Here is a 72,089-nt window from a genome sequence, read left to right on the forward strand (position 1 = left end):
GAGTCAAACAGTACACATTTGAAGAAAAATAAACATTTTAAAAATAATATTACATCATTGAGATGGAAAAAAAAATCACGTTTATCCACTTTTTTTAAAAGTTAGAAATGTAAATGTATTCTTTTAATTCAGGATAAATGTCTTTTAAAAACGTCTATTAAAAAGTTGTATGGTACATATCAGTGTTAATCAAACAAACCTTTTCACTAACAGCACTTCCGTTGATCAAATTCTTTGTATCTGAAAAAGAAAATCGTCATACTGAAACATATAATATAAAGACAAATGTTTAAAGGGAATTAAACAAGAAGGTCTACTATCTTTAACATAAACTGTAAAAAATATACATTTAAAAACTTTTCATACATTTTGAAGGCCTCTTTTTCAGATTGCATGTAAAAAAAATGTCCTACAATTAGCACGCTCTCACTGATATGTGTAAAGTTCTTATAATAGTAGGCACACTCTCAAGAAATTCTGTCATATGATCAAATTATTTAGACAATATTTTGTCAATTTTGGTTACGGATATGATGTTCTAAGTAGCATACATATCAGTCCATTGTGCATCAGCAATGTATGAGAGAACTGTTCAATGCAGCTCTGCTTATATTTCACTTTTATTTACTTATTCAAGTTGTGTTAAGATTGAAGATGAGTAGAAATAACAAGGACAAGAGAAGTCAAGTGCAATATTTCTTATTTATATGTCACTATGTATACACACCTTGCTCGCATGTTTTTCCTGTTGTTCCTAGACGACATTTACATTCAACATCCTCATCCACTGTCAAGACACAATCCCCTGTATGACATATTGCAGTGTGACATGGATTTGTGTCGTTTAAGGACGGATCAATTTTGAAACATCTCAATTCTCCATCACTGCAATTTTAAGTCACATTTTGTTTACTTATAATAAACTGCTATTTGTTTAACAGAGAAATACCCCACAACTTACCAAAAAATCAGCATTATATAAGTTGGAAAAACAAACCCACTGATAAACTTAGAAAGCTCAAAAGGCTAAACCTCTATTCAAGCAAAGGCAATGAAATAATTCTGTAGATGTCTTTTTCAGAATAAAAGTAAATGTTATGTTTATACAAAGAAAAAGCAACTAATTTGTATGACAAACGCAATGATTTTAATGTTCCTATAGTCAACTTTCCATTTCTGTGTCGCAACATCCAAGCGGCACCAGCATATGGAGTATATATGTCTCAATTAATACGTTACCCTAGATCTAGCTCAAAGTACGTTGATTTTGTTGAACGAGGAATACTGCTCTCTCAAAAGTTGCTAAGAAAGTGCTATGAATCAATCAAATTAAGGTCATTACTGAAGAAATTTTACGGTCGCCATCATCAGCTGGTTGGCCATTATGACAAAAGTGTGTCAGAAATCATATCTGATATTCTTCCTCAGTTATAATAACCTACCATCATTACCGAACTGAACAAAGAAATAACACGACGGGTGCCGTATAAGGTGCAGGAAATTCTTACCCTTCCAGAGCACCTGATTTCACTCCCGGTTTTTAGTAGAGTTCGTGTTGTTTTGTATTTATTATTCATAACTGTTGATGTAAATGTCTTTTGGTTTTATGAGTCTTTGTTTACTCCTTGGTTTTCAGTGTTATTGTCTTGTATCTCTAAAGTCTCCATTGTCTCGAAAAATTGTGAATAAATTAAACAAAGTATGCCATCTCTATAACATTCCATAAAGGACAAAAACATAACTACATAACAGAAGACAATAATTGAAATTACTAATGTTGTATCTTAGATTAAATTACAATGCATAACACAGAAAATATTATCTCCTCTGGATTTTCAAAACGCTGCCTTGAATTAAATCTCCCATTGTAGGTACATAGACAAATCATATTTCTTATATAGGCCATAATATAAGCAACATATAAGTTATTGTTCATAAACTTAACCGTTTGTCTCTCACACACACCCATGGATAGATTGGTTAACATAAAAGGAATATACAAAAAATACCTATTATTATCTCCCTTGGCTCTGACACACACTTTTTGACTCTTAGCTCCAGCCAAGGGTTTGTAAACAATGTCTGTCTCACAGAATCCAGAATCATCTTTAGAAGATGGCGACACAATATATGTACCTCCTGGTAGAGTTTCCCCCACAGCTGGCACACTAAACAGATTACAGAATTTCATATACTAGTATGCAACTATGCAAATATTCAAGATACAAATTATAACTTATATGTTTAATTAATGAATCATGTATCTGTGATTAGTTTATTGGCCTGAACATCAGATTGTTTTTGTTTGCAAATCAAAATTGAACCTTGTGTATTGCACTGTAAGAAAATTTATCATTTTTGTTTAAAGTTGACCTTTTCATGGATAAAAAGCAAAACAGAATTCCACAAAAGATATTTTTTCAAGACATCTGAGTTCATAGAATCACAAAATATTTTGATTACTACAGATCAGGATACAGTTTTTACTCTCTTTGTTGTATCCTTCACTTATTACCAAGGTATTGAAGCCCTGATTTACTTAGATACAAAATTTTTGGAATCTGTTTTATAAACTTACAGTATATGGCACATATATAATAGGTTAGCCATGATTTTGTATTCAATAGCTTTCATTACCAGGACGCATTAGATAAACCTAAAACGTATATGAAATTGAATATTTTAACCCTCAAATTCCAAATATTAGTATATACTTCCTACCATCTTCCATTTTTAGGTCGTTGGTATAAAATAATATGACATGTAGTTGTTGGTTTACACACAACTGTAGAATCAGGTGGTAACGATGCGCCTTCAAAATAACTTGTCTGTAAAGCATAATGATAAAAGTGATTTACAAAGTTTTCTCATTCTGCTAAATATGATAGAAAAATAGTTCCGCGAATCCCTGTTTCTGCAAAATAAAACAAATCTTTTCACCAGTAAGATAGGAAACAGCCGTTAGGTTTTCTGTACTTGAAGTTAACATGTGTTGAACTGAAGACGGTAGCTAGTACAAATGCAATTGCTATATTCTAATGTATTTTATTTACAGTATAAATATAAGAATACGTTGTATAATTGCCTAAAAGACAGGTCTTCATCTCAGATTAAAATTAAAAAGAAGTAAGCTACTATAGCAAGCTACAAAAGACCAAGAAAAGGCAAATGGAAAACAATTCCAACTAGGAAACTAAAAAGCGAATGTATACTTAAAACAATTATTTAAACTAACAAGATCCTCTCAAGGGCTTCAATCGCTCACCTGGAAAAAGTATTCGTTTCCCTTTATTGGACAGTTATGCTTTCTTATTTGTAGATTTTATCAAATTGCATTGTTGTAGGTATTGTAAAGATTACTATTTTACTGTTTTCAGTTTATAACTATCTATTAAAAGTTTTTGCGTCACTAAATGGATATAAATCATGTAACTTAAGTGACATATCATCTATGTCTACATTCTAGTATATCGGATTGTATTGAACAATTTATCTTTGAAAAATTTCTAACTTTCTTTTATAGTTTGATCATATACTTTCAAAATCTGTATTTGTTATACTTTTTGCAAAAAACAATCACAAAACCAAGGAATGACAAGGGGTTACTCAGTAATTGACGATTCGTCGATGTTGACTTATTTGTTGGTCGTATTTTGCTGAACACATTTGTTTCCTTCAATTCCCCCCCCTCTATTATGGATTTTCTTATCCAAGGAATACATGTAGATGACCTTATCCGTATTTGGCACAATTATTGGGAATTGTGGGTCCTCAATGCTCTTCAACTTTGTACTTTTTTGCTTTATAACTAATTTGATCTGAGCGTCACTAATGAGTCTTATGTAAACGAAACGCAATTCTAGCGTAATAAATTATAATCCTGGTACCTTTGATAACTATTTGCAAGAAATCAGTAAAATACGAATTTCAAGAGTTCAACAAAACGTCTATGATGACTTATTTATAGTTTCAAAATAACATAAACAAAAAAATGAAAAAAAAATAAGTTTCATTAGCAGAAACTACACAATATTTCAACAAACTACTCAATATTTCAACAAACTACTCAATATTTCAACAAAATTTGACTAGTTATCTTAACCCTTTCCTCCATTGAATTTTTTGTTTTGCATACTTCATTCGCATAGGCTTTTTCAACAAAATATCGAAAATATGCTTTGAAGTATTAATGCATTGCGAAAAACAAATATTCCATCAAATAATTTTAGTCGGATATTCTTATGAATATCCTTTTCATTTTCGATACACATTTTATTAAGTCTGATGCAGACACTTTGTAGTCAAAGCGTTTCAACTGAGGTACTACACAGTCGTCAAAAGGCGTCATTATGGAGTAAAGGGGATGGCGTCAAAAGGCGTCATTATGGAGGAAAGGGTAAAGAAGAATTTGTTTAAAAAGAATTACAAAGAGTGAAAAACAGACAAACAGAAGACAACGATAGACCCATATGAAAAAAGAAATGAGCCATATATCAATATTTTGAATAAATTAGAAATTAGAATGTTTATATCATGTAATCATACTAATTTTATTTACATATATCTATAACATACAATATTGGTACTTACATTTGAGGCAGATTGAGTACTGTTTTTGTGTTTGAAGGCTTCTATTTTAAAACAAGTTTGTCTACAAATATATATCAAAAAAAAGAAATGAGTTGCCAAATAAGCAACATACCCGCTTTTCTGTATATATGTCAAACTTAATAAGAGGATAGAGAGTGTGAAATGAAATTTAATTTGGTCATCAGCAAATTATTACAATTTGAAAAAGTATCACACTAATACTAGAGTAGTTAATCATTTATTTCAAAGTATCAATCAACTACTTAAATCATTGGCTGGACAGTTCATAGGATGTTACATGGACAAGACATAAAAGCAAGGCATTATTCGAATATGGCAAATTGATATGAAATGTATGATGAAAACTAACTCAATATAGGAGGCTAAGTCTGAGTATGGGTGAGTCGGTTTATATAGAAATATTACATGGCTAACCTGATTTAGTGATTTTATTTTTTATCATACATTTCATAAATAAATTTTAAATTATCCAAGATTTAAATAGTTCCATGTTCAAAGTGCTGTTTTCAATCAATCAGGGCTCATAACTCCATCCAAAGTGAAATCTGTGAAAATTGTAACTGGTTGGTAACAACATATTTAAATTTGTAAAGCATTGGTGGAATTGTTCATAAATTATTTCTTGTCAGTTAATGTTCCTAGAAACAGAGCACAACTGCTAAACAAAGTATAAATGACGTAGTTTGAAGTTTATTAAACACAAGTTGAGTAAAATGTCACTTATCTAGAAATTAATTTTAAATGCAACATGAAAAATTTATAAAAAAAAGAAAAAAAAAACCGTGGCTATTGAACGTCATAGTAGTTGTTATAAAGTGATATATCCAAGCGTTATAATTGTTGTTTCAATGTTGTAATTTATTCTAATGAAGTGATGACCGAAACGTATGAAAAATTGTGTTATAGTTTTTATTATATATATGAAAATGGGAAATTGGTATTCAACACAGCGAGAAAATCCCTAAAAATGCATATGTACTAGTTCACTAAAAAGGATGTCATACTAAATCTTAAATACACAAATGAACTAAAATAAAAAAGACATATAAGACTAACAAATATGTATATATAATAAAAACTATAACACTATTTTCCAAACGTTTTGTCCATTACGACTCCAACAGTTACCACATACACATATGAATTCAGGTAAACAGCAGTTAAGTTAGATTGTTTTATGTACAATACCTACCCACCATGCTCTATAATCATACACTGTTCATATATTCCTTCTTTTGTAACGTTTACTGAACCATCAACTTTGTATGTTCCTTTAGGGTATTTACTATCTTGGTGGATAGATGGAGGAGCTGATATTATATTAGGATTGCTAGTAGATATTGTTACTTTCGGTCTGTGAAATGGAAAAAAACAAATAAAATGGAAGAAATTAAACGTATCATTGTTAACAAAATGATTAAAAACTACAATTATGATAATAATTAATATTTAATTCGTTTTATTTGTTAGACGTTTACACAGATAACAAAACAGTTAATCAACCCAATAGCCCTATACATCTACATGATGTATTTATACATGCACAAAGATAAACAAACCAAAATGCTATTATACTTCATTTGTAGATAGACCAATACCACTGACATGAAAAGTATGACTACAATAAAGTTATAGCATTTCAAACTCATATCATAAGTATATATATAAACTTGCATCCTTTTCATTTGAGGATAGTGCACTGAATGGCAATCATAAAACATCTCTTAATTTTCAAATAAATTTCTATGTTTCAATTATTTTTTTTATCTGCAAAGTTGTTAACACGTGTGTATATTTGTGATTAATCTCTATGACGAGATAATTTACAATCTCTTACTTTTACTGTATTGATAATGTATGACCCTCCCAGGCGTCTCAAATTAAGAGAATTTTTAAAATGAAATTTTAAATCATCTATCAATTTCTTGTAACATACACTTGCTTTAATAATGGAATATAATGAATGTTAAGTTGCAATTATAGGAAAAGCATGAGCATAATCGATTTTTCTCTACAAAAAGTTATATTTTGACTTCAAGTACAATCTAAATGAACCGTTAAACAATACGTGAACTGTTTGTTATTCACAGACACTTGATACATTGAGCCTTTCCCTTTTTAGAATATTTTATTCCAGTGTATATGTTTTTTTCTAGTAAATTCGAATTCCTGAAATATTTCAACATTATTTTTAGTAGTTTAGTGTGTTTCACCACTATTAAAACGATCGTACAATAACACTAGATGATACTAATATCCATCTGTGGCAGCACGTATTTCTTACTGTAACTGTAAGATCGTATAGATGAGAATAAAACGCAATGTTTATTTTAAAAAATACTTGAAAATGCCCGCGAAATGGCGGTACAATTTGGCAAGATTGAAACAAAGAGTTAATTCTATTTCTCTAAGAGATGGAAATGAGAAACATAGTGCAAAAGACCCCATTCATCTCTGTTGGAAAATAAAAATATTAAATACCCTAAGAAGAGGGACGAAAGATACCAAAGGGACAGTCAAACTCATAAATCGAAAATAAACTGACAACGCCATGGTTTAAAATAAAAAAGTTTGACAAAGTATGATTTTCAGTAGTTTTTTGCCGTGTTTACTTACTAACAGTATGAGCTACGTAAAATCCGTTACCCTGAAGGATTCAAAATTAGAAACATAATGGAAACATCAAATTTAAATCGGCGGGAAAATAAGACAAAAAAAACGCGTCATCAGGAACCAAGCCCTCTTGTTTTAGCCTGCATTTCAATGACAAATATTTTGAATTTCGCCGTCAATACGTCGCCGGAGCATGCGCGATAGCTTATAAGACACAAAACGATATCAGTCTTCGAATTTGGATAAATTCTCAAAAATTTGCATTTTCTGTGGAAAATAGAATGTTTTAAAGACAAATTTAGGAAGTACAAAACACTACATTTATACGTAAAATCTCAAATTTACCCGCCTTTGAATGATTATATAGTTGCGGCTCAATTAAATCGGTCTCTTTCTTTAGTATTATAGAAGTTGAAATCCAAAGAAATTTAAAAAAAACAAAAAAAAAAAAAAAAAACCGCCGGAAGTTTCACTAATGGACCATAAGGTAGACATAACACTGGCATTTCAAATTTGCTCTATCGGCAGCAAGATACTTCAGATACACCAAAATACAGACAAAATATTAAAAATGTCAGAAAAATGGCCATTGTTATATTATAGTTCGTTTCTGTGTGTGTGACATTTTAGTGTTGTGTTTCTGTTGTGTCGTAGTTCTCTTATATTTGATGTGTTTCCTTCAGTTTTAGTGTGTAACCCGGATTTGTTTTTTTCTCTATCTGCTGGAGCCTCCTCCTTCGATAATTGTTTAATCATAGCGTTAGTCTGTGAAAGGCTAAAACAAATAGTTACTAAATAAGTCCTCCCTTATCCAAATAAGGAAAACTAAATTTATATAGAAATATGTATACATCTTGAATATAACCACAAAAAAAAATGCAACTTACGGATTGTTTATGTCTCCATTTACTAACGTAGGTATTATACAAAATGTACCAACTTCACATCGGATTACTTTAGGTAGAGGTAAATCAGTAATTAATGGTGGTGATGATGTATGAGGGGTACCAGAAGAACCAGCTGTAACAGAAAAATATGACACGTATTTTATATGGTATTATAGGGTTATTGCATGAATATTGGGGGATATTGTCCCGAGTAGAATTTTATATTGCACGAGCCTGCTAGTGCAATATATGTTCTACGAGGAAGACAAATGTTTACATCCGAAACAAAAGCACAAATGTTCCTACTGATCTCTGACCTTCTTCTTGAGACTATTTTAAAACAAACTGTTATATCAAGTTTTATATCCATGAATAAGATAGCACATCCAAACTATGATCAGTCGACTGAACAAACCTTATTTCTTTGTTGTTTATTGCATTGAAAATTCAGGAGCATAAATCTTGCATACCACATCAAAAACAACTTTTCATTTATTGCACACCAATTCAAAATTAAGTATAACACTTACCTTGACAACAGTGCCACCTTATATTTAGAGACTTTTACATACTTAATTTCAATTCGTACTAGGGTTTACAAAAAAACAAAGACACTACAAGAATTTCAGTCTTTCATTTGTTTCTACGGCTTTTTCCACAATTCAATAGAGGTTTTCATAATAAGCAATAATCAAACAAAATGAAAAAACTGGTTCAAAAAATAATATTAAGAAACAATTTTTTTCTAAATTTCAGGATATCGATATCTTGACCTTGACCTTCAACTCAACATTCCCAAAATCAATACAGATATTCTCAAACCACAAAGGATATATCATACCAAGTTTTGTAGATATTGTAAATGGCTCAAAAGTTTTGTCTGAAAAAAAAAATATAAACCTATGATAAGTGTGCTTTGAATTTGACACAACTTAGCTATAAATCTGTATAAGAAGCACTTGTTTATAAAATGAAAGGACACGTTAAACATTTTCCTATTTATTTGTATAAATACCTTGCTGACAATGTTGTCCAGACTGTAACAAAGCACAAATACATGTTGGATGTCCATTAGTAATATCACATACACTACCATCCTGACAACTGGTCCCTTTGCAAGATGGACTTGGAGCTGAATTAAAAAATCATTCCCACTGACAAAAATATTCAATACAGCAAGAGTGACAAAGACATTGAACATGCCTGTAGTTAGAACTCATTGAATTTAACACTGGTACAAGTACATATAGGATTGGTAACTTCAGATACATTAAGTACATGACGATCTTCATAACCATTAATTTTAGCAATTTTAGTATCAGTGCATTACAGAAATGACGAAACAGGAAGGTGGTTGCTAGACATATCTTAAAACGGTTGTAATAAAGCACATCAGCTTCATATTTTCTTGTCTATAACCTTTCTTTGGCCCTCGAATATTTTACCTATTGCTCATTTCAATAAATGAACCATACTGCAACTTTAAGACGTGTCTCTCTAATTATCGTCTGAAAAAACAAAGCCTGTTACACAATGCAGCAATAATAACTGTATACAGGATGTTTTTAAAATGTTTAAGAAGACATGATGCATGGTTAAGAAGGAAGCTATAAAAGAATTACATATTATAAAAACGTATGCATTCAATAAGAGAATAATAGCTCTTTCAAAAATAGCATAATCAAAATGGTGATAATGAAAACTTTGTGACAAACAATAATATGACTGAAGTTAAAACTATCATACTCACCAGAATAATCCATGTATTTCACATAAAAACATCGAATTTCTCCTGGTATACTGAAAAGTGATGAATATAAAATGTCCATTTCAGAAGGAAAAGTGATGAAAGATATCCCGCAATATTTCATGATAATATAGGTTCAACAGGTGATCATCACTGATTTGGGAATCATTAAATATATTTTTAGAACAATAACATGTAACGGTACTAATCCCAGAAACATTGCCTTTTCTATATGTTATTTAAACAGAAAACGTTTTCAAAATTCACCTTTTCAATACAAGTATTTGCTAAATTGTCCTATGTTTTATTTAACACTTATGAGAATAAACCCACAATCATTGTCTTAAATAATAGTATGTTACTATGATAACACTTGTGACATTTGATAATTTCATTTACAATTTATAGTACAAGACGTTTGTTTTAGTTATAACATTCAATAAATGCTTGAATCTCAAGTTAGAGTGTTGAAACTAAAATGAGACAGACGAACATATGGATGGTAGAACAGTCAAGGGTATCAGATGGTAAAAACTGTCTGCCTTGACCTGGCATAAAAGTATGTTCGTAGTAAGATGTTAAAGTGAAATCATAGTGAATTTCTCAATAATTGATAAGACAGGTAGGAGGAAGAGATGGTGAGTTTTACTCATGGCGATATTTTTTTTAATCAGCCAATACATGTGTTCAGATATTATTAAGTTTCTAGTAATTGGCTAGTACCAATTTTTATTCCATATAAGGAGTATCATTTATGTAATCATGAATAAACAGTAAATATTAACAGATAACTATTTTATTTTATCTTCAGTAATACCTACTTTGGTATAAATGTTTTGAAACAAAATCTGTATTTTCCGGTTGATCCTGAAGGTGGGGTCAATGTTACGTCTGCAGTGCAGTTGCCAATCAATTTAGAATTATCAGCAGATGTAAAAAGATGGAGGTCATCTGTTGGTCCTTGAGTCTGTTCTACAGAGGGACTGAAATAAATCATACATATTTGATTCCATACATTTTACATACAATTCAATTCTTTTATTACTATGAGAAAATAATGCTCATCAGTACAAATATAATATATATTCAAATACAAATATATAATAAATAAATACATAAAACATGCATAACTGATAAATGAATACATCCGTGAAGAATAATGATCTATATTTAGTATTGTTAACTTATAACATGTCTGTTCTGCGTTTAAATGCATGGAAAAGAAATTTACAAATGTAACATACGTCTTTTACATTTTCCGTGCTCAACAACTGTATAAGCTTAAATGACGATGGACGCTTATAATAATATGGCTTAATATACTGTCTCCTTATAACAATCACACTGTAAAATGAAATGAAACTCGTCTTCTATTGTATTTAAAGTACAGAGAGTGCATTTTCTTTCTGATTTATTAACAACGTGATATCGTCCTGTTTCAACAAATAAGCTATGTGAAGACAATCTTATTCTCGTTAAATACACTCTAAAATTCACATGTTTAGTAAGGGATAATTGTAAACAAACATTTTTTACTCAGTATTTTGACAAAAAAAACTTTGGCGAGCCATCCAATAATTGATTCAAGTATTGATTAGCTTGATCAAATATTTTAGTTTTGACAAAATACTTAAGAGTGTCATTTACAACTAAATTATCTTGGTTATACCAGAAGTCATTCAGACCCAAATTAAACAATAAATATTTCAGCTTATAAATCCAACTGTTTCTGTTATTATATTGCATTGATTCCGTATCTGTTCTTTGTAACAATTTTCAAGAATACAATTATTCGTTGATAAAAGTTTAAACCAGTATCTTATAATATTATACAATCTAAGATATATCAATGGATATCTACCAAGCTCATAATACACCATTACATTCGTTGTACATTGTTTGACACATACATACTATTTTACTATTAACAATAACCACAAAAAACCTATTTCTCGTATCAAACATAAACTAAAAGAACTAGCCAAGAAATTTTGTTTTTTTTCCCGGCAGATAAAGCTGCTAAAAATATTATTATTGTTTGACGTAAATTTTACATTGAGGTTCTGAAAAAAGAATTCACCAACATTCCAACTGACTCCATTTTCAGAAAACGACATCTGTAACAAACATAAACTTTGAGCTACTGCTTTACAAGCAGAGCCACATACAATGAAAGTCCCAACTATGTACTGGCTTCCGAAGCTACACAAAATACCTTACAAATATAGATTTATTTCGTCTTCAAGCCATTGTTCCACTAATAAATTGTCTATTCTTCTTACAAGCACACTTGGTACAATAAAAAACCTGATAATAAATTGTTCAAATAAGGCCTTCGAAAATAGTGGAATTAATTACTTTTGGAGTGTCAAGAACTCGTTGGAAGTACTTGATAAATTGCATGCTTATATTGGTGATTTTAAATCTGTTCAAAGTTTTGATTTTTCTACCCTGTATACCACATTGCCTCACATTCTCATTAAGAAAAAATTCACACACCTAATTAAATGGGCTTTTAAAAAGTCAGAATGTGAATATATATGTTCAAACTCTTTTAGGTCATTTTTTAGAAGCAATAAACAAAAAAACTATGTCAATTGGACATGCTTTGATACTATATATGCCCTTGAATTTTTACTAGATAACATTTTTGTTCGCTTTAGGGATTCCGTATATCGTCAGATTATCGGAATTCCAATGGGGACTAACTGTGCACCACTTATTGCGGACCTGTTTTTGTATTGCTATGAGTTACAATTTATGACAAAAATAAGCAAATACCCATCGAAACAACATCTGATAAACAAATTTAATAATACTTTTAGTTATTGTATATGATATCAAACTACCAAACCGACATATAGCAAAATGGTGAATTCCTATGACATACAAACAGTTTCTGTGTCTCTAGATTCGATTATTTGACTCATGAATAAAAACAACACTATTTTTAGAATTGGCGAATTTTGTCATGGCTTTAATTTTTCAACAAAATCATAACAACAATTAGATTTTCAAAAGGCCAAAGAATAAATCATTCAATGACAATATAATTAATGTTTTTCATTGATTCAGTAAAGAGCAACCAGTACTGAAGAGGTGACAACTGGGCTTCCAGCACCACAATACGATAAATTCCGCCATACACATTGCTTGTAATGTTCAGCTTTGTTAGATCACATCATCATCCATCAAATGTCAACATGTTTAAAAGCCATGACGATTGGTAAAGACTGCATACAAAATCTGTAATTATAAATCATAACGGCAGCAAACAAATATTTGATTGGGGTAGGGTGTGGTGGGTTTTTGTCCTTGCACCCGTCTACAGTTTGTTAAAGAATGAAATAACATTACCGAAACAACTGGTTTTATATTGAAATTCCCGCCTATAAATGCACGAGATAATTGCGTATCGCTTATGAACAGAAAAATTTGTATTATACAACCGGTTTTAGTGTCGCTTGCAACAATAAAAACATAAAAAGGGAGACAAATCCAAGTCTTATCAATTCAATAAATATATTTAATTCATATTGATTAAATTTCATTATTGTATATGATATCAAACTACCAAACCGACATATAGCAAAATGGTGAATTCCTATGACATACAAACAGTTTCTGTGTCTCTAGATTCGATTATTTGACTCATGAATAAAAACAACACTATTTTTAGAATTGGCGAATTTTGTCATGGCTTTAATTTTTCAACAAAATCATAACAACAATTAGATTTTCAAAAGGCCAAAGAATAAATCATTCAATGACAATATAATTAATGTTTTCATTGATTCAGTAAAGAGCAACCACTACTGAAGAGGTGACAACTGGGCTTCCAGCACCACAATACGATAAATTCCGCCAAAGTTAACAAAAATTTGTTAACATCGCCAGATAAATTTATACAAATTAAAGCCAATGACAAATAATTTTCAACATTAAATTAAAATAGCAATTCAAATAAATGGTTACGTTAAATCAACGTAACAAATCAACTAAATATTAACGTTAAATCAACGTAACAAATCAACTAAATATTAACGTTAAATCAACGTAACAAATCAACTAAATATTAACGTTAAATCAACGTAACAAATCAATTAAATATCCAGTACATAAGTAACTACATAAATGTTCAAATTAAATACTTCAAATTGGACACTAAATCAAATGCATTTTTTTTTTTTTAATGTTTGGTTGCACAAAGCAACAAGTAATTCAACAATATTTGTAAATTAAACCGATGAATGCAGTGTCAAATTAAATTCAGTATTATAACTCATCAGGATACAAAGTTCTTGATGAATTATTAATAAATAGATCAATTGCAGTTTGAATTGTATTGATGAAAATATCATTTCCCAAAAAAGAAAGATGAACACCATCAGCATCAAATAAGGCTTGATGTTTGTCTTCAAAATCCCAATGTTTAATAGTTTTACAACCTATTTTACTGATGTAGGATCTTACTCCTCTATTAATTCGACGTCTAGATTTTTCAATCTTATCATTATTTAAAGCACCCCTCCAACTAAGACGAGGTAAAATAAAAGACCATATAATTAATGTATTCGGCATCGTGCATTTTAAAAAATGAAAAGTACTTCTCATGTGAAACAACAATTCACCATTACAACAATTAACTAAATCATTTCCACCACAATGAATAATTAAAATTGATGGGACTCCTCTCCAACTGAAAGTGGCATCAATCGTTCTGTCCACATTAAACCATTTCATTCCCGACAAACCAAGCCAAATAATGTTGTATCCCTTTTTGTCAAAGCCTAAATTAGTTCCAGTTGGTCTGTTTTCAGTATGGTCAGAAGCCCTTTTTATAATGGAGGAGCCAATAATCCATATGTCTCTCATTGCTGAAAGATTATAATTAATTTATACGAATGTATCGTTTGAATGAAGAGGATCTCCATCGACCCATGTTTTTTATTTCTTCTTCAGATTTTTCATTTAAAAATGCATGCGTTGCTGCACCTATTCTAAATGAATGGGTATTGAATCTCTTAACATCATAATCAAGAAATTGTAATGTTTTTGTAAGAATTGAATGAAATTGATATCTGGTCATTGCCTTCCCATCCAAATGACAAAAGTAAGGACCGTTTTGTTTTGGTCTTGCTGAATTGTAATTTGATAGAGCACTCATTAGGCTACTGTTTGATTTTAAAGCCAATGTAGTTGTCAAACCTCTTTGGTCTGTTTTTGAAAAGCGAATAGTAACATAGATAACATTTTTGTTAAAATCCATTGTAACATCATCTTTTTGCAAAACATACCCAATGTCATTGACAGATCTTATAGTAATCTCCCCAACTCTGAGAAATGCTCCAAATGCTAATGAAAATGCTGCCCAAAATAAATAGCTTTCATAATTAGAAAAACAAACTCGTAATAATGCATTAGGCATTTTTGTCATCATTTCAGCTGTTATAGGTTGTCTGATGTCAGGACGTGAATACAATCTGTCAAACCCAGTTAATATTTTTTTAATCAAAAAGGATTGTGTAATATCTTCAAAATTTTCTGCTTTTAGTTTAAAAGACAAACCAGAAATGTAAGACCTGCAAGTTGATGACGCATAATTATTTTTGGACAAATAAGCTATGTATTTCATCATGTAGTCCAGACTAGGTGGCCACATAATTTGTAATTTGCATTCTAAAAGAAATTTGTGGAAAGACTTTTCAGCCTGTTCATAAACATTTTTCGTGCTATTTGAAAAAGCCGCATTAAAGAGTTTTGACGCTTCTAAATCAAGAGATCCCAGAATTCCTGTGGTACTGGTGTAGGTTCTACTTCTGCTGCTGGGGCCGCCTTTTTGAATTTTTCTAACTGTCCACGAGATAAAGAATCAGCTATTATATTGGTTACTGAAGACAAATGTATAGCTTTAAATTGAAAATTATATTTTAATGTCCACAAAACAATTGTTCTCACAATTGACATTACTCGTTCAGATTTTGATGTTTTTGAATTTAGAATTGACACTACGGCAGAATTATCACAATGGAAAAAAATCTTTTTATTCGTAAATTTCTCCCCCCTTAAAAAGATTGCTAAAGCTATAGGAATTATTTCCAAATAAGTGATATCAGAGAGAATGTCTTTTGCCCAGTTGCTTGGCCATTTTAAACATGCCCATGAACCATTCAAAAAGGCTCCACAGCCTAATTGTTTTCCACCCGCGCTATCGGTGAACAATTCCAAATCAGGACTATTAACCCAATCAAAATCCTGAATATATGTATGCCCATTAAATAATGTCAAAAAAGATTTCCAAACTAATAAATCTTTTTTCATGCCATTTGAAACTCGAATAAAATGGTGTGGCTTTTTTGCTTGACTTAATGAACTATATAAACGTCTGCTAAATGCCCTTCCTGACGGCAAGGCTTTTGTACAAAATGCTAAGCAACCAGTTAAAGATTGCATGTGCTTAAGCGTAACCTTCTTTTGACTTGAAAAGAAATCTATTAATTCCAACAACTTCGTAATTTTGTCTAAAGGAATTTATATCATCATATTCTGCGAATCAATTATTAAACCAAGGTATTCAATAATGGTTGTTGGACCTTCGGTTTTTTCATTTGCAATAGGTACGCCTAGTTCCTTACAAATTTCATCAAAAGTCAACATTAAATGCTTGCAATTGTCAGTACCAGCCTCACCAGCAAAAAGAAAATCATCTAAATAATGATCTAAATTATCTGAATTTGCTCTTTTTGATACTGCCCAATGTAAAAATGTTGAAAATTTTTCAAAATCAGCACTCGATTTCGAACAACCCATTGGCATTGTTTTATCTATATAATATTTACCCAGTAATTTAATGCCCAGTAAGTCAAAATCACCTGGATACACTTTCAATAATCTAAATGCCGATTTAATATCTTTTTTACCTAAAAGGGCATTTTTACCTAATTTTTGAACCATATGTGTTGCATTATCAAATGAAGAGTATTTAACTTTTGTGTAAATTTCATCTATGTAATCATTAACACTGGAATTAGGTGGATATGACAAATGTGTTATTAATCTAAGACCACCAGTCTTTTTTGGTATTAAACCAATGGGAGAGCAACGTAAATTAGAGATTGGCTTTTCATTAAAAGGTCCAGCCATTCTACCAAGGTCTATTTCACTTTGAAGTTTTTTAAATGCCTCCTCGGGGTTTTCTTTTACAGATAATAAATTATCAAATTCCTTTGAATATCTTGGGCCCGTGTAATTTAATTTAAACCCTTGTTTAAAACCATCTAATAATAACGTAGCATCAGAAAGATTTGGATAATCCGTTAACATATTTTCCAATATGTCAACTTTAATGGGCGAGAAGCCTAATTGCCATATGTCAAACTGAAATTTCTTTTTATCTGAAATTTAAATGAAGAAAAGTTTCGATAATAATTATATTTGGGTTTAGTTATTTCAAGAACTTTGCTGAAAACGTCGGTTGCCATTTGGAACTTTTGATTCAAAAGTTCTATTACCATTACCCATCGCCCTAGGCTTGTTATTATCTAAACCTATTCTTTTTCTACATCTTATGGATGGGTGATTCAAAGAGCATTTCAAACATGTATGACTGAACCAACAACCATTACGAGAACAAACTCCTTTAAAATTAAAGTCATAGCATTTGTTAATGCGTGGCTGTTGCGTAGTATGCGTACTAGTTGAAGCAATAGCCATTATTTGAAGCCATAATTGGGAATCAATTATATTCCAATTTTTTGTAGGGTTTCTTGCAACTCTTAATCTAAATTGCTGATCATACATGTACCACTTTTCAATAGTACTATCAGCTGCTGCACCCCTTATTATAACTATGTAACCAAACAGTTGACTAGCTTTCATTGGATGTCTCTGAATCAAAACTTGTGAATAAGCTAAAAAAGCGTCTGTCCAGGTCTCAATATTAATGATTGTTTTCTTTTTTGAAAGATTTGTTTGAGTAATCAATCTACCATCTTCATTTAAACCTATATAACTTTGCTTATCAAATTGACTACTGAAATTGCTTTTATGCATAATAGATAAGTCAATATATTGAAATTGCCAAATTTTTTCTTTAACTGTTTGGCTAATGAAAATGTCAGTTTCATTTATATTTGGCAACATATTAGGTTCATCAAATACTATAGTATCATCAACCCCACCTATTGGCTGGGGTACAGGTGCTGCAACTTGAATGTCATTGTCAAGGTTAGGCTGAACAGGATTAGGCATGTTCAAATCTTGTACAACTTCAACATGTGGGTCATTGCGTCGACGTCTTTGTGGAGGTTGTTCATTTTCATTCAATTGAGGCCCTCTCCTTCTTAAATTGCGCGCTGGCGCAGCTTGGTTATTTGCTGGTCTACGACGTCTTGGCATCCTATATTTAAATGAAAATTGACTATTACAATGGCATCCTATATTCAAATTAACATTGAAAATTTTAATGGCATATCCAATAAATGAACATCGACAATTACAATTATTAATATTCATACAAAGAAAATTTTAATCTTATATTTGAAGGATTCAGTTAATAATTTGTTTAAACACGTGTGCATAGTTAAAGTAATGTTAACTATAAAATAAAACTATTTTGTTTTGTGTAAATTCTTGTCCATTTAAAACATAACTGTTTAGCTGTAGATTACATACATGTATAACGCGCCGTTTATATGTAACATTACACTGAGAAACGCAAAATGTAATGGCCGATACAACCTACAGAATAGCAAACTTACGTGAAACTTGAAATAAACTAATTCAATGAATTTGCAAAATAACTATAAAATGTTAAGAGTATCATACTCACAAAGCAGTAATAAACACAAGACGAGATTGATAAACTAAAATAATATTATAGTTAGCGAAAGACATTCATGTATATACAACTATGATTCAATGAAAAGAAATCAAAATAATAAAATAAGTGTATACCTATTCGTTTAAAACGTAAGTATTTTCAAAGTATTTAAAAAAAAACCAAAACGTATGTTTAATTCGTTCACTAGAATTCATTGTAATTAAATAAAACAAAATTAAATATTTAAATCAAAATGACAATTTGACTTCACATAGCATAACATAAATTCAAAAGTACTTATCTTCAATGTGTGTTTTATCCTTTTTTGTCCTTGCACCCGTCTACAGTTTGTTAAAGAATGAAATAACATTACCGAAACAACTGGTTTTATATTGAAATTCCCGCCTATAAATGCACGAGATAATTGCGTATCGCTTATGAACAGAAAAATTTGTATTATACAACCGGTTTTAGTGTCGCTTGCAACAATAAAAACATAAAAAGGGAGACAAATCCAAGTCTTATCAATTCAATAAATAAATTTAATTCATATTGATTAAATTTCAATATTTGGATGATATTTTGGCTCTCAATAATGACGACTTCAGTATGTATATTAAAGAAATTTATCCTGTTGAACTTACTTTAAATAAAGCTAATACTAACAATGACCACTGCCCTTTCCTCGATCTTGATATCTATATCACTAACGGAAAGCTGAATACTAAAATTTATGATAAAAGAGATGATTTTTCATTTCCTATCGTTAATTATCCATTTTTAGATGGTGACGTTCCCTTGTCACCATCTTACGGTGTTTATATATCCCAACTTGTACGATTCGAATTCGCTCGTGTATGTAACAATGTTTTAGATTTTAACGAGAGAAATTTATGTATTACTGAAAAATTATTACACCAGGGTTTTCGATATCACAAACTAGTCAAAACATTTACTAAATTTTATCATCGGTATAAGGACATCATTCGTACATATAGCTCAACATGCAGACTTCTTATACGTTCAGGTATTTCACATCCAATTTTTTATGGAAATATTCTTTATAAAGCACAAAGGTGTCAGTATTCACCTCAAAAACTAACAAAACCTTTGAATTGACTTATTAAGAAGGGATATATTTACGATACTGTTGTCAGGTCATTAAAGATTGCATATTTTGGCGTTAATATTGATTCACTTATAGGGTCTTTGCATCGGAACTAAACACATTTATTGAAAAACCAGTTGTTGGCATGACACGGGTTATGTTCTTCTCATATATCTTACGATGGTATGATACTAAACCCCTAACGGGAAGGATTGTGCCTGATGTTCATATGATGAAATGATAATCTTTCAGTCAGTTTAATTGAAGTCTGGAGCTGGCATGTAAGTTAACTGCTAGTAGTCTGTTGTTATTTATGTATTATTGTCATTTTGTTTATTTTCATTGGTTACATCTTCTGACATCAGACTCGGACTTCTCTTGAACTGAATTTTAATGTGCGTATTGTTATACGTTTACTTTTCTACATTGGCTAGAGGTATAGGGGGAGGGTTGAGATCTCACAAACATGTTTAACCCCGCCGCATTTTTGCGCCTGTCCCAAGTCAGGAGCCTCTGGCCTTTGTTAGTCTTGTATTATTTTAATTTTAGTTTCTTGTGTACAATTTGGAAATTAGTATGGCGTTCATTATCACTGAACTAGTATATATTTGTTTAGGGGCCAGTTGAAGGACGCCTCCGGGTGCGGGAATTTCTCGCTAGATTGAAGACCTGTTGGTGACCTTCTGCTGATTTTTTTGGTTTTTTTCTATGGTCGGGTTGTTGTCTCTTTGGCACATTCCCCATTTCCATTCTCAATTTTATCAATTGCATTTATCTAGTTTAGGATCAATTACAGTATTAAACTTTAGCATAGCCTTATAAGATAAACATTGAAAACTGGGAAAATCTCGTAAATGTAAAAGAGGATTGATTAAATGAAAGATATAATGAAAACCTTCAACCTCTTGGAATTATCGTTAAAACAGACAAAATCACGATAGACACTATCATAAAGGCATAGTAAAATTTGTCTGACACACATCACTTACAAAGTGTGCTTATCACTACATGAACACTACTGAACAAAATTTAAAAGAAGGTTTCCCGATTACACAAAACAAACAGACCATACATACAATTATCAGGCATTAACAGGACGCCATGGTTAGATATTTCTTTTGTACATAACACAGCAAGACCATGAAAAAATTAACCAGTCATTAACAGAAGGTAACGGCTAGATTCTTCTACAGAACACAAAACAAACATATCATTAAAAAATCATCTGGACAAAAATTCCCTGGTTATAAACAATTACCATTCAAGGTAAACACCACCAAACATTACCAAGAGGACATGACAATATGTCTCTGGTAAAAAGCACTTACCTGAACACCACCAAACATACACAGGAGGAAATGAAAAAATGTTCCTGGTATAAAACACTAACCATTCAGGGTAAACACTATCAGAAATAAACAGAAGGACATGACAAAATTTCTTTAATTTGATATAAAGGATTACCATTCAGGGTAAACACCACTAGACGTTTAAAGGAGGACATAAGAAGATTTTTGCGGTATAAAACACTAAACATTCGGGCCAAACACTTCCAGACATACACAGGAGCACATGACAAGATTATCTTGATAGAAAAGACTTACCATGTAAGGTAAACAGCACCAGACATAAACAAGAGCACACGACAAGATTTCTTTGATATAAAGAACTTACCATACAAGGTAAACAGCACCAGACATAAACAAGAGCACATGACAAGATTTCTTTGATATAAACGACTTACTATTCAGGGTAAACACCATCAGATATAAACAAAAGGACATAACAAGATTTTACTGGTATAAAACACTTACCATTCAGGGTAAACACCACCAGACATAAACAGGAGGACATGACAAGATTTCCCTGGTACACATTGTGTTACAGAATCATGTGGTATTGTTGGTGTTACAAAGTAAGGCTGCAAAAAATAGGTATTTTAAAGTTCATCTAAAGTCACACTTATTTATATTAAATGTCATCTTACAATAAACATTAAAACTGCTTTAAAAAACAAATTACATGCTTAAGGGTCTGGTTTTACAATGCCATTTTTACATTTTCATATAGTTGCTTGTTAGTCTTTAGTGTCAAGGCCCTAATGCTTCATGAATCAACATACACATTTTATAAATCAAATGCAGTATAGATACCCAAAGCATTTTTTAAACCAGTGGCATAAATACATAACTGTGTCAAAGACATGCAGGTGTGGCAGCTGGGAATGACTAAAAAGAGGCCCTTAAATTTGTCAAAACAGACATTTTTTGCTTATTCCAGTAAGCTGACAATAGGTAAGATTTTAGTCAATATTGATAATTTCATCCACACGCATACATACCTGACTCGTCTTCACCTCATGATTGTAAGAATCTACAAAAGACAAGAACTTTTCTATCAACAAAACAGATTCTTATTAATAAGAATAGTCAATATTGAAATGTTTTGATGTAGAATTTATGTAGTCTGTTCAAACTACAAAAGACAATAACAGTATTACTCATCTAATCTATAGAGGCATTCAACAATAACAGATGGTCGAGTTGTTGCCTCTTTGACAGAGTTCCTGTTTCTCTTCTCAATTGTATTTTTGAAAGTAAAAAGATAAGGTCTCAGCCACATGGGAATGAAGAAAAAAATAACTTAACCGGCTCTTTTTAATGTTATTCTTGCAAGGCAAAAACAATTGGTTACAGAGAATCCATATTTACCTGGAGATTTTACTTCGACCTCAAAACAAAATTCATCGCTAGTTGTCCTGAAATACATATAAAAAAGAGCTGTATAAATAAGGATAACTCATGTGACATATAATGCTGCCAACTATTATAAAATTCTACATAAGGCTTGCAATCTCTCATCAGCCATCACTCTTACATGACCACATCAACCTAACAGTCTCATGTGAATATAGTGACATAAAATTATCATCACGTCTTTTCTGAACCATCTTACATGTACATGTAAATGGTAAAATTAATGATCCACAAGTCATTCGTAAACTGCCTTACATTTTTTTATTAACAAACCTTATGTGTCCAAGATTTTCATTTTAAACTGATATAATATTGACCTGCTTATAAGCTTTTTGGAAATTTAAACAGATGTTTTAGGATACCAATGCTTTTCCCATGATGTTGTACACTTCAAATTTATTTTTATTTCCCCATATTTTTGAAGCATAATATTGATCAACATTCAGCAGTAAAACAACTTCCACTTGAACTCAAGGATAGACTTTTCAAAAATTTTATAAGAATAGTAACACCTAGAATCCCCCACATTCTGCTTGTATCTGTATCAGAATACCTACTCTCTATTATCGCCTGTTTGGACACATGTTTTGTGTACGCCAGGTGTATTACCGACCACATTCAATTGAGAAAGGAAGGTACCAGTATTTTTAGGATCTGGTATTATTGTTGTTCCCTTGGATGACAATCCTGCTTCAGTATGTCCAGGTCGCACTGAAGGTGGACTGTAAAATTAATGTTTATAGTTTTAATTCATATAATGCCACATTTTATCACTTTTAAAACTGTTTTTCTTTCAATTAATGCCTTGATCAGAATTGTTATTCAAAACAGGTCACTTTGTGTAATATTCAAATGTGCAACATTATGACAAAAAAAATCTTCGTGACGGGAAACTAGGGCATAAGATGTTGTAAAAATATGTTATTTTACGCTCTTAGTATCATAAAAAAAACTTCTTGGACATTTAAAAATCCAAATGCTGAAATCCAAAGAAATAGGGAAATTAAAACATATATTCAAAGAATTCATCAACATAATACCAAATCATTACAATAAATGAAACATGTGTTAACTTCCTTTGAATACTTTGGATACTCTAGATACCATAAATGCATGTGTGTATTACTATCACTTACTTAGCACTTGACGTGACTGTAAATGGAATAGAACATTCCTCATGCAAAACACATACGACTTTCTGTGGTAATACATGGTCTCCTGTCTCGGAACCTGGCTGAAATTACAAATGTTTATATGAGTAACACATTTTATTATCTTTAACATACACATGATCAGATTTCTATATTTTATTTTTGATTTATATAATAATTGGATGTGGTATTATTGCATATGTAAACTATCATTTAACACATAAGAAGATACTCTTTCAGTTGCCTCAATTAATTTACACTTAGTTTTTACCAGTATCTGATTACTGTATAATTGTATGTACAATTTACCCTTAGTAAATTTAACTTAAAATGTAGGACCGTTTTATGTTGGAAACTAGTGAATGAGTAAGTCAAGTACTGTGAAATACAATGTTGATAACTTCAATTCCAGTATAAAGATAAATTGCATTACTTTCTCAGCTATATTGGAATGCTCATTAACTTGATACATTCATAAGACTCAGCCAAAGAAAATAACATAAAACAATGTACCTACCTGTGAGTGTGGAGCTGTGAGGGAATTGCCATGAACTAAAAATATTAGATATTTAGATATATTTTATAATTTTCACTTAAAACAATATGAGCTAACCTCCAAATAACTATAAAAACAAATTCATATATAAAGATGTCATCATTTTGGCATTAATGAGAGTAATTTTGTAGTAAACTTGATTTTCTATTAGATGTGTTTGTAATGAAGACACGAAAAGATTTTGTAAGAAAAAAAAACCGTTTTGTTTACTGAAGAGGATTGCAGCACTGGATGTAATTGACAATACCTTTTTAAGACTTAAACAAATTGAAACTGAAATCCAATCAGGTTTGTGATACATATTTATGTACAAGGGTAAATCTACAAGCCTGATAGTTATATTTAAGTAAAGACACCAACATTATATTAAGTTAGTTGTGAAAAGAACACCATAGCAGCTTTTTGTTGCTGAAATCTGTCATTAAGAGATTTAGGACATTAGTTCATAGAGGAAATATCAGACTACTGTAAATTTATAAAGTGGTTTTAGTTAATGTGAATAATGCGACCTCTTGAGAGTTGTAATGGTAAGAATTCGTACTATGATGTGTGATACTCTATCTTTACTTCTTCAGTATCACAATAATAAGAAGTCGTATTCTGATGTGTGATACTCTATCTGTACTTCTTCAGTATCACAATAATAAGAATTCACAATGGAATACTTTATCCGGAAATCACAATAATGAATCTTGATTTTAAAAATTAGCAATAATAAATGCATGTTATAATTTCTTAATTGACAGTATCATTCCCCATTATAACAGATCTATGGATTAACTTATTTCATTTTTCTCAAATTCTAATGTATGACCTGTTTATACTCACCAACTTGACAAGTAGTTCCAGAGTATCCAGATGGACACTGACAGAATCCTATGTTTCCTTTGCCATTACAGAAACCTTGGTTCATGCAAATCAGTCTGCTGCAGGGTCCTCTAGCTAGAAAGAAAACGAAAATATATAAATTGTTATTTCGCTCATAAAAAGTAAAATCACAAAATACTGAACTCCGAGGAATATTCAAAACGGAAAGTCCCTAATCAAATGGCAAAATCAAAAGCTCAAGCACATCAAACGAACCGATAACACACTTTTTTTAAATAAAAAATACTTGTACATGGATAAAATAATTCATGTTAAACATACTGAAAAAAAAACAAATATCAAAACTTCAACATATCAAGGAGCAAACGTGCATATATCATAACGTTTAAGGGAGAGACACAACCGAAAAAAAACCACCATTATTTTATTTATCACTCGTACACAACACTGATTTGTAGATTAAATTTAAATTCAAAATTTCTATCGTTTCTGGTCCTATTAAATTTGAACATTAACAGGAATCAACTCAACCTTAACTTGACCAAAATAAATCCTTAATATGTTTACCCTTTTATATAGGGGAATATGTATTCATATGACACAGATAATAGCCCTGCATTCATCGTATAAAGGTACAAAACTCAAGAATCGTAAATTAAAGCCGCCCAAATTAGAGCTTCTGTTGTATTATGCATTGTGACAATTGCAACAAAAACCAAATTCACGACACACAGACGGGTGATAGCAGGGTCAAACATAAAAATGATGATCATTTTTGAAATTTGTTCACTTGTGCTATTATTTTGATACAGAGAAGACCGATGTTAAAATGACAAGATGGTTGTCAAGATCAACTCAATGGATATCACATTCCTTATGAAGTTGGTGAAAGAGACTTCAAAGTTAACCATGGTGGCCTGAAAAATGTTTCAAAGTATTATTGTTCTTCGTCATACAGAATCATGCAGTTAAAAAAAGAAGGCATACGCGCTCATTATCTACATTCAATTAGAACAAAAACAAGATATATAACACCTTTAAAGTATAGTCACTAAAAAACCTGTTTGAATTTTCACAAGTTGGCAAGTATGACAAAAAATCTACTGTCTTTATTCAAAAGTATTTCTATAATTCAAAGTATTTATTGTTAATTTCAAAGAGGATGGAACACATTTTATGTTCAAGAGGTTAAATGTAAATAATGTAATATTGTATCTCCATGTTCATATTACAAGAAAAATGGATGAAAACGATAACGTCTAAAATATTTACCATGTAATGTTTCTTTCGTTATCATAATGCTGTAACACCTTTTCTCCCCTTCTCCTCTACAAAACAAAGAATATTTAATATAAAATGAATCATTACTTTTCTCATTTATATAGATTCAAATTTGACAATCTTAAAAAATAGATCAAAACAAATAATCAGTTGAACTAAACCTCTGTTATAGTTAAACAGTACAGACTTTCAGACATTACAGTCTACAGTCAGGTGTACTAGTGTGTATTATAATTTACTTTTTCTGAAAAAAAAAACCCCACCACAATTTCAATGAACGAATAGACTATTGGACAGTCAGGGGTAAAACAGTACAGTTACCCTCCCCATGCAGAGACTTGGTTTTAGACTTAGGATAAGCACATGAACTTGTAAACCGGGTTAACACTAGGGTTCTTTAGTATTTGGCAGTTGTAAATTATGTGCACAACTGCCTTCTGTAATGCAATTTAACAATGTTAAGTGTTGTAACCCATTTATATGGAAATACAATTTTGTCATGTGACTCATACTTATTTACATTTTTATTTAAAGTATATCTTACCCATGACTGTTTCCATTTTTTTCAGGAGGAGTTTTCAATGTAAAACAAACAGTAATTGTTCTTTCTATATCTGTATGTATGGATACATCAGTAGAACATGGACTTGGGTCTGTATCTGACTGGAAAACAAAGATCCCATCCGGGGCTTTCATATCAGACTCTACTAATGGGCTGAAAAAAAATTTTGTTTTGATTTCAATATTTTTTAAATATAACAGTTAACCTATATTATCAAGTTCTAAAATTTAAATCATATTAAGCAAATATTAGTTTTATCTGTGATGCTCTTACATAGGTTATAGAATTCTCTGCGCGTCTATAATGTTATAAGTATGGAAACTAGTATTTTAATTAAGATTAAAAAAAAAAGTTTCTAAAACCATTTTTGATTTGGTGAGAAGACGCTAATTCAGATGCAAAAACATCCTTTACATAACAACAGACTGTAACATATCCAATTCTTAAAGATAATTACCAGTTCGGGTTATACACTTGACTTTTTATCCATAAGTTCATATGACAAGCTGCGCCTACAGAACATTCAATACTACTGCCATCTGGTAGAGTAGGGGAAATAAACTGTGGCTTACTCTGTAAAGACAAAACTAGAACAAATAAGCTAGACATTGTATCATTCAAAAATAAAATTGTTGACCTGTCTAAAATTCGAAGTCAACTTTTAATGTGCACTGACTGTTTTAAGGCAATATCACAATTAACAAACACGAAAGCAAATGAAACAGTTACATTGCGGACTTTTATGCAACAGTACAATATATAAATTGTAAGGATGTTTTAAAAGCACATCAATGTAAGAAAATTGCGAAATACATGTGTTTTTATTTTTTTTGTATTTCAGTTGTTTAGTTTTCTTTTGATGGTTATGTTTCCACACTCTGAATAACTTTAGAAAAACAAAATAAATTTAAAATGACCAAATAGTTCAAAAACTAGAAGATGAAATTTACCAAGTAGTTTCAGTAAAAATAATGATTTTTCAATATGGTTTCAATGAGAAGCATATACCATCAGTCAGTATTTTTTAATCGCCATACAAATTAAATGATGATTGTAAGTTGATGGTAACTTTTCATTGAAAAATCCCATAAAGTTTTTTTTAGCTTTTCCTTATACCGCAGTCCCACTAGGCCACGATCGCACTACGATCTGTGAAAAAAATGCAAATTTTGATGATCGTAGTACGAGCGTGTAGATAGCAGTTAGATCGTATCACGGTCGTGGTGAGGTCTTCAAGATCGTGAAGAGCGTGGCCAACTTTGAACATATTCAAAACAATCGTGGTGCGTCTTGGCGAAATCAGGTCGTAGTAGAAAAGTAGTGATAGCGCACTAAGATCGCAAAGGTCGCTGTACAATCGTAGCGAGAGCGTAGCTAAAGCGTGATTCTATTCGAAGAGACTGCGATACGATCTCACAGCGACGTTATCACGACCTCACTACGACCATCACATTCTCACCGCGATCCAACTACGCTTCCACTACGACTATACCACGCTGTTCACGACCACAGTACGATTCTAGCACGCCCTAAACGTCCTCATAACGCTCTTCTTATGACCTGACTACGTTCACACTACGATCATCATTCTCATTGTAATTTTCACATAAAATATATAAAAAAGCTCCCTAGATTTTGTTTGTCTGAATGTAATTATCCATTTGCTCTAACGGCTCAACCATGCTTCTCGTTTTTATATAGATTAGACCGTTAATTTTTTCTGTTTAAATGGTTTTACACTAGTAATACTTTGGGCCCTTTATAGCGTGCTGTTCGGTGTCAGCCAAGGCTCCGTGTTGAAGGCCGTACCTCGGCATATATTGGTTTACTTTTAAAAATTGTTACTTGGATGGAAAGTTGTCTCATTGGCACACATACCACATCATCCTATATCTATTGACACATCTGTGTCATCTCTGCTATCGTTCACTAAAATATCGTCATTTGAGCTTTATGGACCAGCAATAGGTTGTAGTTTAGGTTGGATTGGTCGGTCCGACATCTCTGCTTGATCAGAATTCGTTACTTTGCTCCCTCTGCCTCTACATCAACCCCTTACACCACGCCTACGTGTTCTAGTAGATTTTAGTGGCATGACTGTATTGTTTCCGAGAAATCTACGTATTAATCAGAAATTGAAGGAATGGAACTGTATTGCACGATGTTGACTTTATTGCTGAGAACTTTATTGCGTAGTATAATCGTGGTAAGAACGTGCTATAATCGCAGTAAGATCGTGTTGCAATCGGATAACTCGTGGTATGGTCGTAGTGAGAACGTGAAGAGCGTAGAAAGATCTTGGTAAGCGTAGTGAGGTCGCAGAATAAGCGCGGTGAGAACGTGATATAATCGTAGCGGGATCGTTACAGAGGCATAATGAGGACGTAGTAGCATCGAGAAAGCAACGACAATTTACATTTTCATTCCGGTCATACCGCGACCTCACCACGATCTAAATTTATTTTAGATCGCGGTGAGCGTGGTGCGATCCTGATCTAGTGGGACTGGGGCTTTAACAACAGTTTAGAGAACTTCGTTGTTAAATTGTACTATCAGAATCAAAAATTGCTTTTGGCCACCACGGTTCCTCTTATGTTAAGAGATGCTGAACATGTGATTTTCCATTGTGTTTTAATTGTAATTTTTAGCCCTGAGTGATGTCATGTTTGTTATCTGATCAATATAAAATGCAATTGGTTTATCATCATTTCTCTCCTAAAGTTTTCGGACACTTTGCTTTCCAAATTCAGAGATTATTAAAATTGTCCTATAATAAACAAGCATAGCTCTGGATGCCTTGTCGTACAATACTTCTTACAGAAAACAACAATTCAAAAAAGGATTTAAACAAAAACAGCTCGTGTACAAGATTAAAACTATTTGCAGGTTTAATAAGGAATTATAAACCCAACTTACATTAGAAACAGGTTTAGGTAATTCTGAAAGTAAAACATATTATTCATTATCAATGCTTTAATTTGAAGAAACATTAATGAAAATCAGTTAGGCTAATTCTTTGTAACTAATTTCCTACTCTTAACCAAAAATGAACAAGGGACATAACCCTTTTAACAGTAGCTTGTACATGTTGCAGAAGCCTCTTAAAACTTGTAAATATGAAATTTCCCGATTCTTCTTCCAAAGATGATGTTTATTTCGATTAGCCGTGTTAATAATACTCATAAAAAAGGGCATGATGTTTACATCATTTCATATATTTCTTTATCTCAAATAATAATTTAACTTTTAATAAATTTTATACATTGATCTTACCAGCTGTAACTTCTATTGAATAACACAATTCATCAGCTGTTTGACTGAAAACATAAGAGTTGTATATGATAATTAGTTTTAGTCAAACTAAAGTTTACACTAACATCGATATCAAGCATGGTTCTCAATGACTCAAAGACTCAATGAGAACATTGAATTACCATAGGATACAAAAAATGAGATTTTATGGCTGTATTTCATAGTTTACTTAAAAGATCTGAGAACACTCAATGGAGATTTTTCAAGGATTCTTAAGTTTTATAATATTACAAACAACTTTGAAAATTCGAAAGCAGAAATTTTATTCCGTGACATTTTATTAGACATAAGTTTCATTGGTTGACATTTTATCGGACATAAGTTTTATTGGTTGACACTTAGGTCATCATAAAAGAAAGTGTAATTGAGTGTTGTCAGAACCTTGTTAGTTCAGTGTTGGTACGTTATTAGTATAAAGAACGAAGGATTCGAGACATATCCTGCATGTTCTGTCATATCACTTTGCTGAATAACATATTCTGGAAATAGAAATGCTGGCCTGGTATGAACTAAAAACAAATAGTGGCCCATTACTGAATTAAGATGCATATATTGCCCACAAATATATAATTGTGTAAAAGGAAAAAAAAATCATGCAATAAGCCTATTAATTGAATATTGGGTCCTCATAAAATTCTCCTGCCTCTTTCTCAGAAAATTAAATGGTCATCCCCTGAACTTACCCAGCAGCATTCACATTTTGTACACAAACTTTATGGTTCCCTGTTTTCGTTGGCAGTATAGAAGTAACAGTATGATATACATGTGAGGTATTTTTGTCTTGTGTCACATGCATGCCCTGAACTACGACACTGGAGTCCACAAAACCTTTCTTCATTGAGGGTCTAAATATAAAATAATTTATAACATGAAAACTTGAACGGCATTTTAAATATAATTAAAAACCAGTAGTTTCTGAAATGTTTCCAAAGCGCAAATTAAAAAAAAAATCTGACACCAAAGATACCAGCTTGTCAATAATTGGCGACAAGTACTATATAAATTTAGTGGTTTAAACAGAATCATGGTAACATACTTATCACTAGATTCAAAGCACATGACTTCCATGTTAAATTTGAGTCTGATTGAGAAGACGCTGATCCAGACACCAACTATTACCACTGTTACAAGTTTGGACAGTCTTAGATTAGACATTTCCTAATACAGTTAAATACTTTTCGGCTATATAAGTGTCATGCGGACTAATCACAAACTAGCACGATTTCGAAAAAAGTTGTTACTACCAATGCAATTCTTATACATGCTATCAGAGTTTAAATCACGAATATTAAATTTGTAATCCATTCGTATGATGTGTTTGAGCTTTTGATTTTTCCATTTTATTAGGGACTTTCGGTTTTGAATTTTCCTCGGATTTCACTTTTTTGTTATTTTACTTTTTAATTTTATACACTACGGTTTTGAAGGATACCATGTTTACCGATATGAATGAGAAGACTTACTTACATTAGTATCACCAGTCAACACAGATAGTACGTACCTCATATAGATCTCATTAGAAGACTAACTTTACATAATTAGGATCTACTGTCAACAAATATGGTATCTCACATAGATCTCCTTAGAAGACTTACTTTACATTAGGATCTCTAGTCAACACATATGGTATCTCACATAAATCTCCTTAGAAGACTTACTTTACATTAGTATCATCAGTCAACACAGATAGTACCTCACATGAATCTCTTTAGAAGACTAACATTACATTATGATCTCCTGTCAAAAAATATGGTATCTCACATAGATCTCCTTAGAATACTTACTTTACATTAGGATCTCTAGTCAACACATATGGTATTTCACATAAATCTCCTTAGAATACTTACTTTACATTAGGATCTCTAGTCAACACAGATAGTACCTCACATGAATCTCTTTAGAAGACTAACATTACATTATGATCTCCTGTAAAAAAATATGGTATCTCACATAGATCTCCTTAGAATACTTACTTTACATTAGGATCTCTAGTCAACACATATGGTATTTCACATAAATCTCCTTAGAATACTTACTTTACATTAGGATCTCTAGTCAACACATATGGTATTTCACATAAATCTCCTTAGATGACTTACTTTACATTAGGATCACTAGTCAAAACAGACGGTATCTCACATGGATCTCCAAGATGACATTTAATTGTTGTTGGTAATGATGATCCAATAAACTCGGCCTAGAGATAAATCAAACAACAAGTGTTACATATTTGTGGTCCTCAATGCTCTGCAACTTCGTACTTTATTTGGCCTTTTTAACTTTTTTGGATTCAAGTGTCACTACTGATGAGTCTTTTGTAGACGAACCGCGCGTCTTTCGTATATGTGGAATTTAGTCCTGGTATCTATGATGAGTTTAAATACATTGTCATACACATTTCTTAGTTAGGACATCTTTTCGTTTTTGATACTTGAGTGTTTGTTTCTTCTTTGTATTTTTTTCATAATTATATATTTTAGTACTTTAAACCCAATTTAGCTAATGTCATCATGAAAGTAAAGAACAGGAATTAAATTCATTCGAACACTTGAATACACACATACACTATTCAACCTCATTAGGTTTATGAAACTTTCATCTTTGAAACCATCTCATGTTTTTTTTTTAATCTTAACGTTCAGATTCTGGTTAAGAAAAAATCAAAAGAATAAAAAATAACTTACTCCACTTGTTGCGGGATTGGTCAAACTTTCTGTGGTCTCTGAAATATAAGACAACACGTATAAGTAAATATATACTATAACTTAAGATAGAAAGTATCAAAATGACATGGATGACCTCACCTCCAACATTATCAGGGAAAGAAAATAGATACAGAACAAAACACAAACAGTCCTATATTGTGAGAGGTAGACGCATGATTAATTCGAAATTCTCTGATAAATAAATGCCGAATCTTGATTGTCCTAACAAAATAACTTTTATACATATAAATAACCATCTATATATTCTTTCCAATATAATAGCATTGAGTATACTAGAGCATCACAAGAATAATTGTTCGAAATCAGTTCCATTTTGAAAAGTTACCATTCCTAATCCTTTTATGTTATCACAATTTCCTTCATCTAGTAGTACATAAAATATATACTAGTATTTCCTATTCTTGTGTTTTAAGTTCAATTCCAATGTTGTGTTTTTGATATACATATCTATTGTGAATGCGTAATACATTTTAAAATCATGCATTTTTGGAGAGTACTAAGTATAATATATAAGTTTACTAGAAGAAAAAAAATAAAACTTACTGTGTTTACACTGTGAGCCAATACTACCAAGTTTACAGAAACATGTTTTCTTGGTACTATCTGTGTGACAATGTCCATCATTTTGACAATATTGTTGATTAGATGTTGTTGCAGGACAACTACCTATATTCAAATAAATAAAAGTTTTATAATGTCTAGCTACAAAACTCTAAAGATCCTTAATATATATGTTTTTTCATTTGTGCGGATCTGTCGTCCTCAATCGAAATTGTCAAAATATATCATAAGGACCCAGGAGTAATGGTTCAGCAGCTAGATGCTTCATACTACTGTAGTTTGCTTAAAAAACGCCTGAAATAAGATGCTTATTATTAAATATACCCCTTCGATGCATTATATCATTGACCTGATAGAAATCACAATTGAAACATTCATCATTATGAACGAAATAGAATACCTATGTTTGTTATAAACCTTATATAGATATAGGAAGATGTGGTGTGAGTGCCAAAGAGACCACTCTCCATACAAATAACAATTTAAAAAGTAAACCATTATAGGTTAAAGTACGGCCTTCAACACGGAGCCTTGGCTTATGTTTGTTAAATGTTACGGACGGCAGATCTTTAGTCATCTTTTTTACAACTGTTCTAAAACGTAGATGATTATGATTTATAGTTTTGTTTTAAATACATAACTTAAACACAAATTCTGTAGTTGAAGACTATAAGTTGATCTCTTCTGTTTCTATGCTTTCTAATTGTCGTGTATCTAATATTTGTGTGGATTTATATTTATGAAAATATATTTATCATAATCAATACTTTTAACAGTAAAATATATGACTTAAATAGTAAATTCATATTTCACTTTACCTATTTCACAACTGTTTCCATAGAAACCTACTTTACAGATACATGAATGTGTTCCGTCTGACAAGGCAACACATAAACCATCACTCTGACATGGATTAGATGAACAAGGATCTACAAAGCACAAATGAAGTTAATTAAAATAATAAAGTAGGACTATTTTTACAAGGTGTGTATTGGTTAAATAATATGTCATCACTTGTTTTACATTACTAATTATTTTTTAAAGATTTCATTTTGTTAAAAATATTAACATGGTCAAAGAAGCCAACTTGGTTAAAAGTGCCATTTAGTCTCAAATGTACAAAAAGTCAACTTACCTTTACGATCAAGTCTGATATGTACACACTGTCAACTCACATTTACTATCAAGTCTCACAAGTACACAATGACAACTCACCTTAACTATTAAGTCTCACATGTACACAATGACAACTCTCCTTAACTATAAAGTCTCACCTGACCACAATGACAACTCACCTTTACTGTTCAGTCTTTCTTATATGTACACAATGTCAAATCTTCTTAACTATAAGTCTAAAATGTATACAATGAAAACTCTCGTGATTTTTAAGTCTCATATGTACACAATGTCAAATCACATATACTATTAAGTCTCACAAGTACACAATGAATCCTCTCCTTAACTATCAAGTCTCAAATGTACACAATGTCAACTCACATTTACTATTAAGTCTCACATGTACACAATGACAACTCTCCTTAACTATTAAGTCTCACATGTACACAATGTCAACTCACATTTACTATCAAGTCTCACATGTACACAATGTCAAATAACCTTTACTATCAAGTCTCACATGTACACAATGACTACTATCCTCAGCTATCAAGTCCACATGTACACAAAGACAACTAACCATTACTATCAAGTCTTATATGTACACAATGACTTAACTTTCCTTTCTAGTCTCATATATTCAGAATGACTCACATTATCTATGATGTCTGATATGTTCACAATGACTTACCTTTACTATTGGCAATTATATGCAAAATAAAACATCTGGTCTCTCCATCTTGACTGAAAATAAGTTATTTAGTTAATTTCGTTGGTAAGAATGAAGTATTCAAATTTGTTTATGTGGATACTAACTAAACAAGTACAGGATTTCTGAAAGATTTGGACAAAGCAGTCTTAGTTTGTTGATATCTTAATTTATATTGGTTGAGAGTTGTTGGGTTGCTGTTTCTGTTTGACCCACGAGTTACTTTTATTAAAACTAGAGTCTGATGGCGTTTCTGAAAGCTCGTTAAAACTATTTAAAAGTTACCTGGAAACGTATAAAGATTGGCAACACTTACAGTGACTGGGAAATACTGATAAAGGGGGTCCCCAATGGTCGATTCCTGGTCCAGTGTTGTTTAATGACTTTATTAATGTTATGTTCTTCTGTAGTCAAGACAGTACAATTTATAATTATGCAGATGATAATATCCTGTCTTACTGTGACAATAATGTAGATAATTTAGTAATAACACTTGAAAATGACAGTGAAAAAATGATTAAATGTTTTTCAAAAAAATTAATGAAAGCAAATTCGAACGGAAGTTCCAGGCCGTTTCTATTGGGAAATAGACAAAAAATTATAATTTAACTTTTTGTTCAGAAGGCAATAAAATTTCATGTGATGAAGAAGTTAAACGCCTTAGTGTAACGATATACTTTGAACTAAATTGTGATAAACATATCTCACAAATTTATTAAAAGCTTCTAACAACTAATCATTCTTAAGCGTATTGGCAAATATCTAAACAGGTTGTGACGTCTAACAGCTTACTACTCTTTTCATTCTTTCAAATTTTAATTATTGTCTGTAATTTGGCATTTCTGTAGTGAAAACAAAATACGTAAAAAATTGAAAAAAATACAGGAAAGAGCACTCCGCTTCATATTTGAATACTATATAAGCAGCTTTGCAAATTTAATTTTGAATTCTAAACTTCCATCTTTAAAAATTCGAAGACTTAGAACCTTTGGGATTGAAACATTTAAAATTGTACACAAGAGAAGTCCATGTTATCTTCATGACCTAATAAATATCAAAACTCAACGTTATAATTTTAGATCTAAGGATACAGCTGACATACCGAGAGTTAAAACTACAAATATGGGTTAAAACCATTTCGTTATAGTGCTGCACAATTATGGAATGAGCTGCCAAACCATATGAGACAGGAACATTCTCTAACTGAATGTTCCAATCTAATACAGACTTGGTATGGCAGCTCATGCCAATGTAATGCATGTCATTAGTGCTTTGTGATTTGAGATTATCTTGTTTCTTCCCCTGTTTTTATACTAAAATTAGCTGTCTATGATTTTAATATTTTATCTGCATAAACATTATTATATTATTTGTTATGCTATGTATGTGATTGATGTTTTTAATATCCTGCTGTAATGTATGTATGTTTGTCTTAATATGTGTGTTTTGTTTGCATGTTATTTGCTTGTGTGTAATTTATTATAATGTCGATTTTAAAAGCTCACTAGAGCTTGTGTTACTTTGTTTACTATGTATCGACAAGCAACATCACTTTGATTTGATTTGATCTTCAACGGAACGATTCACCAATACTTTTCACGCTAGCTGGGATAGCGAAAATAGTTTTCAATACCTGTCATATAAGTTCAATTAAAAAGCAGAGGAACTTTCTTGTTTGCTGGCTGGCAGGATTAGTGGACACACTATTTTAGAGAATGTTTTATGTTACAAGTATGTTCCATCTGTCTTACCAATACTGTTCTACTTGTTTCAATCATGATCATCTCTCAACCCTATAAAACACTGAAATTTAAAAGCCATGTATATAGTCTAACCTTGCCTGAAAACAAATATCCTTTTTTGTCCCAACTGCCAGGCCTCCAGTACTGTAAGCAATATCAGAATGACAAACTTTACCAGCATCACTTGAGTAAAATTCCATTTCTACAGGTCCGAAGACAGTACAGGGTGCATCACTTTGAAATACTGGTTGTTTACTGTGATAAAAATGTAATATCGAATTACGATAATTGTGTGGAACCTATTCAAAAACGATCATACAAAAAAAAAAGGTACACTGTATTTAAATTTAGTACGGATCTGGTATTATAAGAGGCATTATTTGAATCCTTAATTTTAAAAATACCAAATGTTTTGATAACGTCCAAATGACGTAGTTTACATAAAGGAGTGAAACTATAACTTTAGTACCAAATAACATTTATAATGTATCTGTACTGTAGTATCATAAACATGTCATACTTCATCAAGTATTGCGTTTTTCTCCACTTTTTCTGAGGCATCTGCATAAATTAAAGCATTGCTTTCTGATAACTGATAATATAGTCCATCTTTTTATAGTGTATTTTGATATTATTGTTATTAGAAGCTGTGTTTTTGTTGTTTGACTGAAAATATAAAATAAGAGTTATTTGTAACTGACTTTTTCATCTATGTTCCTTTTGTTATTTAACCGACTTATTTAGTCTACATCTATAGCAGTTTTATGAGACTAAATACGATATTGGCTGTTCCACTAAGGCGATTTTCTAATTTGATGCTTTTAAATGATACATTTTGCCACATGTATTTGGTTTTCCAAACACATAATACTTAGTTAATCCAGATTTTTTTTCTGTGAACTGAAATAAGTACCATTTGTTCGAAATTATTTTCACATACAGCTTATAATATAAATGATTTTGTGACATATAAAAAAAGATGATGTGGTATGATTGCCAATGAGACAACTCACCACAAGAGACCAAAATGACACAGCAACAAAAAACTATATTTCACCGTACGGCCTTCAACAATGAGCATAGCCCATATCTCATAGTCAGCTATAAAAGGGCCCGAAATGACAATGTGAAACAATTCAAACTAGAAAACTATCGGCCTTATTTATGTACAAAAAATGAACCAAAAAAAAAATAAAAAAACGTAGCACATAGCCAAACGACAACCACTGAATTACAGGCTTCCGACTTGGGACAGGCACATACATACATAATGTGGCGGGGTTAAACATATTAGCGGGATCCCAACCCTCTCCTTACCTAGGATAGTGGTATAACAGTACAACATAAGAAAGAACTAAAAAAATCAGTTGCAAAAGGCTTAACTCATCAGATGGACAAAAATACAAGTGGACGTGGCCGGGTACGTGTACATCCCAACAACAAAAAGACACTAGGTACAGATCTGAGAGTACTCGCAGTTAACTGACAGCTAGTTTAAAGCCACTAACAACTAATAAAAAAATCATGCATCTAAGACTAAATTATCAATCCGTTCACATCTAACATCCAATGGATTTAGTGTAAAGACGTTATAAACAGTCAGAGGAAAAATGACATTGTGCAATGCCAAGATACAGGTATCGACAGATTGTAGATCCATGAATGTATATATATGTATATATCATGATAGTATTATTTAGTTTGCTTTTAACTTACTGATAACACAATCAATATTTATACCAATAAAACAATATTCAATGATTTTATTACAGTGTTAAATTGGTAACATATTAGAATAAGTTTATTCTAAGTACCGATAAGTTTACCAGGATCATTCCTAAATTACCGGGCACGGTTTACAACATTTCCGTAAAAATGAGGATGTGCTATCCCGTTTGAAATAAGTTTTCTACAGGTACAACAAAATTTCAAAACCAAATCTTTATCTTTTTATCTTTTTTTTTACTGAAGCTAAAATCTGATTGATTGATTTTATGGTAATGCTTCCTATATATTGTATCTGTACAAAACTACATTAGCGTTTACATAGAGGGTGTCTGTAAACAGCGTAATATTTGTGTGAATTATCCCTTACCAGTTTGATTTGTATTCAGTGTAAAGGTTGATATGACAAAATTTGTCCTTTACACAAACAATCTCAGAATCCCCTGGTAAAGTGGGACTTTCAAACAATCTTCCATCACCCTACAAAAAAAATAATCAGTTAAATTCGTGTTTTAATAATAAAAAAACAGTTTTTCCTTTTCATATAATTTGCTCACACCTGTTACATCTAACAAAATAATAATAAATTGTAAAAATTATCAGTCACACTTTAATATACTTAAAATACTTAACAAATTCTGTCATTCCTGATTTTTTTTTACCAAGATCAAAGTTGAAACAGTAAACAAAAATGTGTGTTTGAAAAATACTGTAACTTCATCTTGGTTTGAAAACTATATCTGTCTTAATTCATTTGATCCTTTGTTATGCAGTATATAGCTGAATATAAAAGAATGGAGTATGGGTATCCATCCATGACACAAAAACAGAACATGCACAACCAAAAACACAGTCATTGCTGTTCTTGATTTTTTCCCAATTTATCATAAATTATTATGACATAAAATATAAATTCTCCTTCAAACAATAAGAGACATGTATATTTGCTCTCCCCAATCAAGCAACACGGCAGTTTTCTACAAGTGATTTTAAAGCCAAGATAGATTAAAATCAAACACATAATGTTAAATTCTGTGTCATTTTGGTCTCTTGTGGAGAGTTGTCTCATCAGCAATCATACCACATCTTCTTTTTTAATATAAAAGAAAGGCTAACAATATCACGAAATTAGATATTTTTCAATGAACATGGCATTGAAATGACGATGCTAACTTGCATTTCCAAATATAGTTTTATTGCACGAGTATATTTATGCATATTGTTATATACCTCTATTTGGTATTTCTGGTTACCGGAAATGTAGGACATAATTTAGCCTGTTTATTGTATTTTACGGGACTGGATATCTTTTTATGCTTGTCGGCGGCGAACAGTTAGTGTCGTCTGTCACCCATGTGTTTTGTTAGATGGCAGTAAAATAAAATTTGGAAAACGAAAAGCGTGACTTCAATCCCATAGTCCCCCCAAGACAACAAAAAAGGATTGAGGCCCACGACATGGTGGAGGACTTAAAAGGCTCTTATTAGCGTAAATATTGCTTTTATTTGTGATATAATTTTTGGTGAACATTATTTTTGCGAACACGTGGAAGTGGACAATTTTGTCAGCGACAAGTCAGCTACATATTTTGATTAGTATCTCATAATTATTTGGTGATAAAGTATCGCCAGTGCATGTCTCAACAACTCAGCAATCCGATATTATCCGTTTTCGTTTATTTAGGAAGGAAAAATGATGCATGTATAGACAGGGTGATAATAGTATCGCCAGTATTATAATATTGCATTCCAAATTAAATAAATGTGCAGTAAACAGTTTTGAATACGTGTGTAGACATATAATATTTTCGATGTTCCATTATTAATACTTGTTTGGTGATATTTGTATCGACAATGAGTTTCAAGTAGTGCCTATTGTATCCATTCTATTAACATGAACACAAAGTTTTGTACCGGTAAATGGTGATTATGTCAGATGAAAATTCCGAGCCTTCTATAGAACACAACGAATATCAAAGCGATTCAGAAACGGACAGTAACATACAAAGTTTATCTTCTGGATCATTATTAAGTGACGGATTCCTTGAGGATAACGAAATTGTAGGACTAACAGAGTTTGATTTACAAAATGTAGGTGATGTTAATTCTCCAGACAACACTGCAAATTTTGAACCAGAAATAAATGTGTTATTAGCCGAGGCAAGTCCAATTACATCTACCCCACAACCGTTAAATGTAACAGAAATCCCCACAGAATCGGTTGATCTACCTATTAAGATTCAGACTACTTCAATAATGAGCAAATTAGTCAGGTGTCGTGAATTTTCAGGATACCCCCAAGATAATGCGAAAGGATTTTTCAGTGAATTTGAATCTTACGCACTTCTCCATGAATTGCCAGAAACAGACAAAAGACGCATTGCAGCATTTCATTTACATCTAAAGGGGCCTGCGTTAACTTGGTACAATTCTTTGAGTGACGAGTCTAAAAGTTCGTGGATAACAATTTGTGTTTTGTTCAAGGAAAAATATATAAATTTTAGTTGGCAAAGCGCAACAGTTATAATGGAAAGTGAAATTTTCCAAAACATGGTTTTATCTCCGGGTCAGTCGTTAGAAGATTATTTCAGTCAGCTGTCGGAAAAAGCTCAAATATTAAGAAAGCATGACCACGAGTTAGTAGCAAAATTTATAAGTGGGTTGCCCGAAAAAATGTCGTTTTTTGTACGTGCTGGTCAACCAGTCGATGCACACCATGCCTTAACTTCTGCAAAAATGGCGGAAGCCTGTGGGTATAGACAACACGGAGACTCTATAAATGCTCTTAAACATGAAAATAAACATGCACCTCGGCAGTTGCCAGGAAAATCAAACAGTACTGATTCCAACCAGAGCGAGGTTATCCGTGATTTACAAAATCAGGTTGCTATTCTTACCGACTTAGTTCAGGGTAAACGCAAGGAGCATGTTCAGAGTGAACCATCACGTTCTGATGTTCATGACATTAGGGATCAAATCGGACAGTTAAGCGGTCTGATAACTAGTATGGCAGTCAGGGAAGTACCCCACAAAGAACCACAAAGACCTGAAAATACAAGCACGAATAATGCAAATACGTCTCGTTTTGACTCAGCTGAATGTAGGAGATGCAAAGGTCTCGGTCATTTTCAAAGAGTTTGTAACTGGAACGGGTATGGTCAATTTCAACCGTCTGATCAATGCCAACTTTGTAATCAGAATGGCCACACTGCTCAATCTTGTACCAAACTGGAGTTTTATGCACAGGGAAACAGAACCAACCCGGGTGTGGGGCACAATCGTCCGGGTTAACTTCGTCTATTGGTGCCGATTTTGATAAAAATTCAACTAAAGATAAATTTTTGTACATAACTGTTTTATTTGGTGATCTAAGAATAGCTGCATTAGTTGATACAGGGAGCTCTATCAATGTCATTTCTAAATCTTTGTATGATTCGATATCCGATCGTCATAAACTTTATTTTGAACAACTAAGTGAATCGGAAATTCGATTAGCCAACAACGATAAAATCAGAATTAACGGAATATCCAAACTTCAAGCCACAATTCATCAGAAAAATGAAATTATTGAAACATATATCATTCCCAAAACATCTCATCCTTTGATTCTCGGTACTGAATATTTACGAGAAAATAAAATTGTTTTAGATTTTAGTGATTTTAGTTGTAATCAGAAGACTGTGCCAGTTAAAACAGTTAAGAGGATAGAACTTGAACCGAATACAGAATACTTGACTTTTGGGAAGTTACCAAATTACGTTACAGTCGGATTGCAAGGGATATGCGTAAACAGCAAATTTTCAGTTAACCACAAGTTTTTAGTTGCCAAATCTTTAGTTGTCGTTCCTGTCAATCGCAAAGTTCCGATTAAATTATTGAATGCTAGTAATGTGAAAATAACGATTCCAAAAGGCAAAAATATTGCTGAATTTTCAACATTATCGAATGAGTACACCTATGTTGCAATGTCTGAAAAACTCGAGATACCCGAAGTGCAGAATATTCAGTTGGTTGCTAATGAAAATGGACTGCGGACCGATAATTCCGAACAGCAATGTGACATTACAGACAGTCCCGACAGGCAAGAAATTTTGACCAAGATTAAGACAGATTTTGATTTATCCGATCATTTAACACACGATCAAAAATCAGAATTAGCTGAATGTTTGTTGGATAATCTTGATTTATTTGTGACGAAAGAAAATCCAAACCTTGGATATACACATTTAGTGGAGCATAAAATACATCTGAAGCCGAATGCTGTTGGTAAACATCATAAGCCGTACAGGTTACCCCCTTACAAACGTGAGGTTTTGCGTGAGCAACTGGATAACTTGCTTGAACAAGGAATAGTTGTGCCAGTTAGTGAACAAGAGGAGCTACCCATTACAAGTCCGATAGTATTAGTCACAAAGCGAAATGAGGCGTCGAATAGTAAGACTTCAACTCAAAGTTATAGGTTTGTTTGTGATTTTAGACATTTAAACGCGCAAACAGAAGATTTTAAATATGTTCTACCAAACTTACAGGAACTGACGGAATCCTTTGCTGAAATAGTACCAAATTATATAACTTCGATAGATTTATCTTCCGGATTTTTTCAGATGGGCATATCCGCCGAATCTTCAAGATATACCGCTTTCAACACATGTTTTGGAACGTACAAGTTTTTAAGGCTGCCAATGGGGTTAAAGACGGCACCTAACACATTTCAGCTTCTAATGGACAAGGTACTGCGTGGTCTAAAATTCAGAACTTGTTTGTGCTATTTAGATGACGTATTGATCTGCTCTGAAACCTTTGAAAAGCATTTAGACGATATAAAAGAAATCTTTAAACGATTTCGAGATGCAGGACTAAAACTTGGACAGAAAAAATGCCATTTTGCAAGTGAGACGTGTATTTTTCTTGGACACGAGATTTCTAAACATGGGATAAGACCCCCAAAAGATCGAGTGAAGGCTATTGTCGACTTTCCAGCACCACAGAATATAAAACAACTTCGTCGCACAATTGGATTATTTAACTGGTTTAAAAAGTTTATACCAAATTTCAGTGCTATAATTAGTCCACTCACTAAACTTCTGAAGAAAAATCAAAAATTTGAATGGAAAATTGAACAATCTACAGCATTTCAAAATCTTAAAACTCATCTTGTAAATACCGATAATCTCAGTTTCCCCCGTTTCGATTTACCGTTTATATTGGCTGTGGATACTTCATCAAAAGGAATAGGGTACATGCTTTATCAGAAGGACCCAACAAAGGAAAAACCAAATATCATTCGTTTCGGATCAAAGTCTTTATCACGATGGCAGCAGTCGTATGGTCCTACGAAATTAGAGTTGTTGGGAATGGTCACTAGTATTCTTGACTGTGCGGACTATTTAAGGGATACACAATTTATCGTGGAGTGCGACCACCAAGCACTCCAACCATTGTTTATGAAGCAATTCAAAGGAGCTATTTATGAGCGTTGGCTTGCCATTCTCCAGCAATTTACATTTGAAATTCAATATAAGCCTGCAGAACAAATGAAAGTCGCTGATGCGCTCTCAAGATGTGAAAATCCCCAAAACATTCCGATCGAAAGCCCTGCAGAAGATGATCCGTTTTTCCCCTTGGTAACAGAAAATACAGGAGAAATACGTTTACCCGGTGGAGTGAAATTTGTTGATTTATTTGAATCGAATGATAATACCGACGTTGTTGTACAGGCTATAGACATAGTAGCTGACAAGCACATCGATTTATACAGTGTAGAAACTGACGAGCATGACTCGCTAAATGATCCATATGATGCCGATACGGACGAGTCAGACTCTTATGTACATAATCGCAAAAAGAAATTTGGCAGAAATAATCAGAACGTTGAACAACTTGCTAATACTTTGCGCGATTTTCAAGTTGGTGCAAATACCTCTAACATCAAAAAGTTACAACGGAAAGATAGCGATTTAAAGAAAATCATTGCATATTTAGAAGATGATGTTTTGCCAGATTCACAAAAAGAATCTCGCCGTATTTTATTGGAGTCGTGTGATTTCATTTTAGTTGACGATGTGTTATATCACCGTAGAAAGGCAAAATCAGAAAGAACAAAGAACATGAGTGAATTTCAACTTGTTATTCCTAAGCAATTGATTTCGCAAATTTTAAAAATTACTCATGACTCCCCATTAGGTGGACATAGTGGAATTCAGAATACTTTAGACTCTGTTAGAGAGCGTTATTATTTTGCGCGAATGGGTAAAATAATCAGTGAATACGTGCAATCTTGTCATGAGTGCCAGTCACGTAAAGTTAGCAATTTAAAAACGAAAGCAAAAATAGTAGCATATCCTACTCCTAGTGAACCATTTCAAGTATGGCAAATGGACATTTTTGGACCACTTGTTTCATCAAATAATGCCAATACATACGTTTTTACAGCAGTTGATGCTTTCAGTAATTTCTTGTTTGCTGTGCCATTAAGAAATAACGATGCAATATCAGTTTCTCAGGCAATTTTCAATTTTTTCTGTAATTTTGGTGTGTGTAGCACGGTTATTTCAGACCAAGGATCAGAATTTATTGCCAAATGTACAATGGAAGTTTGCAAAATGTTGAATGTAGAGCAAGAATTTACACCTAGTATGATGCATCACTGTTTGGGTCGCTGTGAACGTACACATCGTACCTTAGCGGAGCGTTTAACGCCTTATGTTTTAGACAATAAACAATGGGAAGAAATGCTTCCTGGAATAGTATTCTCAATCAATAGTTGTGTAAATTCAGGATCAAAATACTCTGCTTTTGAAATTGTCTACGGAAAAAGGCCAAATTTTCCGTTATCGCCTTCTTACATAGTTGATTTTAAAGATATTCCGAAAGATGTAAAAACCTATGTTGAGAATTTGGATGCCCGTTTGAACATTATTCGAGAGCATGTAAAATTGAATACCCTTGTTGCTCAACGGAAAATGGTAGAGACCGAAAATAAAAATGCACATGAACTAGATTTGACCGTAGGCGACAATGTTTATTTATCCAGAGAGCCCGTTGGACAAGGCAGGAAATTTCAGCATAATTATGATGGACCGTTTACTGTAACATGTCTTCCGAGTGCACATCTAGTTATTTTAAGAGATCCAACAGGAAAGAGAAATTTTCGCCGTCCCGTGCACATCAATAGATTAAAGCTTGCACATATACGGGTGCCCTTACCAGCACCTTATTTTAACCAACAAACCGACGAAAGTGAAAATACTAGCAGTAAGTCGGATAATAGTTCTAGCTTCGTTGACAGAGACACCTCGGAGAATTCTAAGTCTATATCTACAAATGTTACGACAGAAAGTGAAGCCCTGGATACAGATGTGGTTTCTCAACATGATACTACAAATTTAAATAGACCAAGAAGGAATATTCAGAAGCCTGTGCGGTACCGTGATGATAACTATATAGACCCCGATAAAATAGTGGATTCATGCGAAAACAATCAATTGAAAGTAAAACGTATTCTTGCCAAGCGAAAAGACGGTGCAAATTTCGTTTACTTGATTCAGAAAGTAGGAGAACCAGCACAGAATGCAATTTGGCTCCCTTTATCAAAATTACCACCCAAAGCACAAACCTTGCTACTTTCAAGACCACCGCCGTTGATTCAGTAGTTATATTTTTAGTAAAATTTCGCATGGTGATGATTGCATCGCCAAACGATTAGCTCAAGTCAAACATGTCATATATTGAAAAGTTATTCCAATGAAACAATCAGAGTGCCGTAGATGAAATTTCAGAAATCGGTTTAATTCCTTGTTTTGGTGATGATTGCATCGCTAAACAGAAAATGCGTGCGTTGTAAAGTGATGATTGCATCGCTTAACTGAAATTATACACTTCGTTTAAAAATAGCATTGATTGGATGTCTTACAAAATTTAGTTGCGACCTTTTTAAAGTGATGATTGCATCGCTCAATTTATTTACACTTCGTTAAGCAATACCTATGGTTGGACTTTTGAGGAAGATAAATATATATGTATATTGTTGTTTTGGTGATGATTGCATCGCTAAACTAACATAACATTCGATTGCGGGATTTACACAGTTTATATGAACTATGCAGAAGGACATAATCTTCTTGATTTGTGACCTTTTTTTTTGGTGATGATTGCATCGCTCAATTTATTTACACTCCGTTAAGCAATACCCATGGTTGGACTTTTGTTCTGCTGTTTTGGTGATGATTGCATCGCTAAACTTACATACCTTAGATCGCGAGATGTGATCAGTTACAGTCATACCCTGATTTTCAGCTATGGACTATACAGAAGGACATAATCTTCTTGATTTGTGACGTTTTTGGTGATGATAGCATCGCTTTAATTGAATTGCACTAATGTACTTTTATTTACTGTTATTTTCGTATGATATTACGATTGATTGTTTTGATTTTTCTTAAAGATATGCATTTCTATCAAATGTTTCATTCAAAAGGTATATATACCATGAAGCTAGAAAAGGCATTAATTGAACTAGATGTGTTACATGCAACAGAATTGAAAAGTTTTTCAAATAATTGCGAAAGTTTTTCTCAGTTGAATATATAACGGTGTACAGAGTGTTAGTGTCTGCTGGAGTGAAAACCTGCATATTTTCTATAACATTGTTTATTGAGGCTGAGAGTGTATGTATATATGTCTATCAAAATTATTTTCATGAAACTTCTGGCTACTTTATAAGTGTGTGTGTGATAGTGTTATACTAGATTGTGTTATTTAAAATATTTATATTAAGAGTTTCTGGTCTCTGCTAGCAGCACTGTGATTAGAGCACAAATTGTAACCAATATATAGCAAACTTAAGAGTTGAGTCAACTGTATGAAAGTTATATTCATCTTATATATGATATAGTATATATGCAAGTACAAACAAAACTGTGTCCATGTACGGAGTTAGTAATGCCAGAGTGAGAAAGGGTGTATACAAATTTGAAACGTTTTTTATTATTATTATTATTGTATTATGTCATATTGCTGTCTGCATTTCCAGTGACCAGACCAAAATTTTTCAAATTTTATATTTGGGCGGGGGATGTTATATACCTCTATTTGGTATTTCTGGTTACCGGAAATGTAGGACATAATTTAGCCTGTTTATTGTATTTTACGGGACTGGATATCTTTTTATGCTTGTCGGCGGCGAACAGTTAGTGTCGTCTGTCACCCATGTGTTTTGTTAGATGGCAGTAAAATAAAATTTGGAAAACGAAAAGCGTGACTTCAATCCCATAGTCCCCCCAAGACAACAAAAAAGGATTGAGGCCCACGACAATATATATGAGTCCCACTGAAAGAATGAAATCGATTGAACTGGAACTTTTAACTTGTTACTCATTTTACTATTAATTCTATGAATATATATATATATATATATATCTTTAATATTTTTTGTCCGGCTACAGAGCAACGTAGGAGTGTCTTTCTATAGAAAAAATAGAAAAAAGGAATTAAAATCACCATATTTTTGTCTGGTGTACTACATTCTAATCCTGGTATCTTTGATAACTATTTAAACCACTGGGTAGATGCCACTGCTGGTGGACGTTTCGTCCCCGAGGGTATCACCAGCCCAGTAGTCAACACTTCGGTGTTGACATGAATATCAATAATGTTATTCATTTTTATAAATTTCCCGTTTACAAAAGTTTGAATTTTTTTCGTAAAACTAAGGATTTTCTTATCCCAGGCATAGATTTCCTTAGCCGTATTTGGCACAACGATTTAGAATTTTGGATCCTCAATGCTCTTCAACTTTGTACTTGTTTTGCTTTATAAATATTTTGATATGAGCGTCACTGATGAGTCTTATGTAGACGAAACGCGCGTCTGGCGTACTAAATTATAATCCTGGTATCTTTGATAACTATTTATACCACTGGGTCGATGCCACTGCTGGTTGACGTTTCGTCCCCGAGGGTATCACCAGCCCAGTAGTCAACACTTCGGTGTTGACATGAATTTCAATAATGTGGTCATTTTTATAAATTTCCCGTTTACAAAAGTATGAATTTTTCGGAAAACTAAGGATTTTCTTATCCCAGGCATAGATTTCCTTAGCCATATTTGGCACAACGTTTAGGAATTTTGGATCCTCAATGCTCTTCAACTTTGTACTTGTTTAGCTTTATAAATATTTTGATATGAGCGTCACTGATGAGTCTTATGTAGACGAAACGCGCGTCTGGCGTACTAAATTATAATCCTGGTATCTTTGATAACTATTTGTGATGTATTTTCGTCTGGAAACTTTTGAAGGATGTAAAGTTCCTTCTGATAGTGATTCAAACTAAGGTAGGATTTTGAAAAGTCCTATGTTATTATTGGATGTATATCTGTGGATTTTACCATGAACTTAGAATATCAAAATACCAACTCAATGTTCTCGTGCTGTAGTGTTGTTGAAATCAATACAATAACCCAACCTTTAGTTAATAAGTGTAAGAAATTTAATTGTGTCTTCAGTAATTTTAAAGATCAATCCGAATATGCCTGGATTTCAAGAAAGATAGACATAAATATATTTTCAAAACAAAGAGATAAAAATACACACTTTAATATGCAGTCAAACTAAATTATAGCTGTATATAGACCCCCTAAACAGAGAATTGTCCATATTCTGAGTTAGAGCTGGTTGACTTTTCTAATATTTTAAAATTAAAATTTGTCCTAAAAGTAGTACACTACAATAAAAAAAATCTTTTTGAGAAATAGCAGTTGCGATTTAAAAAAAAAAATATTTTTTTAAAGAAATGCAATTTGAAATTACTATGTTCTCGGGCCATAATATCAATTCATATTTATTTTTCATATTGGAACACTTCAGACGATAACATCTAAGTTTGAGGCCTTTTCCCATAGAAATGATTGTTGAAAATCCTTTCCAGGTTCAATCCACCATTTTCTAAATGGCGTGTACCAAGTCAGGAATACGACAGTTGTTGTCCATTCGTTTTGTATGTGTTTTTTCATTTGATTTGCCATGTGATTAGGAACTTTCTAATTTTATTTTCCTCGGAGTTCAGTGTTTTTTTATTTTACTTTTTTCCAAAATAAAGTCCTTTTGAAATTGTTACCTTGATTATTCTTCTGTGTACATTCAGTACTGCAAAATAAAAAATAAATAAATAAATTCAAAGTAAGAATATATATGGTGAGTGTGTGATGACATTGAAAGCCATTCAGCCATTAGAGAGTTAAAATTTTGTTCATTGATAATTGTATTTTTAACCAGTCAAACGCTTATTTTCAGATGTATTAACATTGCACTAAATTATAAACATGTGTACTAACTTTTAAATTACTGTGACCAAAAACTCGCTGAATCCATAAGAGTAACTTACTTTTAACCATTACTATTACTTTAGAACGTTTTAAAGGCATATGTTGTTCTTGATATTGAAAAATTGACAAAGTATGAGACTGCAATCTAAGGAATTGCTGCCCAAAAAAAAAAAAAAAAATACAATCTTTTATTTTGCGAAGCCTATCCTCTCGAAACTTATACAAAAACTAAAAACATTGAAAAAACTTCTGAATTAACAGTACTTTAACTTATCACACATAACACAAGTTTAGTGTATCATTATTCCATCTTACCTTTAACTGTGAAACAATGGTTAAAATCCTAATTTGGAAATAACAGTCAACAGATCACTTACTGATGAACAAGTGAACTAAACATAATCTGATGTGAGCACAAAATTCCTAAATCACGTCTTCACGACTTTGAAATAAAGATCTTTATAAAATATAAATTAAATCTTAAGAACGTTTCACTGTCAAGGCGACAAATATATATTACTGTAAAAATACTAGATACCATCAAACTCTACATCAATATTGAAACATCTGTGGTCTGTTTCTACTGTTCCTCTATAAAAACAATAAACACTAACGTTATTAAGATCATAAATAATGCTCAACTTGTCTTAAATGTAAAAGTCCTTTTATCAATAACGCTTTTGGTATTGTTTTTAGGTTATTAATGTTGTCTTTGTTCATGATGGGGATAATATAACACTGGGGGGCATTGCTGACGAAGATTTCACGCAGAAAAAACATTGTCACATGACTTTGTAATACCATTCTTTGCACTAAGAACATTTGGATTAAACTGTTGCAGGTGATCTTAGAAGCCTGCATAATTTTAATAAGATGTGTGATTTATCTACTAGAAAATAGATTTTTTTTACAATTATTTTGAGATAGAAATTTGCTGCCCCAAGTCTGTTGTTACGCAACTTCCATATTTTCTATATGGAATATGCTCTGACGTTTAACAGTCTCAACAGGTCTTTATATTCATCTGGGTCTAAGAACACCATAACCTTTATTATGCAAATTAAAAGTGATTAAAAAGAAGAAAGAATAGAGGTTAATATCCCCTGCTTTCCCAATATTTTATCTTTTTAACATGTCCAAGGGCAATAGGTTGAAAAAAATGTTTATTTGGTTCTTTTTACAGATATCTTAAAGAAATAAATGCTTGAGAAATCTTACAACGCAATTTTCAATATAATTAACATTTACAGGGGCAGAACTCTTTCAAAATTAGTACTGATTTAAACCTATGATATAAAGTTTTAAATATTCTTGCAATAATTATACATCTGATTTGGTTGCAATGAGGAAAAAATAGGACATTCATGAGCAAATATGGCTCTGCAGAAAGACACGATCGAGGATTTCTGTTTATAATAAATCATAACTTACTGTTTAACAACTAAGCACACAACATGCATTCCTATTTGAAACCGCTGGTTGTCTGGATTAATAAGTCGAACTAAAGTTGTAAGTGTCTTGTTGAAGCCATCAGTAGTAGATGTTTTTAAAAATCTCAGCAAGGCTTTAGAATGGGAATCAAATTTCATATCCTTAGAAATGAATTTCTGTTCTACAAGAGGTTTCTCACTTTAAATAAATACAAAATTAATATTAATATCAAGTCATAATAATTTATTGTAATAAAATACCAATATCATGCCAAACAGCTTTATACAAGGTTTCCATTAGCTAAACGTTTATAAACATGAAAGTATAAAACCAAATACCATTGAACCAAATAAAAGAATTCAAATTAATAACCAGGACAATGTAATATAATTGCCAACGAACACAGGTCAAAAGGGCCTGATATGATACTTCATTGACTGCAACACAATTCTTCCAAAAAGAATAAAGTCACAGTTTGGAGTTATTATGCGTCAGTTCCATTTGTTCTTTCAACATTTTTTTCTCATGATAAGGTAGTTATGAGGTCTTTTTTCATCTTATAATATAAAATGGCAGATATTTACCGGTCTAGATCTATAATGATTCTTGCTCCTGGCAATGTTCCAATCAGTTATATCAGTCTATATATCCGGGATGGCTTAATATTCGTACACAGTTTTTAAAAGCAAAAAAAAAAAAAAAAAAAGAAACATGCCCAATGAAAGGCTTAAAAAGTCTTGGCAATATGACACTTCATACAATTGAAATTGATTTTCAAAAACAGTTAGCTAGTGACGTTTTATAAGAACACAGCACTTTTTTAACAATGTCACCAATATCTTGCATGTTTTACACTAAAACATACATACCTGGGTAGACCACCATTCCAAAATACATACACAGGAAATTCACAGTTAGCAGTAAAACTTTCTTCTATTAATCCAGATAAAGGATCACATTTAATGACAGTTCCTGCTGCAAATGTTGGCGATACAAACTTCGACTGTAAATACAAGTTGAAATAACATCTTTGGTTAGAGTCTGTATAGAGAAGTGTCAAGCTAAATACCTTATCTTCAAACTTTCTATTTATACTGACATTTAATTAAGTCATTCCAAAGTTGGTTTGAAGATTAAAAACTTCCATACCCTTTTACTGATATTGTGCTCAGCTTCCGCAAAAAGATGCCTTTAAAACATAAAGAACCGCAATTTTTAGGTTTAATTTTGCCAAATTTAGCTGATGATTTGTTTTACAAAATAAATAGAGAACGTATGTATGGGCCACACACACCTCTGCTTGTAAATATTATTGCATCAACTTCAACATATAGGTGCAGGGTTCACATTGTTAACACCAATTTGTGAATATTAACGTTATGAGTAAGTTTCATGACATTTGGTTGAAGCAAACAAAGGTTAGAAAACAGAAACGACGGATTTAGCTTTTTTTCCCATTTATTAGGTGGCATAACTTCAGAACGATAAATGTGACGCCACCAAATTCCGCACTTGATATGTGTTTTACAGACAGTAGCATTGTGTTTCAGCTTCATAACATTTGATTTAGGAACATTTAAGTTAGACCAAGGAGAAGCTAAGCAACATAATTTCGAACTTGAGCTGTGTTTTGTAGTAACAAGCATTGAGTATAAGTTTCATAACATTTAGTTGAGAGAAACTAAAGTTGGAGAACAGAAACGAAAGAGTTAGCATTTTTTCCATTTATAGAATGGCATAACCTAAGAAAGGTAAAAGTGTTGAGCTCAATATCAAACTTTTTTTTGTAATAAGCTGTGTGGATAAGTTTCATAACATTTGGTTAAACTCAACTTAAGTTAGAGAACAGACACGACATATTAAGCATTTTTCCATTCTTAAAGGGCATAAATTTAGAACGGTAAAAGTGAAACCATCCAATTTCAAACTTGATCTGCGTTTTTTGGTAGTAAGCATTGAGAATAAGTTTAATAATATTTTGTTGAAACAAACTAAATTTCAAAAACTGAAACCAAATATTCAGCAATATTTTTTTCAAAAAGGTGCATAACTCATAAACAATTTAAGTAATGTCATACAATTTCGAACTTGCTCTGTGTTTTGTGGAAATAAACATTTTGATACGTTTTATAACATTCGGTTGAGGCAAACTATATCAAGAGAATGTAAATATAAAAAAGAAGATGTAAACCAATTTGTTTTATACATAAACGAATGGACGGTCGTGCAAGGGTAACACTTCCCCTATAGAGGCATAAATAAATTATTCACATTTCTTCTTAAGAAAAACTTACATTTAAACTTCCTCTGGTTAAATCAATAGCTGAAATATTAGACAAAAAATAATCATGTCTGCTAAATGTCTAAACATAAACTGTTGTCAACAAATAATTTTTAATGTTTTGACTGTTTTAAGATTTCTCGCTTCATTTTCAATCGCAATGACAAAATAATATACATTTTATTGATAGACAAAATATTTGAAAATTAGATCGTCATCATAATTAAAATGGTAATTGGGAACAATTCATTTTTCTAGCTGGATACATATATATAAAATATTTGATAATAAGATAGGTATATGTTTCCATTTCTTATTGCACTTGCAAATATGAAAATAAGTTTTAAAAATTGTGTTACTATTTTTTTTTTTTTTAGTAAATGTATAATTAGATTTCCTTTATAATATTTATGTTCAGATTCCCTTAATAAATACTACTAGATTGACCTATAGAGCATAATGAGTCACTGATTTCTCAAACAGTTTTGAATTAAGATAAGACATCCAAACTGTTTATGATTTACTTTTATTTTATTTTTATTGATTTCAAGCTGGTTCACTTTACCTTTCCCGTACTAACTTTTGCAAATGCATTGTTTATCTTTCAAGTGTCTAACTGGAAATAATTATGATATCAAGGTAAACACACTGTTTCTCCGCCTACCCATTACACTATGGTATCAATGTCTGAGCAAACAACTGAACAAAGTTTTCAAGCAAGGCATTTAAACTTGATTTGCATGCCATATTATTTTAACTCTAACGTTTTGAGATTCCCATCACATATAAGGCCAACATTCCTGAGGTCAAAATTGGCATCTCATCTCTTGATTTCAACCAGTCAAAGTGGAAAAAAAACCTGTCTGATGTTAACAAAATATCTTGCAATTCTGATGGTTTGTATATGTTTGGACAAGGCTCTTATTCATTGAATACCATTTATCTCGTGAAATTTGCCTTAAATTCATGACTGGCATTATTAGGATTCTGAAGGGGAGACTTTGATTTCCATCAGGAGATCACATTTTTCGACTTATATGCAATACTTTTATCAAGTCTTCATGCTTGACATACACATAAATTAACAAGCTTTCTATTATTAAATTCAAATAAGTATACACACATATCAGTTACTATAAACCATTAATTAATTTCCCTAATAGCTTGAAAGTTTTTTCTGGATTATTAAATCATAAATCCGTGAAATACAAAACACTTATTATAAAATAACTGCTAGCTGCCACCTTGGAACAGCTACAAGATTCATTCACAATTTATGTAATTTCCTATACCACCTTGGTTGTGCGTATACACATCATTATGAAACTAGTGTATCTGTGTAAATATATATTTTGGTGATAAATTTCATGACATTATCATAGGTAAGATACATAGAATATTGTAGAATATTGTGTTCGTTGAACAATGTTATATCAAAGAAGTGATCAAATCCAAAAACAAAATAATAACTCAACGTATCAAGCCACCCACATAAAGCTTTAAATTAAATGATTACAATGTTTAGCCAAAACAAATGTTAGGTCATTCAAGCAGCTACAATGAAGATTTTGCAGCAATAGTTAATTTGTGATTTATATCCCCAAATTTATTTAATACGTTTTGTCCACTAAAAATCAAACTTTGTATTATTTCTATTTTGAAGACTACTTTGTAAGGTATTTTTATATATAATTACTTTATTAATAAATCAGTGATGTAAAATGTAACAGATTATTATAAAAGGATAACGTATTCAAAGAGTTGTCTTTGTGTTTAACAATTTTATATTTTGACATAAAGAGGAAAGCATAAAGGTGAAATAGACTAAAAACAATCTTTGTAATAAAGAAGATTAGATTTTCAAAAAGGGTGACACAAAAATTCCTGTGATTTGTTAAGAGTTATGTTCGTTAATACAGCTCTACTCTGTTTATATGAAATGATTCATTACTCTTATATAACATTTTAAATCATTCTTGTTGGTTTTCCCGTTTGAATTGTTTTATACCTGTCATTGTTTGGGGCCCTGTATAGTTTGCTGTTCGGATTGAACTTTGTAACTTGGATGAATAGTTGTCTCATTAGCACTCATGCTACATATTCTTATATATATTGTAATACAATTAGGCAATAAAAGACTTATAGTAGTGCTTTACTTTCATGGTTTGTTTTAGTTCCGCCATGTTAACTTTATTCTTAGTTTCGTCATTCACCCCTTCCCTATACAAAACGTCATTTAAAAGGTCTGAAACACAACTAGCACATAAAATCAACCTTTTTCCTATCTTAAACTGCTAGACAATTATCAACAAAGATGAGACATATTAATTTAAATTTTCAAATCCAGTAAGACAACTTTTATCCCCATGGAAAACATTGTTAATAGATCAATACAACAGATTAGGAGCAGACAAAATATGGTTGAGGACCCCTGATGGTATCCAAAAGATTTCTTCAAATTTTAATAATTTCTGGAAAGATATTTTACTAAACTGGAATATCCTAAACACTGTCACTAATGGCACTGCTGAAGGGATCATGAAACAATCCATATGGCTAAACAAGAGTTTGAAAATTAATAATAAAACTGTCTTTTACCAGAGGTGGGTTGAATCCGAAGTTTTCTTTATAGGTGATTTACTTGATGAAAACAGTAATTGTTTTACTTTAAAAGAATTCTGCGAAAAATATAATCTTAATATTAATTTCTTGGAATACCATTCTTTGCTGCATATGATACCAAAAGACTGGAAAAATTTAATCACTACTTCAGAGAAAATTACTCACATATCTAACGATAAATTTGAATTTATAAAAAACAATAAAAAGTCATGTCAGTTCTTTTATAAAAAAATCTTGTCAATGTATACAGAACGTCCTACAAAACAAGAAGACAAAATGTGTAAGGAACTAGGCACTCATATAGAAAATTGGGATTTCTTTTATAGTTTACCTTTTTGTTGCACTAAAAACAACAAATTTAGTATGTTCCAGTTTAAGATTTTACATAGAACTCTCGCTACAAATGCATTATTGCAGAAATACGGGTTAAAAGAAACTAACTTATGTAGTTTCTGTAATGAAACTTAAGAAACTATAAGTCACCTTTTCTGGGAATGTATGCTGGTTAGAAATTGCAGCACTTTTTCTAGTTGAAAATAATTTAACTTTAATTCTTAATGTGGAAAATATTGTTCTTGGGTCAGAGTCTTGGGATATTTCCCTAAACGTATTCACTATTCTGGTTAAATATTATATTTATACATGTCGTTTTAATACTTCATTACCGACTCTTAAAGGTGTCATAGCTATGATTAAAAATTCCTACCAAATAGAAAAAATATCTACCTCCTTTTACAGATCCCCTAGAGCAAGAGAGAAATTTGATAGTAAATGGGAATTAATTAAAAACTTAGTTCACATGTGAGGAGAGATCTTTCTATTTATGTACTTACTTAAGGCTTTATAATAGTTCATGTAGAATTAATAATATGTTGATGCACATCACAACTGGACAGTGATTTGTGTGCATCTTAAAAGTACTATCTATGTTTATTGCTATTGTTATATATATATATTGATATACTAGTTTTTGTTTGATTGTATCTGAATTATCTCCCCTTGACTTAGGTTGACATTTAGTATGTGACTCTGTCCAACATGTTGTCCAATATGTTATCTGTTAATGATCTCTGGTGGCCTCTCCTGGTACCTCTCATGTTTTACATCACTGTATAGGCAGTGATGCATGTGGCTATAGGAGAGGGCTGATGCAATCATTAACCTTATCAGCATATTCAGGTATTCTAATCCAGAGTGATAAAGGATGTGTATGATCCAGTAGAAAATTTAGAACAATTAGCATAACTTACTTTTTAATTTTAGACTGTTATTTAAAAATTTAATATCATTATATGTATTATGAATTAATTATATAATTATGTATCACAATATATACTTGGTGTATTTTCAGATGAAATAAAAATAAATTACAAAAAAAGACAACTTTTAAGAATATACTGGTTGAAACATTTATATTACCTGTTTGGCAATCTTTGCCGACAAACCCCTCTGGACAAATACATGTATGACTGCCATTATGCATTTTACACTTCCCTGCGTTGCAAGGATTTGGCGACATGTTACAACCTACAATAAAAAATACACTCAAATAATTTTGCATATGTTTGTGCATTGTGTTGTAATAAGGAACCTACCATTACTCTTCAAATACAAAATGCATTATATGTAGCCAAAAAATACTGAAATATCAAGTAATATGATAATCTGGTTTTAAAAACTGAAAGGATTCTACATGAAACAAGTCATTCTACAAATTTTATTTGCATTGGTTTTCAACTATATAATACAATATCACTATGTTTGCACAATTCCTCAAAACAGCTGAATTAGTAAATGCATAGTAAGGTGCATCTAAACCTCGTTGCACTTACTCATAAAAATTTAACTATTGAAAAATTAAACAATTTAAAATATACTTACTAACACATTTGGGATCATTTGGAGTTACAATACAATCTATAAATGGAAATGGGTTAGCTGAAAAAAAAAATGAGAAAAAAAGTTAAATTTCTCAAACATAATTCTTTAGGGCTGATATATAAAAATTAAAATCACAAAAAAACTGAACTCCGAGGAAAATTCAAAACGGAAAGTCCCAAATGTAAAAAAAGTTGGATTGAACCTGGGTTTATAGCGCTAAATCTCTCATTTGTACGACAATCGCATCAAATTCCATTATATTGACAACGATATGTGAACAAAATGTCACAAATATGGGTACAACAGGTACACGGATTCCACCAAAACAAGAATGTGTCCCCAGTACACGAATGCCCCACTCGCACTATCATTTTCTATGTTCAGTGGACCGTGAAATTGGGGTAAACCCTCTAATTTGGCATTAAAATTAAAAAGATCATATCATAGGGAACATGTATACTAAGTTTGAAGTCGATTGGACTTCAACTTCATCAAAAACTACCTTGACCAAAAACTTTAACCTGAAGCGGGACAGACGGACGAACGAACGGACGGACGGACGAACGAACAGACAGACGGACGAACGAACAGACGGACGAACGGACGCACAGACCAGAAAACATAATGCCCCTCTACTATCGTAGGTGGGGCATAAAAACTGAGGATTAATTAAGTTACTCTGGAAGAGTAAGCAAATCCTGCTTCACGTGTGGCATCCGTCGTGTTGCTAAATTTTTTACAAAGCCAGTACAAAGTCCAATTCTGTAGGTGACATTCGTGAAAAGGGAACGGAATTGTAGTGACGACAAAAGGAACATATCTGACATCATCTGTATAATGGATATTCCATACCGTTCAACCAACTCGTGATGTCGTCCGTAAAATTTAAAAAGTGATGATTTCAACTTCACCATTTCGAACTCTTGATTTAAAAATGATAGTCATAATTGAAAAGCTAAAATCTTCTTTTATGTCGTAATATTTTGTTTTTAACCGACCCTAATAGTTAATTTCTACATATAAGTCATAATCAAATGGCAAAATCAAAAGCTCGAACACATCGAACGAATGGATAACAACTGTCATATTTCTGACTTGATACAGGCATTTTCCTATGTAGAAAATGGTGGATTGAACCTGGTTTTATATCGCTAATTATATAAACCTCTCATTTGTATGACAGTCGCATCAAATTCCATTATATTTACAGCGACGTTTGAACAAAACATTAATACTAAGTAAAATTGTCAAAATAAGAATACAGCAGTCATCGCTGTGTCATAGTCTCAATTAGTACAAAATCATACAGATATTTTACAAAGAAGCACAAAAAGCATCTGTCAAATTTAATAACCACATTCATAGAGTTGCGCGTTTGGCGTCAGAATCTAAAGGTCAATATGAAATAATTTTGACGTTCAAAGTACTTTCAAAATTATAATTTCACATTGGGAAAGGTGGTATAAATATCTACATGTATCAATGAAATCTGGAAATCTGCATATGCCATTTTGGTTTTCTTTGTTGACATTGTTATTTGTTATATATCACAAGGTTGGCTGCTGTATGGCAATTTTGGACACTTTTACTTTTTATATCTGTTTGTTTTGCTCAAATATGTTGTCAAAATAATGGAATTCTATTTTACTGTCATACAAGTGAGAGGTGTATCGTTGCTATAAAATCGGGTTTAATCATCAATGTCCTTCATGAGAAAATGCCTGTATCAAGACAGGAATATGACTTAGTTTTCCATTCGTTTGATGTATTGAGCTTTTGATATGGCCATTCGCTAAACGACTTTCCGTTATAAATTGTCTTGGCAGTTTTGGGCATTTTTGTTATCAAATAAAATTGAGAAAGGAAATGGTGAATATGTCAAAGAGACAACCACCCGACCATAGAGCAAACAACAGCCGAAGGCAACCAATGGGTCTTCAATGTAGCGAGAATTCCCGCACCCCTAGGTGTCCTTCAGCTGGCCCCTAAAATATGCATAATAGTACAGTGATAATGGACGTCATACTAAACTCCGAATTATACACAAGAAACTAAAATTTAAAATCATACAAGACTAACAAAGGCCAGAGGCTCCTGACTTGGGACAGGCGCAAAATTGCGGCGGGGTTAAACATGTTTATGAGATCTCAACCCTCCCCCTATACCTCTAGCCAATGTAGAAAAGTAAAAGAATAACAATTTTTTTGAACCTATTGCATGAGGTATGAAATGAGGTAAAGGTTACAAGTCAGGCATACAACCCTCTCAATAAATCCATGTATATATACTAAATACTGTTGACCTGTCCTTGGGGGAAAAATCTTTAAAAGTTAACACGTGCCACTGAGTATTAATACCAGTAGTTATGATAATATTAATATTTTAAAGTGATATGTAGTCAATATAGCATAGATATATAAAAGCAAAAGTAGTTTACTGCTGTTCAATTGTCATAAATCGATTTTACTTAAACAAATCATAAATAAGCTGCTTGTCACATTCAGATTGCATCTGTTTAGCAAATATAAGGAACGCCCGGGAACTAACTTAACATTTTACAACGTGTTTGTCTATTTAAACGACCATCTTACAAATATTTCCCTTAGTTTAAACATATTTATTTATAGTGGATTGGGAAACAAGTTTTGCAACTTATATTAATCCCTTTCCACTTTGCGGGTGCGAGTGCTGCCTTGTAGCTGCATTAACCTACTCTTTTTCGAAGTCTACAAGGGTGTCTTTCCCTTGACTCTTGAAGGCACAGGATATGTCCTACTCATATAAAATTTCAATCCTGGTATCTATGATTTATTTATTTACATACAACAAATCATTGAAAAGTCATGTTAGTAGGTTTGTTTTAAATATTACCTGACTAAATCCTTAAGATTTTTTTTTCTGTTTAAATATATTACTGCAAAACAATGCAAACGAAGTTTTCCACAGATTAATCTCCTACTGGTCATTCTATTTGAAAAAAAATAAGTTCTTTTATCCCATGCAATGCATACATAAGCTATTTGTCTCTGTTAAGTTTATCACATGGATCTTCTATGAGAAATCGTTAACTAATTGATTTTAAAATGAATCAGAGTAAAATAAGCATCTTCTTAACAGATAAAAGTACATGTTTTAACTAATCAATCGATTTATGACTTTCGAACAGCGGTATACTACTGTTGCCTTTACTTAACTAAAAACAAAATACTCATCACGTTGTATTCATCAATATATCAATAATATGTTTTGAATCTGTTCAATATGAACACTGATTTTAATCATATGAAGTGTATTTCAGTCAACATTTTTAACATGGCTTCAATTGAATTTTATGTACTTGATAAATCAAAACTTGAATACGACGTTGTTTAAATTCAGGCCAGGCCTGCCTTTCTCAAATGTGTTCTGCGTTTTGATTGTAACAAAAACAACAAATGCAAATTTCAATAGGAACAACGCTTTTTCAACTTTTTATTATTAAATCAGGGTATATATTGAACAGATTAAAAATATGTTATTACTTATTTTAAAATTCAAAATGTCCCAGAGAATAAACTACACACAGAGAACAATAGCTATTGTACTTTTTGATGGGACAAAAGAACCTACAGAAGTTTAAATAATATAAATTGACTTTGCGGACAAACTTGAATTGGTTTGCAATAAATGATGATTTTGGTTAAACGGCTGAAAAATACAGAAATCGTAATAAAAACTCAACTTACTAATGATTTATTGCAGACTGATAGACTATATGAAGTTTATATTTTATGTCCCAGCTTTGAGCTTGCATTTTATTGGGAAAACTACAAAACTAAAAAATCGTTATATGAATCAGATATCTGTGTATACATGTATCATACTTGCACACTGCTGTCCTGTTTGTAAGTTTGTACATAGACATTCATGGTCTTGTTGTCCTCCAGGCGTATCTATACACATACCATTTCCTGGACAAACATTCTGGTCACAGCTGCTAAAAACTATAATAATCGTAATTCATTTTTATTGGAAGACACTTGATTATACAGGATATTATATCTTTTATAGCAGAGATTACAAATATTTTGTCCTTAATGCTTTAGAAAAAACAAATAAATATACAGTTTTTATCAAAACTGGACAAACAACGTATAATGAAATATAATCGTATTTTGATTACAATAGGACTTTCTGTCCCTACAGTTCTACAATTTGTATGAACCGATCATTACAAAGAAAACTGTTCTAGCTTGGTTTCAAGTCATTCTTTACTGATTTTTTCAATCTAAACTAAGATTTTGATTATTTCATTCCTACTTTTTATTTGACAATAAAGACTTCCATGATAATTGCTTTACAAAGACATATGCTACCAATTGTTAAGAACACCTTTTCAGGGGTGTGTATGCAAAGTAAATTGCCCATTTGCTCCATAACTCAGGTTTCCGCACTATTTTTTCTTCAATTTATTTTGCCAAAAATAGCTACATAAAATGAAATTTGTGATGGCCAACTTGTATTTAGGCAGGTTGGCAATGAATAGTTACAAGAGGGATCAAATTAGAATTTTGTCTGATGAATGAAAAAAATCCTTACAAATACAATGAGGATAGTGGTTATAGACATCACAAAGGACCATGATATAAGATTATGGAAGAAAAAGATAAGTTTATTTATATACATTAATAGCTTATTTTTATCAAAAACTTTAGTCAAGTTAAATTATTCAATTAAAAGAAAGGGGCTGTATCATTTCAGAAGTTTGTTCAGAAGATGCAAGATTAACACTAGACGATTTCATACATAAGCAACTCACAATTGATAGTCATTGATCTCCTGTTTTTTTTTTTAAGTTATTGTTGAGTTGCTGTTCCACTAATACATACCTCATCCTGTATGTTTATATTTTTATAATTTACATTTATTTAAGGCTATACATAACAACAAAATAATCAATACAAAAAAAGAAAGATTAAGTCCATACCATTTTCACAGTTCATTCCAGTAACTCTAAGAGGACATATACAGTAACCCCCTGATAAACATGTTCCACCATTTTTACAGAAGTCTTTATCATGACAAGAATCTGGACCTGTAAGAGATAATATATTCAGCCTTTTCTTCGAATTGTAAGTTTCTTGATACTTATAACAAACAGAAAATTATTGCTCATCTGATATTTTGCTTATTTCATAGTATTGTATACCTTGTTAACTCAAAGTTGAAGAAATTTGTTATTCAAATCTAATACTATGGGGCACAAGTTCAATTATATTAAACGAAATGTAAGTGGTGGTAATTGAATATAATAAAATACATCGTTTTCTCATAATGATATGTTATATTCTTTGCCTGTTTCACACTAAAATCAAAAATAGACTTTCAAACAATTTCAATAATAATACTGAACGAATTGTTTTGACCTATGTACATTTTTCCAATTATGACCTATTAGGAGTGAAATAAATATATGTATATGGAACAAAGGCAAGGACCACAGAAAAATTTGGACTCATCCGAAATTTCAAGTTAAGCGAATTCAAAACAACTACATGCATATGTATATTTCAAGTATACAAGCCATCCAGGTAAAAGAAAGGATAAAACAAAATAATTTTAGTACTATAATAACATTTACATTTTGTGTATGTGGTTGGCATTTGGCTATCAATTTAACTATGCAGCAAAACAATTTTTTCAAAAATTATTTTATTTCTCCAGACAAATTCCGAAATTTGACCAATAGATATCAACGAACAGAAGTCATTTACAACTGAAATGTACAAATTTATCTGGAAATGATGGATCCATATTCCAATTTCAAAATTTCAAAATACTAAATCAAATAATAACATTGAGTCTCATGCTATGTCGTGAAAAAATATGTTCTCACTATTCATTAAACATAGACAAAAAAGTCCATATTGGTAGCAATATTCCAGCAGTGTCTTCAAATGGAGCACATATCTCCAAAGATACCATATATTGAAGATCTTGTATTACCTATCATGCTTTTCTTGATAGAGGGTGGTTAATAATGAAGTTTTTAAAACAAGTGTTCCAAATTAAATATTTGTTTAACAGATGACGAATGATATGTTCCAATAGCGTACCCACAATCCGATCCTTCGAACGTGGCCTACTGAACTAGTCTTTTACCTGAGTTTATACTAACACGAGCAACACAATGGATGCCATATGTAAAGATATGCGTACACATCATTGTGATCACCTGAGACGACCTCTAGGGTTGAATGGGTTTGTGTTGCTCAGTCTTTTTTAATTTTTTTTTAATGTGACTAATATATTTTATTGCACACTATTGCTGTTAACAATTTAGTAAGTGTACAGCATTGCACTAAATATCCCTGATATATTAGTTTTTAGGTATCCAGGGAGAATATCTAATAAAAGTAAATTGATATTACATTACAATATTACAATAATTTAAATGATTTCATGTTTATCGGAGAATTCACTTCCATCCGATAATGGTTTTTAACATTAGTTAAAGTGCATCGTGTTTTCCATCCTCATCTTTGTTTTGGATAAATTTAATTGAGAATTTGAATATCGACGGAATATAATATTAAGACAAGTTGTCTATTCAAAATGTAAGTTGACAATAATTTTCTTGATTTTTTTTAATCATAAGCAAGGTTTAAACTTGTTTGAACATTGAGGAATTTTGTGTAGTTTTGACTAAAATATATAAACTACTCAGGTAAACATGATTATACGCAACGTCAGAATATAAAACACAAAGTTGTCAAAACAAATAAGTAAAAGATAAAAGAAGAAGACAAAAAGTGTGTATTATACAAATTGAATAATATATTTTATTAAACATGCGTTAGGTATGTTAAAGTACATTATAGTGACCTGACATGCTCACGTCATGTGACTTCAGACTTGAGTCATGTGACTTCAGGGATATTAATTATTGTCTTAAGTAGTTTAGTTTTTTTTTTTTTTTTTATTAATTTGCTTATTTTTTTTAATGACATTATTGACCTCAACTATATATTTTAATTCTGATATGAATATTTCAAAGATATCTGTTATTGTTCTCTTTGAATCAGAGATATAATATGATGTGTAGATAGAAAAAAAAATCAGTCAAAAGGAAGTTTAACTATTGCTCAGTCTTAAGTTTTCAATGTTGTATTTTGTGTACTGTTGTTTGTTTTCTGGTTGTTTTGGCCATTACATTGTCAGTTTTTGTCGACTTATGAGTTTAAATTTCCTTTTGGTATCTTTTCCTCTCTTTTTCTTATGAACAGTAGTGGTAATAGCACAACATAAGAACAAACTGTAGGACAAAAGAGTCCGATAAAGCTCCCCTCATTAGATTCGAACAATCACTTCTTACACAAAGACAAATGACACAAATTACCCATCTTAGAATGATCACATTAATGAAAGCAAGTTCAAAGCCAATGACAGTTAATACATAAATCATGTTGCTATGATTTAATTTTGACAAAACTTAATTTTACTGCAAATTTTCACATTTATTTCCACTAGTATACCAATATATCTGTAATGATAGTTTTACTTTTTAAAATAATCAATTTATTTTTATGCTCCTTTGTGTTGTTTAAGCAAAAACTTAAGGATATAGGAAGAAATTTAATAATCAATTTGGGAAATAGTTTAAGATAGTATAAATATTCTTGTCAGGATAATTCATGTTTTTGCGCATGCCTGTCATCCAACCGGACTCATTGTACCTTGGAATTATATTTATGAAAACACTCATTTGGTTCAGGGCTGTGAACTGCTAATGAAATTTGATATGAGTAGACGCTTATACTTTGAGTCTGACGTTATGACAAATTGACTAACCACCTCTGTATTTGTATACTTCTTGCATGTCATCATATTCAATCATATATTAGACTTTTAATTTATACATTTGCATAGTTTGTCCAATATCCCAGAATGTGGGTAGACAACAGAAAGACAACAACGTCAGTATGAAATAGCACTCACATTTTATTTTAACTGAAAGTTCATAAAAACAGATATTTACTTTTTTAATACTAAAAAACTATCATGGATAAAAGAAAGTTTATAATACTTTATACTTACGATGTTGACATCTCTCTCCTGTAGCACCATGTTTACAAAAACATTGTGCAGATCCATCTTTCTTTGCAATACATTCACCACTGTTCTGACAAGGAGATGAGAGGCATGGATCTAATAATTATAAAAAAGTTAAATGAAACTAGTTTATACTTATAACTATTTTTCAAATAAACTAACAAATGATAGTTAAATGAAAGCATTTAAAGTGAGACATATGAAAAGCTGTCTAGTCTTTAATGATGAAATTTCCATACAGTAGCAGATTAAGATTAAAACCTTAAGATGTACTATAAAATTGAAACTGCTTAATAAATACAGGCATCGTTTGTGAGAAATAAATAAAAATAAAACAAATAATTTATTCAATTAATTATATATGGTGTGAGGTATAGATATATAGATCGATAATACATAAACAACAGAGTCTAACATTTAGGGTTATCTAAATTGCTAAAAAGGTTGTATATGAGTTTACTTCTGTTTTCACAAATGTTTTTATAGTATATATCAAGCAGCTATGACCACAATTTAGGCAATTATGAATAAACAGAAACGACTTTAAGTGGCTCGAAATAGTACCTTTAGGTTTAACACGTATAATTGTGCACTGTTCAATTGAGGCAAATCTGCAAAGAGAAAAAGGTTTCATTCAAATAATTGATGTTTGTTTTAGACAAATTTTGTTCTACTTACGTCAAAAAGAACAACGATATAACATGCATAAACTTCGATATTATGAAGCAATTTTATCCAGTCTTACTACATGTTAACCAATCAAATTTAACTGATTCCCTTCTGACAACTATACCACCATGTAGTCAATTAATCAATCAGATAAAGAAAACGAGATGCACACCTATGCCTATATGTCTATCTCGCTCACCTAGTGAAAACATGTCCATTTTGTTAAAAAAGACCTTTATTTGTACAAAATATGTTAACTCTTGTGATGCAAATCTTTTTCGCAATTTACATGTTTAAGATTGATCAAATAGTTTGTTTTAGCTATATCTTTAAAAATTCAAAAATAATAACAGTGGCAATTATTCGGTATAAAGGGTATAAACTTGCTTCTGTTGGACAGGATTATGTTTATTGTTTATAGCGACAAACAATAACACAGTGTGACAAACAATGTACACATTCTGATTTTTTACTAAAGAAACGTCTGAACATAAATTCTAGCTAGTAAATGTCATTGTTTAAAGCTGATGTGTTAATAAATTCAAGTTAGTCAATTTTATTTTTTACAGAGTTTGTCTTTAGTGCCGTGTGGAGGCAGTAGAGTGCCTCCCCGTGCTTCAGGTTTATGCTCTTATAATATACTAGATTATGGAGTGTGTGTCCGAGCGAGAACTGCTCTAATTCATTACTTTAGGAATATTTATCAAAAAGTAGTATTTCAATATTCAGCCCCATTCTACTATTTAATACTGATAGCGTTTGACATTTTTAGCCGAACAAATTTATCCATTTTATATAACTTCAATTATTGTATGCTGGTTCACATTTTGGACGCCAATCTTTGCTCCTTTATTATATAATTCACTAACAAAACAATTATGAAGCTTAGAAATGGAAAATTACTAAATACTAAACTTGTTCAAAGGGTATCCACACGTCTCAATCTTCAAAATCGGTTATCTAAAAATACTACCATCGCTAACATTTTTAACAATAAAAATCGTGGTTACCCTTCTATCGATAAGTGTCATGCCAAAAAATGACTTACATGTCCCCGTCTTTCCACCAACAATACGGTAAGGTCCACGTTTAATGGTCGCACATATTCTTTAAATTTTGAAACTGATATAACTTGAAAAACAAACAGTATTATTTTTTTACTCACATGAAACAAACCGGGGTGTGGTATTCAGTACGTAGGAGAAACTGGACGATATTTATCTAAACGCACTCAAGAACATCTGTATCGTTTTAAAAGACCCAATAAATTCAAAAGTATCATTTACCAACACCTTAAGAAGCACAACCATCCTTTTAAATATTTAGCAGTTCAACCTTTAGAAGTAGTAAATAAGCAGCCTGGTGAATCGCATTCAAAGTTTGTACGATCACGGAAAATAATTGAATTAAATTGGATTAAAAAATTACAGACAGTTTACTCTCTCGGTCTAAATGATAATATCATGGGAATTGGTAATATATCTAGAACCAATTCCGTTAACATTTTGGATATAGTTTCTAAAACTGTTCGTAAAAAACGTTCTCATGGTCGTAGAACAAATCGCAATCAAAGAAAATTTCGGGCCAATCATACCAATATTTCGGACCTAATTTCTATTTCAAAAAACAAGGCAGACATTATCTGTTAACAAAACTCTGTTCGTTACCGGTTAATAAGTTAAGTAAAATTTTGGAGGATTGCAACACAATTTCATATAGCAGTCCTAAGTAATAAATTGTTCAAATTATTATGGCATATTGTTATTCTAAATTATTTCCCAAAATTGATCGCCCTGAAGATCATAAAAAACATTTTATTAAAATTAAGTATGTCAATAAAGGCTTTGATTTTGTAAATATTGCCGGTATTTTTAACGACCATTCTGTTAAAGAACAAATTCCTGGATATTTTGACAATACTGAGCTACCTCTCATTTGTTATATTTACAAGAAATCTACCCGGAAATTTGTGTTTAATTATAGTCAATTGTGTAAAGATGTTAATATCAGTGAAAATACACCTACTTCGTGTAATTGCAGTAATTCCGAATATATTTATGGACCCATTTCCCATGTTATAACAGGAGATCTTAACATCGTTCAAGACCGAGAGTTAAAATCATTCGTCAGTAAAGGACCTAAATATCGTCCCCCGTCAATTATTAATTGGAATGAGTGTCGTAATATCATCCACGACTCACTCCATACTTACTGTATGAAATGGATAAAACGGGAAAAAGCTGACAAAAATATTTGGACTCTTTTTTTAATTCAGTAATGAAGATAGCTGATATACGTATTCAACATTTTGAAGAACATTTTACTATAAACAATAACCACAATAAACCTATTTCTCGTATCAAACATAAACTAAAAGAACTAGCCAAGGAATTTGTTTTTGTCCCGGCAGATAAAGCTGCTAATAATATTATTATTGTTTGACGTAAATTTTACATTGAGGTTCTGAAAAAGGAAATCACCAATTCACCAACATTCCAACTGACTCCATTTTCAGAAAACGAAATCTGTAACAAACATAAACTTTTAGCCACCGCTTTACAAGCAGAGCCAAATACAATGAAAGTCCCAACTATGTATTGGCTTCCGAAGCTACACAAAACCCCTTACAATTATAGATTTATTTCGTCTTCAAGCCATTGTTCAACTACTAAATTGTCTATTCTTCTTACCAGCACACTTGGTACAATTAAAAACCTGATAATAAATTGTTCAAATAAGGCCTTCGAAAATAGTGGAATAAATTACTTTTGGAGTGTCAAGAACTCGTTGGAAGTACTTGATAAATTGCATGCTTATATTGGTGATTTTGAATCTGTTCAAAGTTTTGATTTTTCTACCCTGTATACCACATTGCCTCACATTCTCATTAAGAAAAAATTCACACACCTAATTAAATGGGCATTCAAAAAATCAGAATGTGAATATATATATGTTCACACTCTTTTAGGTCATTTTTTAGTAGCAATAAACAAAAAAACTATGTTAATTGGACATGCTTTGATACTATATATGCCCTTGAATTTTTACTTGATAACATTTTTGTTCGCTTTGGGGATTCCGTATATCGTCAGATTATCGGAATTCCAATGGGGACTAACTGTGCACCACTTATTGCGGACCTGTTTTTGTATTGTTATGAGTTACAATTTATGACAAAAATAAGCAAAGACCCATCGAAACAACATCTGATAAACAAATTTAATAATACTTTTAGATATTTGGATGATATTTTGGCTCTCAATAATGACGACTTCAGTATGTATATTAATGAAATTTATCCTGTTGAACTTACTTTAAATAAAGCTAATACTAACACTGACCACTGCCCTTTTCTCGATCTTGATATCTATATCACTAATGGAAAGCTGAATACTAAAATTTATGATAAAAGGGATGATTTTTCATTTCCTATCGTTAATTATCCGTTTTTAGATGGTGACGTTCCCTTGTCATCATCTTACGGTGTTTATATATCTCAACTTGTACGATTCGCTCGTGTATGTAACAATGTTTTAGATTTTAACGAGAGAAATTTATGTATTACTGAAAAATTATTACACCAGGGTTTTCGATATCACAAACTAGTCAAAACATTTACTAAATTTTATCATCGGTATAAAGACATCATTCATAGCTCAACATGCAGACTTCTAATACGTTCAGGTATTTCACATCCAATTTTTTATGGTAATATTCTTTATAAAGCACAAAGGTGTCAGTATTCACCTCAGAAAATTATAAAACCTTTGAATAGACTTATTAAGAAGGGATATAATTACGATACTGTTGTCAAGTCATTAAAGATTGCATATTTTGGCGTTAATATTGAGTCACTGATAAGGTCTTTGCATCGAAACTAAACACATTTATTCTAAAAACAGTTGTTGGCATGACACGGGTTATGTTCTTCTCATATATGTTATGATGGTATGATACTAAACCCCTAACGGGAAGGATTGTGCCTGATGTTCATATGATGAAATCATAATCTTTCAGTCAGTTTAATTAAAGTCTGGAGCTGGCATGTCAGTTAACTGCTAGTAGTCTGTAGTTATTTATGTATTATTGTCATTTTGTTTATTTTCTTTGGTTACATCTTCTGACATCAGACTCGGATTTCTCTTGAACTGAATTTTAATGTGCGTATTGTTATGCGTTTACTTTACTACATTGGTTAGAGGTATAGGCGGAGGGTTGAGATCTCACAAACATGTTTAACCCCGCCGCATTTTTGCGCCTGTCCCAAGTCAGGAGCCTCTGGCCTTTGTTAGTCTTGTATTATTTTAATTTTAGTTTCTTGTGTACAATTTGGAAATTAGTATGGCGTTCATTATCACTGGACTAGTATATATTTGTTTAGGGGCCAGCTGAAGGACGCCTCCGGGTGCGGGAATTTCTCGCTACATTGAAGACCTGTTGGTGACCCTCTGCTGTTGTTTTTTATTTGGTCGGGTTGTTGTCTCTTTGACACATTCCCCATTTCCATTCTCAATTTTAGTATCAAATATTTCATTATAAGACTCAGAATTATGCTTGCGTTTGTTAAAACTTTAAAAGTTGTTTACTCCTCTCCCTACCATAAAAAAGATTTATCTATTATCTGCCTCATCACCCATTTTGTTACAATATTCTTTTGACATCAAGTTTTCCGCACACAATTACAGATTACGGATAATTCAAGGTCATGGTTCGGTTCATGTTCGACATTGTTATGAAGGAAAAGTAAACATATATATGTATTGAAAAACTGATAAAAATTAATATATGTCTTAACTAATTGTTTTTCGCTTTAACCTTTTCTACCCTATTTCGCTACAAAATATGATGTCACCCTTTTATAATGAGCTTGTTTTGTTTATAAAGAAACAGATCGAAGTTTCACATATCAACGTTAATTTTCGGCTTAGGAAAAAATAAATCCCTCTTGAAAATAAGTCGTTTAAATATTAGTGTAACAGTA

The 72,089-nt window shown here is 31.7% G+C and overlaps 2 protein-coding genes and 1 long non-coding RNA gene across 4 annotated transcripts; all 3 read right to left on the reverse strand.

The window, feature by feature from the left end:
• Positions 1 to 713: 713 nt before the first annotated feature.
• Positions 714 to 35,219, reverse strand: LOC143066224 (uncharacterized). The gene is made up of 27 exons (XM_076239222.1): positions 35,117 to 35,219; positions 34,339 to 34,449; positions 33,503 to 33,625; positions 32,918 to 32,955; positions 32,333 to 32,430; positions 30,917 to 31,078; positions 30,195 to 30,238; positions 29,838 to 29,860; positions 27,379 to 27,494; positions 26,904 to 27,074; positions 26,351 to 26,406; positions 25,079 to 25,192; positions 24,212 to 24,246; positions 23,680 to 23,777; positions 23,101 to 23,265; positions 22,499 to 22,545; positions 22,129 to 22,160; positions 21,602 to 21,708; positions 10,680 to 10,841; positions 9,862 to 9,911; positions 9,127 to 9,243; positions 8,112 to 8,244; positions 5,804 to 5,965; positions 4,591 to 4,651; positions 2,722 to 2,828; positions 2,010 to 2,168; positions 714 to 885 (listed from the first exon to the last, which is right to left on the reverse strand). Exons 1-27 carry the CDS (start codon positions 35,217 to 35,219, stop codon positions 714 to 716), a joined length of 2,766 nt encoding a protein of 921 aa, XP_076095337.1.
• LOC143067315 (uncharacterized) lies at positions 12,730 to 18,278 on the reverse strand. 2 transcript variants are annotated; one of them, XM_076240469.1, is made up of 2 exons: positions 18,039 to 18,278; positions 12,730 to 13,104 (listed from the first exon to the last, which is right to left on the reverse strand). In XM_076240469.1, the coding sequence occupies exons 1-2, from the start codon at positions 18,253 to 18,255 to the stop codon at positions 13,043 to 13,045; spliced, it is 279 nt and encodes a 92-aa protein (XP_076096584.1). In that variant the 5' UTR covers positions 18,256 to 18,278; the 3' UTR covers positions 12,730 to 13,042. The 2 variants fall into 2 exon arrangements, with proteins under 2 accessions (XP_076096584.1, XP_076096582.1); XM_076240467.1 differs by having other exon boundaries at positions 12,730 to 14,735.
• Positions 35,220 to 49,924: 14,705 nt separating the features above from the next.
• LOC143066342 (uncharacterized) lies at positions 49,925 to 51,736 on the reverse strand. Its single transcript, XR_012975565.1, has 3 exons — positions 51,565 to 51,736; positions 50,672 to 50,724; positions 49,925 to 49,954 (listed from the first exon to the last, which is right to left on the reverse strand). It is a non-coding gene; the product is annotated as an uncharacterized LOC143066342 (long non-coding RNA).
• Positions 51,737 to 72,089: the final 20,353 nt, after the last annotated feature.

The sequence above is a fragment of the Mytilus galloprovincialis genome, chromosome 3 (genome assembly GCF_965363235.1).
Source record: "Mytilus galloprovincialis chromosome 3, xbMytGall1.hap1.1, whole genome shotgun sequence".
Taxonomy (NCBI): Eukaryota; Metazoa; Mollusca; class Bivalvia; order Mytilida; family Mytilidae; genus Mytilus; species Mytilus galloprovincialis.

Coding starts and splice junctions, on each gene's coding strand:
- LOC143067315 (XM_076240467.1), bottom strand. CDS start 18,255: ATGCCAAGACGTCGTAGACCAGCAAATAACCAAGCTGCGCCAGCGCGC. Junction 14,736..18,038: donor ACCTGTACCCCAGCCAATAG/GTGGGGTTGATG, acceptor ATAATCTTTCAG/CAATGAGAGACATATGGATT.
- LOC143066224 (XM_076239222.1), bottom strand. CDS start 35,219: ATGGTTAGTTGTCTTTGTGTACATGTGGACTTGATAGCTGAGGATAGT. Junction 32,431..32,917: donor CCAATCCCGCAACAAGTGGA/GTAAGTTATTTT, acceptor ATTTATCTCTAG/GCCGAGTTTATTGGATCATC. Junction 21,709..22,128: donor ATGAGGTGAAGACGAGTCAG/GTATGTATGCGT, acceptor TATTTTTTGCAG/CCTTACTTTGTAACACCAAC.